Source organism: Rhyacophila brunnea, unplaced genomic scaffold (genome assembly GCF_057557595.1).
Source record: "Rhyacophila brunnea isolate RB1 unplaced genomic scaffold, BYU_Rbru_1.0 scaffold_20, whole genome shotgun sequence".
Classification (NCBI taxonomy): domain Eukaryota; kingdom Metazoa; phylum Arthropoda; class Insecta; order Trichoptera; family Rhyacophilidae; genus Rhyacophila; species Rhyacophila brunnea.
The window spans coordinates 27206394-27278482 of record NW_028232860.1 but is presented as its reverse complement, the minus strand read 5'-3'; the positions used below and the strand labels follow the sequence as shown (position 1 = coordinate 27278482).

The following is a 72089-nucleotide window of genomic DNA, read 5'->3' as shown; positions in this document are numbered from 1 at the left end:
ATTTTTGTATCTTTTAAATTATTAAAACTGTACGTATAACCAATTATACGCAATTTATAAAATCTTCGTGTATTATATCTACGATATGTCATATATTATTTTAATTGAATGGAAACAAACCTTTTCACATATATAAATAAATATAGTACCTATATTCGATTGTTTATCCATAAAATCATTCATACAATATGTTGGCTACATCAAATCATGTAGGTACATATTAATGCCCAAATTCCACATCGGAATCCTAAACATAATCAGAACCAAATCGAAAATATCATCATCATCATCATCAGCCTGAATCTATCCACTGCTGGATGAAGGCCTTTTCAAACTGCTTCCACTTCTCTCGGTCCTGTGCATTGCGTTCAGGGCTCGAAATGGACTGGAGCGCACCGGAGCGCCGTTCCATTTCATAAAATTCCCAAAATTATCGCTCCGTCTTGTGGACAAAATAATCTGACCGTCTGAGGTGGATAAGCCATATAGCAAAGAATCTAACAAACTTATTTTTTTTAAATACTAATAAAATTATAAAACTATGTACTTATGTATATATTTATATACCTAATGTAAATATTTTCGTAAAATTATCGAGCGCTCCGATTCGTAAAATTTTCCATTTCGAGTGCTGATTGCGTTGCCACGTACTTCCGCAGAACTTCATTATTTCATCGATCCAGCGGTCTCTAGGTCAACCTTGCGGACGTTTTGTACTTCTTGGATACCACTGGATGACTAGATTTGTCCAACGATTGTCTCTTCTTCGAGCTATGTGTCCAACCCATCTCCATTAAAGGCGTTTAATAAACTCTATTACATCGCAAGCCCTTTCTGCTTCCTTATCCACTCATTCCTCTTTTTGTCGCGTTATGCCCAGCATGCACTTCTCCATACCACGTTGTGCTACTCTAAGTTTCTGGATCTCTCTTTTACTTAGGGTCCATGTTTCACACGCATATATGTGATCACGGGAAGCACACACTGGTTGAACACTTTGCGGTTTAGGCCCAGTGGAAGGTCACTTTTGAAGACATTATTCAGGCGGCTAAAAGCACTCCAGCCTAGCTTTACTTTGCGAACAATTTTATCAAATATACGTCCATCTATAGACACTTGTTGTCCCAGATAGATGTAGCTTTTCACGTGTTCGAGCTGAGTGCCATTGATGAGGATCTCTTTTTGGCCCGCAAAGCAGTGGAACATGACTTTCGTCTTTGTTACATTTATTTTCAAACCTACTTTGTTGCTTACTTCAGTGAGTTCCTGCATTCTGCTTTGTAGGTCTTCTGAGTCTTGCGAGAAAATTATTATGTCATCGGCAAAGCGCAGATGACTCAGGTATTCTCCATTTATGGGGATCCCTTTGTCATTCCAGTCAAGTTGCCTGAATAAGTCTTCAAGGGTAGCTGTAAATAGTTTACGTGAGATTGTATCACATTGTCGGACTCCTTTGCTGATAGGAAATCTGCGTGATGGTTTATGGAGATTGACGGATGCTGTTGCGCTACTGTATATATTATTGAAAATATTTATATAGCGCCCAGGGATTCCTTGTTTTCTGAGTGCGTCGAGTATTAAATATTTCTTTATCGAATCGAACGCCTTCTCATAGTCTATAAAATCCAAATCCCAAATCCCTATCGAAAATATATATGATAGAAAAATCGTAATTTATTCCGACATCTCAGAAGTGCAACGCACATAGCAATGACCTAAATGTTACACCTCTTGGGCCTAGAAAAAAGTCACTTTAAGGTATTTAGGTAAGATAGGTTGCACGGTGCTCGCTATCGTGCGATTCATATATTTCAATGGCTTTCAAACATTATCTTTTTATGGCGCCCTAATGTACAAATTATTTTTGAGCGCCTTAAAATCATGTAGACCTATATTTAAAGCTGTCAATTGAAAAATTTACATTTACCTACTTCCCGAGCGGCTAATTAAATATTTTTCTTTCATCATCACTCGTCACATTCAACAGTATTTTTTTTTAATATTCTATAAAGTGCCAATAACGATCGGTGATAAGCCGTTTGGCAGTGAAGTCAAAACAAACAACACATTCATTATACATAATTAGAAAAGGCCTCAGAGGAATAAAAAGAAACTACGACAACCAGCGGGGGACAAACCAGCACCCCCTGGGATTCGCGCCCATATGCTCGTAAAAATAATATGGGAACTGTCAAAATATTATACCTACAAACACCATGTAAAACCTCCAAGTTAAACTGGCTACAAACGCTAGTATTGAATAAATTCAATACCTAATCACAGGAGCAGTAGTTACTTACAATACAATAACTGCGTGTAACCATATTATTATGATTGAGATTTGTGTTTTTTGGTATTTTGTACTACAATTTATTACAATATTTTAACTCATTCTTGAATAAGACAACAATAGTTATATGTATATACTAAATACGTAAACAAAGAAATGGTAAAAAATCCATGAATTGAAAATATATAATTTAGTATTTTGCCATTCCCTTTAAATATACGGCGGCTAATTTTATGTAAACCAAGTTTTTCAGATGTTTTAGGCCATTCTATACGAGCAGATATCCAAATGGGAATGGCTGGAGCAACATTCAACTCGATGCGGAGTGTCTGGAACTCACAATAATTGTACTTGGTCAAAACCAAATGCCGCCTATTCCACGATACGGATGCCAGGAGAGAACCTCAACCTGGCTTGTCTGTTTTCCAAGCCGACGGGATTCCGACGTCCTAGAAGGCCGCTAAATACTATCTATAGAGTGTATACGGCGGAGCTACGGGATGCTGGTTTGACCTGTAATGAAGCAAGAAGACTGGCGAGGGACAGGGATTCTTGGAGGTGCCGCGCGGTGTCCATATGCTCCGACTAAGGGGCGGATATGGAAGAAGAAGAAGACACGATCAGATAAAACGACGCGTGTCAATCGCTGCCGACTGCGTCATCAAAAAGAACCATTAACTTAAAATAATTACCCTGTATACATGAACCTTTTACCAATTGTGGGAGGGGTATCTTTTAAAACGGTCGGTAGCCGGTATCCTGTGACTTTTTACATGCTCGTGTAAAATGGCCCATACGGAATAATAATTAATAGTTCCTCCTTACAGCAGTATTTTTGCAAAAATTGTTCACAAAATTAAACAATGCCAACCCCTACTTTAGACTATAGAAAAAAGATCGATTTAAATTCAAAATGCAAAAGTCGATCAAAGGAAACTGTTTAAATTCAAAGACTCAACTCTTACTCGAGAATATAAAGTCTACTATTTCATGAATGAGCGAGTTTTCCATTTGGGATGACGGCGCACGTACAAACATTTCGATATCTCTGCCTTGCGGACTGCAGGAATGTCGATTGAATAAAACGCGGGAGTGATCGCGCGGGAAACTATTTGGGAAACTTTGTTTCGATGTGACTTTGTACGGGCGCTTTGGAGAGGAAAATTGTTTTCCTTAAAACTCTATGTTTTGTCTATGCTCTGTACATTATGTCTACTTCACGACTGCATAATTAAATTATTGTTTTGTTATTCGATACAGAGTATACACAATGTTTAACCTGAGTACTTCAAATTCTAAAATCAGAAATCAATCTTCCGTTTGATCTTCTCTTCTTTTTGTGACATCTCCTAGCGAAGGTCAGCCACCATCAAGGCGATCTTACATTTGTCGTCTGCTACCCGGAACAGTTCAGTGGAGCTGCACTCGTACCAATCACGGAGGTTCTTAAGCCACGAAATGCGGCGCCGTCCTCTGCTACGCCTACCATTGATTTTTACTGGAATGACATGTTGGGGAATACTGTACTTTTGTCCTCTCATAATGTGGCCGAGGTACTTTAGTTTCCTGGTTTTGATACTACGTAGAACTTCTCGGTCCTTTCCCATTCGATTGAGAAGTTCAACATTTGTCACCCGGTCAATCCAAGGAATTTTGAGGATGCGTCTATACAGCCACATCTCGAAAGCTTCAAGTCTCCGTGACATCTCTTGGTTTATCGTCCATACTTCCATACCATAGAAAAGATTTGAGAGCATATAACAACGTACCATAGGTTAAGGTCTCGTCTCATTTTGAGAAAGGCACTCCTTGCGATCTCAATTCTAATTTTTATTTCGTGAGACTGGTCCCATTTCTCATTGACGCATGTACCTAAATATTTATAATGGGTCACACGTTCGATTGGTTCGCTAATAATGTCAAAATTTGTGTTATTGTCTGATGTCGCTATTTTTGATACTAGTAATAGTTCTGTTTTCTTGAGGTTCATTTTTAAACCATAAGAATTACTGACCTCATAACCTTTTCTACCAGTTGATGTAAACTCTTTAAGCTATCAGCAATCAGCACAGTATCATCGGCATATCTTATATTGTTAATATGTTTGCCATTAACCGAAATACCCACGGATTCACCTTGTAAGGCTTCCTTGAAAATAGCTTTTGAGTACATGTTAAATAGCAGGGGTGACAATATACACCCCTGTTTTACACCGCGACGAATTATATGTCCAAAATTGAATGTTATGTCCAATTATAATTTGAGGTTCTTTGATCAATTGTAAATAATATTACTATGTAACTTAATCTTAACATATGTCCGGCGATAGCCAAATTGTATTATTGACATTCTTATGAATACCTACCTAATATGTTTTTATTAATTTCAGAATATACACTAGGCTTAGTAATGCTAGATTTGTATAACATAGAGAAAAAAATAATTAAAAAAACCTCAAAAATCTACATATTATTTAAAATTTCCTAAGTATTTTAAATTTTTAACATATTTCCAGATACGACTAATGTGGTTAGTCGAATATACTTAATATATCAGTCGGGGAGGCTCAATTTTAAGTGATTACACTATATATTTTAGCATTGTGTTTTTTTCATTGTCGATTTTTTATGAAACAATATTCTTTTATATAATATGTAGGTATAACAAATAACAATTCAAAATGCTAAGTTATAATTAGTGCAGTAGTACTTGTTTCACAATTATTTTAATATTTATTTATTTAAAAGAAATATATTGAATACATAACAAAATATTAATTCAAGACGTTCGCGGCATGGAAAAACAAATCAAACAATAAAGTAGAATTTTAAAAACAAAATATATTGCGCATCATTGCGTCTCTGGGGAGTACATTGACCAACCGCACAGCCCTCGCTATTGGTGCCTGATAAGCCTGACACGAGAAAACAGTTTTTCTCCAAAACAGGTCATGGTTGCGACCACGCATGTAATTCAAATTATCCAGAATATCAGAACCGGTTTCGTCCATCAAATATATTCAATAAGTAATGGTTTTACAACACAATATTTGTACACTACATTGTTTTATTTAATACTTATTATAACACAAAATTTTAAGAATGTTAGATTCTTTAATAGGTTTTATAGAAAATATACCATTTAAAAAAAAACTTCATGAACATACGTTTTAGAAAAAATCTTAACAAAAGTTGGGCCGAGTGGAAACGGAACTCACATCTTTCATTTTCCAGGTGAGTGCTCTATCCTTTAAATTTAATGAATCGATAAGATTCTGGGTAGGTATATTTCAATGACAATGTTCGTTTTTAAACACCTATTAGACATTTTATTTTCAAAACTATAACATATTACTTACATTCAACATTATATTACAACGTTTTTATTCGCTCGTATTCTTGTTTGTCCGGTGATTGTTTGTCCACTACAAATCTTGCAATCGATTTTTAACTAACTTCCCGACTAGCTAGACATTTGAAACTTTTAGAATATATCAGAACACGATGCCAATGCATTCTTTTAATACTTTTAGCCATCTTTAAGCAGGATTGAATTAATTTTCAGTTAATTCTGTTTTGTATGGAAAGTTATTTCCGAAAAATCCGTAAAAACTAAAAGACTATTATTGGTTGCTAAGGGGGTGGTCCTAGCAACTAAATTATTAATATATACGTGCGTTACTATGGAAATCAAAATGACATGTCAAAATGACATTTCGGTATTCTATATTTGTTTGTTTTTTAGTTACTTCATACCAAGTACAAGTTTGAGCATATTGAGCATAATAATTCAACAGAAAATTTTATATGAAAAGTTATTTTTATATTGTAATTATTTTTATTTAATTGGCTCTACAATCCAATTTGGATCTAGACCGCCTCACGAAGAGGTTTAAAAACATTTTTTTAAAGAGAAATGGATGTTAGTCATTTTCAACATATGTGAATAATTATAATATTATATAAACTAATTTTTCATTTTTTCAGTTCTTGAGGGAAAAGATTGGGACCAAACTTATATTATTTCTCACAGACAATTTTTCATAAAAAAAACTTTTGTTTACAATAATTTATGAAAGGTTTTTGTTGGTAAAAATAATTTTTAATTAGTTGCTTTTTCGTACAAACATATTACGTTATTATTGAATTATGATAATTTTTGCTAATGATAATTATTTAAAGTTTATACCTACTTTACATTTTGAAGTATGATTTGGTTATTACATAATAATATATATTATGTATTTACTCATAATAGTAATAATGTTTAATATTGAACATGAAAAGTAAAGCATTTTGTTATTGGAAAATAATATATTGTAAGTATTTCAACAGAATTCCACTTAGATAAAAAGTTCTAGTGATTTAAACTCATTATTCATAGTAGTGGCAACTTTGTTTGAGCAAAACTTTTGCTACTGAAGTCAATAATATCGAATACACATAAGACCACTTAATAGGGCAACTTTTAATAATTTCTCTTAGGTGTAATTGTACACAAATAATATAAAGAAAATTAACACATAGATACATGCCTTTGTAAAACACGAATCCTAACTAATAAATACATTTAATAACATTTGTAAATTGGAATGGTTAACACAACATAACATCACGTTTTAAATATTTTACTCGGGAGAGTTCTTTGAAACACCTACCTAACTCACTTATTTACAATGTGTATTGACAAACGCTATCATCAATTTACAACGTTTTTATTAGCTCGTATTCTTATTTGTCCGGTGGTTGTTTGTCCGGTACAAATCTTGCAATCGATGTTTAACTAACTTCCCGACTAGCTAGACATTTGAAACTTTTAGAATATATCAGAACACGATGCCAATGCATTCTTTTAATACTTTTAGCCGTCTTGAAGTAGAATTGAATTCATTTTCAGTTAATTCTGTTTTGTATGAAAAGTTATTTCGGAAGAAATCCGTAATCCAATCCATTATTATTGGTTACTAAGTAGATGGTCATAGCAACTAAATTATTAATATATAAGTGCGTTACTATGGAAATCAAAATGACATTTCAGTATTCTATATTTGTTTGTGTGTTTGTTTTTTTATTTACTTCATTGGGTCTATTCTATGCTTATCGACCGCTAAAGTGATAAAGTGAAAAATATTATCAAACTTAGGGTAGGTTTGTATCAAAATATTAGCACTTATTGTAACAATTACACGAAGCCGGTTTTTATTGTTGCAATAAGTGCTATATTTTAACAGCACCTATCTTGCTGCTGTTAAAATATCGCACTTATTGCAACAATAAAAACCGGCTTCGTGTAATTGTTACAATAAGTGCTAATATTTTGATACAAACCTACCCTAAGTTTGATACTATTTATCAATTTAGTGTTCGATAAGTATAGAATAGACCCACATATCAAGTACAAGTTTGAGCATATTGAGCATAATATTGAGCATAAAAAACGTTGTATATTAAAAGTTCTTTTTATCTTGTAATTATTTATTTATTTTCAACAATAGTGTTATTTAAATCGTTTTCCTCTTGGTGATTCCCTCGTGGCTGAGGATCGTAACCACTCTAAAATTCACTCATCTTCTGAACGACCAACACTCTATCCTTCAACTCCAACTTCGTCATCCCTGGAGGCTACCCAAAACTACCAGTCTCACCAGGTTATCCGGTCCGTGTTACCAAAAAATATTGTCAAGAGCTGCTATTTTAAGTATCAAAAGTAGATCTGTGCGTTATTCATCATTTCGAGAAAATGACGAAAAACGTTTTGTTGGGTTTTTAGTGTTATAATAGCATGAAATATGTTTCTACATTTAGAAATTAGAAATTCAATTCAAATTGAACAGTTCTACTTTTGTTCCCAAAGTATTGAACAGTTCTAATTCTGATACCAAGCCCTATTTTCTATCACAATTTTATACCACACAGATATGATTTTGATTCGAATGTTATATTGCTAGTCGTACATTATGGTCAGAAGAATAATTTGGCATACTTAGTTAAATTTCGATATATTTGCGACAGTTCTACTTATGATACTATACGACTCAATATAGTCTCTTAATGATTGACATATCCTCTGTTCTGGAAAAACAAAGCATTAGGCGCCAACACCACAGTTAGACGGCATCATTTACCTTCCGTTTCCTTGCACTCATGATCCATGATTCGACGCTGTTCAAAAAATATGGATAAAACTAATGTTTGCACATGCATCATTAATTTTTGTGGTAATTAAAATTCTTTGTGCGTCTTTTTATTTCTTCTTTACATCCACCCTTTCCACTAATAATATTAAATATTATATGATTATTTATCTATTCAAATAATAAATAATTGAAGATGGCTGTTTCAAATAATTCTCCTGGAAAATATTTCAAGTATGACTAGTTCTGCATTTAAGATAAGTACATAAATGTTGATTTTTTTTATACTCGTACTCTACAAGTTTACAAGTTTAAATTTTACTAAGACTAAAACAATCGTTGTTTTTTAAAGAAAATAATATTCAAAAAGGTAAATCGGCCTGTGTATTTTAAACGAACATCACATATAAATTTAATTATCTCTTATTTTAGTTTAGAACTATAAGAACATGTTTTTGGCTAAATGTACTGTAAATGTAAAACTTACCGTAAATATTTTGACAGCAGTAGACTTTCGCGAAAGTTCAAACAAACTGAAAATCAACACCGTCAAGAAAAACTAAACTTATTAAAGAAAAATGTCCGAAACTTTTCTAATAATAATCTACGCTCGGCATTCCAGGGAAGGCTTACACTTAAAAAAATACTTAGCAACTGTCGAGCGGTGAAAAGCGCGGGAAATATCTTACGTCAAACGTGACGGAAATGATTCTCTCGGCGCGGCAAGAGAAAACCCCAAACAACCGCACGGAAGCGTGGTCCGTGGACGACTGACTCGGATGCTGTGTCGGCCGAGGGTTGTTTCGTTTTCCACTACAATTTTATTTACCCCCACACACGAACGGAAAAATGGAATACACACATACGAAAAAATAAGGTTATGTGTGTTTCCGCCGGATTTTTATGTGTTTTGAGAGCCTGTTTAAATAAAGCATTCCAATAATTTTATTTACGTGTCAAGTAAAATAATTGTTTTTTATAGTACATTTTCAAATTATATCTCATAATTATTGTAAATATGAAATAATACGACTTTATAGCTTCGCCAGCGCTCGAAATGGACCGGAACGCATCGGAGCGCAGCTCCTGTTCGTGAATTCCTCGAGATTATCAGTCCGTCTCGTGGAAAAATGAAAAATTATATTAGGATTCGTGAATTAATCATGTACATATTTAAATATAATTTTTAAAGTTTATACTAAACTGAAAACTTAACTCAATTTTCATATACCTTGCCGACAACATTATGCCCAAATCTTGCATGCAACAAAATTGTCCCAGCAAACCGTCTAATCTTGGCAGGTATATAACAAAAAATCTACTAAGTATATCACTCTTTTTTTATAATCTTACATAAATATTTAAATATTTTCGGAAAATTATCGATCGCTCCGGTTCGTAAAATTGCCCATTTCGAACGCTGAGCTTCGCTATAAGAAAATATCAGATTGTATAAACGACTACCATAATAACTGGGGCCCGGACTTAGGAGGGGCCCGGCGTGGCAGATCAATCAGTTAAGTGAGATAAACACACCGTAAATTTATAATACTAATAGTAAAAAAGTCGCCTGCGGCGCTATAAGACAAATAGAATTTTATTTTATAATTATTTTTAGTGTGTTTCCCGACTAATAAAAAATACTATTTATCCAACATGGCGAAGAATCACATGTAACTTGTTTATCACAAAAGAGGGTCGTGATCAGTGCTTCATAGTAGGATGCTGAGTGCCGACAATTCAAGCTGATTTATTTAAAAATATCAAAAATACCATTTATTTTACACGGAACCTTGGAGTTCCGTGGAATATCATTTGGGAAACACTACTATAGAACATTACACTGACCTTAACCTTAGCGATAGGTTGAGGGGCCCACCAAATATCGTGGCCTAGGGGCCCGCTTCAGGATGTGGGGGCCATGGTCACCACTAATAATTATTAACTATAATAGGTACTGTCCTAATATACGTTAATTTCTGGGAATCTACCTCTAGAATATGGGTGGTATGTTCGAACTCAATAATTAATACCAATAACGGTTTGAAATAATTAGCCATTGTTTTTATATCTCAACGATAACATATTTATCATTGAAGTTAATGGCCCCACCAAACCACACCCGATCTTAATCGGGCGTATCATGGAACTCTACGTTTGGATGTGAAGCAATCATTTTTTTATAACTGGGAATGTCTCACGAGCAGTTACCCAAGACTAAGGTCGTCATGCACTCAAATGTGCTTTGACTAAATTTACATGACTTTAAGTTAAGATGGGAGAGATGAGCACGTAGAGGCAATATTAATAATTGTAGTAAGTAACAAATTAAAGCTAATACAAAACTGCCGAACATTCTAAGTGAAGAGATCTTTACGTTGGCAGTATAACGCCGCAATTTTTCAATGAAACGAAACTATAATTATTACGTTTTTACTTTAATATCCCAATATTGTTAATAACTTAAGGCGTGAAGACTATAGGCCGGGGCCGGTCAAGATATTAGATGTAAAGAATGAGGTTAAATTTTTTTCGCTACGCTCCTGAAAACGCCCTTATAAATAAATATCGTAGTATCAATGACCAGTGTGGGCTCATCTGTATTATTTTACCATACTAATCAACCATCATCTACCTGGCTTGGCTGCATACCGCATAATACCAATAGGCCGACCAATGGACGACCTCGATTGCCTTACGAACTGTCAGAAATGAAGCTTTAAATCTATACAAATTTTGATAAAAGTCTATCTTATAATATTATGGTAAATCTGTTTGATTTAAAGCTTTCTATGAGGTTTATCTTTTCTTTAAACTCTAGTAAGCAATCGGTCACTAAACAAAAACGTCAAGAATGATACAAAGGGAAAAAGAAAGTTCGGCATCGAGATCTAGAGGACGGTTGTGCACTCAATTGCAACAACTTAAGTTAAAAGTTGTATTACCTATTAGGTACACCAATTGAATACTTACTAATTTCCATACTATAATATGCTAATATATGCATAGATTATTTATCACAAGTTTTATCGCTTATTTATTAAATGAATTACTAGCGGAATCTCTTGGTTATATGAGATCTATTGTATGGTCGGATGGATGTAAGCATGTTCGGAAAAGAAAGAATAATGAATCGTCAATTTTTTCAAACCATTTGAATTCCAAATTTGAATTGGTACTTACTTTTTTACGTAAGTCTATAAATGCATATGTATATAAAATATTCTACATACCAATGATTAAAGAGAAATTTACATAATATAGACAGATACAAATTTAATTTGTTTGTTTTCTTCTTTACCAATAACCTTATCATCAGGCAAAAATACCCCGGCATCATGAAGCAAACTCTCCTACTGATTATAGCTTTATACTCCGTTTACACGTGCATGAATTTACTGCTGACAGTGCGTATTATCGCGGCCATAACAATAAAATGCACGTGTAAATCGTCGTACAAGTTGTAAGATTGCATGCACGGACCAAAAAAGTACAGAATCTTGTGAATTTTCACGCGATAATTGGAACTTGCATGACGTGTGCGCAGTAGAACGATAGTGGTGAACCTGTCGGAAAAAATACGAACTACACTGCGGAGCGCATTTTGACGTTTATCAATTTTCACATCAAATACTCGTAGCACCATACAATGACAATAACGCGTCTCGCTTACGTTTGGAGAATGAGATTGGACAGACAGTCAGCACTTTTACGTGTAAACAGTTGTCACGATAGTAAATACGCACTATTGCTGCCAGTAAATATATGCACGTGTACAGGCGCTATTATTATACGCCGTTTACACGTGCATGGATTTACTGTTGAGGTATTATCGCGGCCATAACAAGATAAGTAACAAACACGCGTTAACATGATCTTACTCCCTACTTCATTTATCGTTTGTCAATTTATGGCTACGACCGTATGTTGTAGCTTAACCACTGGGAAATGCCAATAGAAATGGCGTATTTCAAAAAAATACTACCTTATTTTTAGGTCAATAATTAATATTATAAAGCAATCATTATTCATAGTATGTGTGTCACATTTGAATGGTTAAAGACATAGCTTATAATCAGTATCTTTAGAATTATCATCAAATGTGTTAATAATGCCCATTTTTGAATAATAAAATGCCTAATTCTTATCAAATTTGGGATCACAAAGATTATAAAATATAATTTCTTATCGTAAATATGTCACTATATAATGTTAACATTAATTTTACTAATGGTTTCGTAAATGCGTTCAAAAATTGATAAACCTAAAAAATCTTAACACCACTGCACATGGACGTACTGAAATATGACTATATTCTAAAACAGGGGGGGCAAACTTTTTGGATGGAGGGCCAAATTCAAGAATTCAAAATGAGCGGCGGGCCGCAAGTAAAATACCATTTTTAGATATATACTATTTATTATCACGAAAAATAAACATTACAAAAAAATAATGAGAAGAATGAAACTGTAGAATGAAAAAATTTTTTTTTAAATTCAGGTGTTAATTTTGTAGTTGATATTCTCAAAACTGCTTGTAAATGGGCATCGGAGATATTTGATCGTAAAGAATTTTTATTGAGGTTCATGATCGAAAATGTTTGTTCACATAATATATGGGTTGATCCAAAAATAACGAACATTTTTCTTGCATAATCTTTAAGTTGGTCGAATTTGTCTGAATTAAGGGCATTGTAAAATTTGGAGATTACTTCACGACGATGCAAATCTCTTAAATCAGTGTCACACTGCAGATCAATAATCTCAAGTTGTAGCACTGTCGGTACACTATCAATATCTATTGAAAATGGATCGCGTACTGTTGCTAAACTTGTCTCAATTCACAAAATCTATGTGAAAAATCGTCATTCAGAGCTTTAATAATTTTACCATATTCTTCAAATTTATATTCTGGTATATTCAGCAACTTCAAAGTTGGAAAGTGGTCCACGTTGTTATTCGATATTTGTCGAAGGAGTTTTAATTGAAATCCATTCAAACTTTTTACCATATCATGGGCATATATTTTTTTTCCTTGCAACGCGGAGTTAAAAGTATTTAAATGTGTCACGATGTTCAACGTAGAAAATAGTGGTTACATAATGTGAGACGAGACGCAAGGAAGACGTACTGAGATAATACATTTTACGAAACAACAAATTCTTCAAAATTTAATCTATTGTCAATATTTTTTAAAAAACTATACAAAATTTATTCGTAATCAGAAGTACAATAAAAAATGATGGCGGGCCGCAAAAAAATACCCGGCGGGCCATTCAAGTGTGATAAACATCCTACGAATAATGATTGCTTTATAATAATTATTGACCTAAGAATAAGGTAGTGTTTTTTTTGAAATACGCCATTTCTTTTGGCATTCCCCAGTAGTTAAGCTACAACATACGGCCGTAGCCATAAATTGACAAACTATAATTGAAGTAGGGAGTAAAATGATGTTAACGCACGTGTTTGAACATGTACCGTTTAAATTTTTTTTTTTAAATCCGGTTAGGTTAGGAATGATGGGTATCTAACGGGGTAGTGCATGCGTACCGCACGACACTGTATCCTGAATCCTGATAGTGTCGCATAGCCTCTCCTACTCAATCCCTATCTCCACCTCCACGTGGTGAACCCTGGAAGCCTGAGCAACTACACCTTATATCAGGTAGTCAACCCTGGTGGAATGTGTGGTCAGGACTAACGGAGAAGGAAGAAATGACCCTCCGAAAAGGCGGTTGAGCGTGGGGTTAACAACCCCACCTTGTAAAAACCCAACTGTTACGAATCCTCAACCAAAGCCTCGGAAACCGGCAACATCTCCACGACGACCTCGCAAACGAAACATGGACTTGATTTTTGGTACATGGAACACACGAACATTGTATAGAAGGGGAGCCCTCAAGGAACTGGTCTCCGAAATAGACAAATATAAAATTAATGTGATGGCAGTCCAAGAAACTAGATGGATGGGCAGCGGGACGTTCGACCTAAAATCTCACACGGTATTACATAGTAGTAAGGAGAAGGGTCACCATGAATTTGGAGTTGCCTCTATTGTTGACAAAAAGATAAAAGGCAATATTCTATATTTTACCCCAATTAATGAAAGAATATGTGTACTCAGACTAAAAACTAAATTTTTCAACCTATCAATCATCAATGTACACGCAAAAATAGAAGATAAAGATGACCTAATAAAAGATACGTTCTACAGTAAATTAGAAGATGTATATGATAAAGCCCCCTCAAATGATATAAAAATTATAATCGGGGACCTAAATGCAAAAATCGGCAAAGAACAAATATATCAGGGAACAATACGCAAAAACAGTCTACACAATGAGAGCAATAATAACGGAATTCGGATCATAGACTTTGCTATATCCAAAAACATGGTTATAAGCTCGACCCAGTTCCCTAGAAAAGACATACACAAGTGTACATGGACCTCTCCTGATGGCAAACACCATAATCAAATCGATCATGTACTGATCGACAAAAGGAGTGCCTCTAGTGTAACAAAGGTCCGAAGCTATAGAGGCGCCAATTGCGAGTCTGACCATTATCTACTGTGCATGTCTTATAGATGCCGTATAACATGTAGAAAACCAGACAAGCACCAACGAGCGCCACAAATAAATATCGACAGCCTTGAAAACCAAGAATTTATATGCCAATATCAGGACTCTCTAACCGACAATCTTCCTGAATCTGATGCAACAATCTCCACTGAATATGCCTGGAACAACATCAAAAATGCTATCGCACTCTCAGCTGAAAAGGGTATATGTAGTAGCCCTAGAAGAACCAGAAGTAACTGGTTTGACGAAGACTGCTCAGCAGCCATACAGAAAAGAGATGAGAGAGAAAAGAGCTAAGTACGAGCAGTCGCGAAGAGAGGCCAACACGACTATAACAACAAAGAAGCGAGCATACGTAAACCGCAACAGTGCTTAAATATGAAAACGACTTTAGGAATAATAGATCGAGAGACGCATACAAAGGGGTCAACTTTTTCAAAAAAGGATTTATACCCACCACCAGCCTATGCCGGACGAAAACGGGAGAGATTATAGGTGACGAAGAAGGAATTAAACGAAGATGGGTGGAATTCTTCAAGGAACTCCTGAACCCTAACATACAGGATGAAAATACCCCATCGGATCCGCGACTACAGCACCAGTGCGACGAACCATGCATCTCTCCACCCACGCTTAGTGAAACCGAAAGAACTATTATGACACTAAAGAATCATAAAGCACCAGAAGCCGATAACATCCCTGCAGAACTTCTAAAGTATGTGGACACCGATTAATAGCAGCAGTGCATGAGTTAATGCTTAAAATCTGGGAGTCCGAAATCATTCCAGCGGATTGGCAGATCAGCGTTATCTGTCCAATATATAAAAAAGGAGACAGACTGCGATGTGAAAATTTCAGATGTATATCACTCCTGAGCACAAGTTATAAGGTATTCACAATGATCCTGAAGACAAGACTGGAAGGTTACGCGGAAAACATAGTAAGTAAATACCAAGCTGGCTTCAGGGCAGGAAGGTCAACAACGGATCAGCTCTTCACAGTTCGCCAAATACTGAAAAAATTCGCCAGTTCGCCAAATACTGCTGGGAATCCGATGTGGACATTTATCAGCTCTTTGTCGATTTTAAGCAGACATATGACAGCATCGACCGGAAAAAACTATTCACTGTCCTTCTGGACTTTGAAATCCCACCGAAACTAGTCAGGCTTGTTAGAATCACACTGCAGCACACACTCTCCCAGGTGAAGGTGAATGGCCAACTGATGGAGGGCTTTGAAGTATCTCGGAGTCTTAAGCAAGGAGATGGATTGGTTCCCATGCTGTTCAACTTGTCCCTCGAATCCGCTATCAGAAAGTCTCAAGTGAACAGGAGAGGCACTATATTAAGCAGACCGAGCCAACTGGTTGGCTACGCAGACGACCTCAACATGATGGGCAGATCCATACAGATTGTGAAGAAAGAATTTGACTACCTCCAAAGGGCCGCACTAGAGATTGGCTTAAGAGTAAATTAAAACAAAACTAAAGTCATAGTACAAAGCCGACAAAATCAGAGTAGGCTGGGCCAAAGTTCCAGTTTTGGAAACCATCAATTTGAGATTGTCAACTGGTTTACATACCTGGGTTCCAATATTACAAAAGAGAACGAGGAACTGGAAGAAATAAAAGCCCGAATAACCGCTGCAAATAAATCGTACTTCTCAATGGTGCCCATATTCAAATCCAGAAATGTCCACAGAAAAACTAAGACGCGGCTCTATAAAACCGTCATACGCACAGTCGTTGCATACGGGTGCGAGTCATGGACGCTAAATATGAAAGCAGCTGAAATGGTGGATTGCTTTAAGAGAAAGATCCTTAGACGGATACACGGACCCATAAACGATGGTGGGGAGTGGAGAATTAGGTACAACACGGAACTATACCGCTTATACCAAGATTCAAAACTCTCCAACTTCATAAAACAACAGAGGCTAAACTGGGCAGGCCATGTCCAGCGCATGCCTGAGTCACGGATACCGAAGAAGATCCTCGAAGGAAGCCCAGGGGGGAAAAGGCCAGTGGGAAAGCCACGCACACGATGGGGTGACAACATTACAATAGATGCCAACCAGCTGCTAAAAATCATGAACTGGAAAAGACATGCTGAGGAGGAGCTAACATTACGTCTTTGTTACATTTATTTTCAAACCTACTTTGTTGCTTACTTCAGCGAGTTCCTGCATTCTGCTTTGGAGGTCTTCTGAGACTTGCGAGAAAAAGTGAGTCATCGGCAAAGCGCAGATGACTCAGGTATTCTCCATTTATGGGGATCCCTTTGTCATTCCAGTCAAGTTGCCTGAATAAGTCTTCAAGGGTAGCTGTAAATAGTTTAGTTGAGATTGTATCACCTTGTCGGACTCATGGGTTACTTCCCAGGATTTAATTTCGGGAGTATGGTCTTCCGAATTTCCATTTCTCTGAAGATCTAAGTATATAGTCGTATTGTCAGTGTCATCACTGTAGAGATCGCTGTAGAACTCTTCAACTCGGCTTAACAAGTGTTCCCAATTTCTGATGATAGAACCATCTTTTGCTTTTAGTGCTGTGATTTGACGTTTTCCTATCGACAAGCATTGCTTGTTTTTGTTTACACTTCTGCCTGCTTTCACAATTGCTTGTATGAGGTTTACATTGAATTTACGAAGGTCTTCTCTTATCTTCTTTCGGAGGATTTTGCAAAGTGATGAAAACTCCTCATCGTTTTGTGCCTGTATATCGCTCTTCGTTTTCCTTCTCTGCTCCATAAGATTCAATGTTGCCTTCAAAAGCTTGGTGGGAGGTGTGACTTCCGAGCTTTTTAAGCCTGTTTTTTCTGCACATTGTAGAATGATATTCGTTATATCCTCCGCGTTGGATAGGGAAACGGTTTTTATATTTGTATATTTATTAATGTTATGATTTTGTAAACGATTTCGTAAACTTATATTATTATATATTTTGATGTCACAAACAACTGATTCGGGCGAATGTGGTAATGAAAATGTTTTATAAAGTACATTATGTAAAACTGAGATATTTTTTCTATTACAGTTATTATATCGAATATTGCACAATTATTTTTTTTTAAATATTGAGCGTTCCGGTTTGTAAAATTTTCTATTTCGAGCACTGCCTTATTGCAATGTAGCTATAGTTCAGGTTAAACAACATACAATATTATGTATTAATAACAATGCTCTTTTAAAATATCCCTTAAAATTTAATTACCTATGTAAAATCTTTTATTTTAAATTAAAATCTTAAAATTAATGTATAAAAATAAACAGAAATTGACCATTATTACAATGCAGGTTAGTGTTCATTCTGCCATCACTATCATCTGTTTATTAGGTACGAAATAATAATTTTAAAAATATGGAATAATTCAGGCAGAGCAGTCATTTTATTTTTTACACACGTCATGGCGAGGGTATACTGACAGAACGCATTATTTCAGTTTTTGCTGTTTTTCTGTTTTAAATGCCAAAATGTATACAATTTTACGCTCTACGTCCTGGTAAAACGCACAAAGGCATAGGATAATAATATAATGGTGAGAAAATAGAAACATTATTAAATCATATTATTTTTTTATTCTGATAGAAAGCATGATAATGACCTGATGCGTTCTGCGTATACAAAATACAGGACTTGTAACATATCGTATATTGTGTTTTCCATAAAGGTTAGTCTTTATAATGCAGAAAAAATGTTTTCAAATCATAAAAAAATCTACGTGGGAGAACGCTTTGAAAAAAAAATTAAAATCTTTTTTGCGATTATCTCAGAACTTGTTTTAATGAGTTAATGCTTTCTGTCAGTATACCCTCGATGGTATGGTTAAAATAGTAGTCATAGAAAAATATTCTTTATTGTGTTCCCTGTTCTGAACATTGGCACATTGAAGCATCGGCAACTATTGTGACATTTTGTTAAGTATTTTGTATTTTTGTGATTGTTCATCTAAATATGCTAAAAAATATCGGTTCAGTTGCGGCGTCTTGCTGTCCGTATGGTTAGCTTCGTTTCTTTGTTATATTTATTAAATTCCTTTTTTTTCTTTTGTTAATTTCCTTGTGCCTTTTCTCTCCCGGCACTTTGCATTATAGTATAATCAGTAAACTCAGTCAAAGCTCACTTGAGAGCGTGGCGACCTGAGTTTTGGGTAACTGCTCCTGGGACATGACCGGGCGTAAACAAGTGTACAGATGCTTCACATCAAACGTCGTGTCTCGTGATACGCTCGATTAACACCAAGTGTGGTGTGGTGTGGGACGGGTTTGGTTTGGAGGACGTGTTTGTGTTGGTTCAGTTAATTTTGATGCCAATACATTGATTGATGAGTGCGCACAAAAAGGATGCATAATTTCCGGTCATTTTGATTTATGAGTGTCGCAATCAACACGATTTTGTATTGCGACCGGGCTAAAGCCTCATTAAAAATATCGAGAGAAGATTTTTAATCCAATAGTTATATGATCAGCTCTGCGTAGTTCTCTAAGAATATCGTCATTATGGCTTTCTTTATATTTATCGGATTATCAAATAGATATTATCCGTATACTTAGCATGGGAGATTCATTTATCTTAATTCACATTTACTGATATAAAAGCGTCTAGGACGATTCGGCGTGGGGACAAACGGGCGCTACGCAATCGAATGAAATTCGAAAATAGTTTGTGAATTATAGGTACTTTTATAATATACATTTAATATGTATTATATATTATTATTTAATACTTTGTGAGAATTTAAATATACACACATAAATAATGATTTAATTGCGCATATCACACCGTGAGTGTAAAACCAAGGCATCTGCAAATTAAAACTGCAAAAGTCGTTAACTTGATAATGTAAAAGTGAAGTAACTGAAAGAACATGCAATATAATGTAGATATAAACCAAATATTATGGTTTTTTTTAGAAACTCCATTTGTCCTAACAAAACGAAGACTTCAAACCTTAATACACCCAAAATATGTCTTTTGCAGATGCCTTGGTTTTACACTCACGGTGCGATATGTTTAAGTTGCAACGAGAACGTAGTTCTTTTATTTTTATATAAAGCGTCAGGCATAATAGTTCTCAATTCGCAATAAAAACATTCACGCACAATTCAAAAACACACAGAAAAGAGATTTGTATGCGATCAGCATGAATATAAATGTAAAAATAGGCAAAATTTAAAACAACATAAACTAACACATTCGGGAGACAAACCATTTGCGTGTGACGAGTGTGACTATATTATCTAATTTTTCTCTTTTTCAACATAAAACATTCATATGCCATGATGCAACATAAAACATTGATGTGTGTTTATCTCACTTATCTGGTCTTCCCCAGGCTAGAGCCCTGTCAGCCCCCCCCCCCCCCCCTCTTTGTGGGGGCCATGGTGATTTCCGAAGTTTGTCTCGATTCCTTTTTTGTGTTAAGAGTCTATGGCCGAATGTCTTCCACTGAATAACCACCGATCAACATATTTTTAAGGATCGAAAAGTGTCAAAGGTGGTCCGACGAGTTTGATAAACAAAAGTGCCGAAACTGTTTTGGCCTTTAAAGTAACTCTTATTGGGGTAATAGATTCATTTGCGAAAATTCGCGTTCACATTCAGTTGAAGAAATGGTAAAAGAATTCAATGCATAAATCGAACGTGATAGTTTTTCAGGATATGTCTTTTCATGAGATGATTCAGGTAAATTAAGTTGTACTATGTAAGCGCGAACATTGTTGAAAAAAGGTGCCAGAACGCCACTCCACCGCGTTACATGACAAAAAAAGCCCTGGAGGTAACTATTACTTTTTATTACAATTTGTTTTCAACCATTTGGCGCATGGAAATATAAAGAAGGTAGGAGACTACATTACTAACTTAAGACATTAAAGAGAAATGAACAAAAAGTAAGTTACTAACCGGCCTTGCTGTAAGCCCTGCCCTACTGGTGTGTACAGATGCAAATTTTTTCTGAAGCCTATGCGCTGTAAGATTATTATGATAGAAAATTCTCCGGACTTTCCGGCTCGGTAGCTTAACGTACTAACCTCTAAAGCACAATAGATATAAATTGGACAATTCAGAATTGGGTAATAAATAATTTTACACAAACATAGTTTGATTTTTACGTTTATTTATTAAAAAATACAGACACAAACAAATACTTACATAATATTATATTAATATTAAGAGTTGATTTTAACAATAATAAGGAATCATTTACTTTGCATTGAAGGTAAATAAAATCGAGTAGGTATATTAGTATTAGACAAGAGTGCACTATCCCTAATATTAAAAACAGTAAATGAATACATCGTTTCCCTGCAAGTTTGTGAGAAAAACAAAATCAACTATTCAAATATCAAACATATCATGATTCTCTATAAAAATTCCAGTTTCGCATAAGTGCCATTTTCTAGGCAAAATATACACAAACTGATCTCTCGTTCAAAAATTTTTGTGATCCTGTCTGCCTCGTTTACAAGGAGATTTTCTTCAACATCTTTGCCACACTCTTTTTATGTATAATATCTCACTATAACTCTACGTCCACTCTAGAATATAATATATAATATAAATGTTAAGTCTAGTTATGTAACCAATAATTGATTGAGTTACATACATATCATAAATTTGATGTTTATCGAATGAAGATAAAAACATTCAATCGTAATTCCGTGTGTGAAACAAAAAGGGAGATAAGCCTGAATTTAACCGTAAAGCATGTATGCATATGCGTTGAGAAGAAAAGTGACAAATTGAATCAACGCTACAAATAGTAGATTTCAAACAGAAACATAGAAATTATCCAAATAATAATAAACCTTTTTAGACTACTGAAAAGTGGTGATTTTAGACATCTCTCCCTTTTCCTTAAGCACACATAATTAATAGTACCTACTAGGGTTTTTATGTCCTATTGCATAACTTTAATAATGATATATATAATAATTATGTCCAGAAGGCAATTGTCCTTAACACATAAAGCTAAAATGACTGACTATGAAGACAAATCTGCAATCTCCATACACTGATTAAGCATCCAATAGGTTTCTAAATAATAACATGAAAACCCATGATACTGGAAAAAAATCACATGAATTCAAGGTGTCCTACTTATAAGTAAAATTTTAAAGTACTATGTATTATCTAATATTACCATTTGTTAGTTTTTTTTATTAATCGGCATTATGAAAATGCATGGTATCAAACACAACAATTATCATTACAGGCGTAATTAAAATTACATTAGTTATAAAACAAGTACTTGTGAGTACGAATTGCACTTACACTTACAGGAAAATCAAATTTGCCATTGGGTACCTAATAAAGGTAGGGAATAAGACGATTCGGCTAGATGCCAAAACATGTGGGCGCCGCACAGATAAGTGAAATGTGTGAATAAATACACGTGTATTATGATTTGAAACAGCAAGCATACTAGTGATTCCCAACCGGATTCCGCAAGCCATGTCAGGGCTCCGCGAGAATTCGCAAACGGTAGGTATAACTTGACACTTTTAGCAGTAGATAATTTTTATTTACTAATCCTACTGCCAGTATCATACCAGTAGGAAGATTAGCGTTGCTTACGCATGGAACTTCTAAAAGGACATCAAAATAATCAAGAAATGCACATAATACAACTTTTGAGATGACAAAATTCTTGCCTTCAGCGCTAACCTCCTGTGAAAGTTTTTAAATACAGTCGAACTTGGTTATTACGAGGAAGATGGAACAGACTGAATTTGCTCGTTATAAGCGGTACTCGTTAAATCAGAGAATAGGTATTTTTAAATGAACTGTCACATCTGAAAACATGAAAAAATCCCCGAAACAAGCATGGCCTCCGTAAACTATAAAAGAAGTTATTATAATAAACGCTGATAGGTACCTACGGACTTCACAAACCTTGGAATTTTCAACCATGTACGTGGATACTTTTTCATTATTGACGGCAAAAACAACAATTAGACACTTAACTAGTGTCATAAACATAATCCGTCCCCGGCGGCATCCTGTCTGATCGGATTTTATTGCTTAGGGTCGAAATGTTTTTAAACGATCGACACATTAACGGTATTTTAGCTCGGTATATCCGATAAGTTGCGTGTTATAACAGTGAATAAATGTATGGAGAAAATCATAAACCAAATGTCGACGAATGTTTCCCAAATACATCCGAGATCGTAATAACCTAGTTCGACTGTATATTATTTTGTATATCTATTTAAAATAGCCAGCATAACATAAAAAGTATATTTAACCGATCGGCGCGTAAAGTTTCCATACAAAAGATGTACTGTCCGCGGTAGGTTTTTTCGAAATATTATTCTACGCTTATTATAATAAATACGGCAGTTAAAAATTGTGGGTACAACTGTTGTCATGCCTAGATACATAAAAATCCAAGTGCCACACTAAAACACTGAATGGAGTGTTGAATTTAGCTGTGTTTACTTTAACAAAATCAAACATAGTGCTTTGCTCTGATACAATTCTGTAGCCATTTTCGATGACAAAACACTGGAGTTGAAAGGCTCCCTTTGAAAGTGTGCCGATGAAACATTAATCACTCACTAATTTTATTTTACTCATGTTAAAAACACTTAAAAATGCCATAAAAATTATTGAAAATAATAGCTTTTATTGGTGACTTATGAATTATTGATAATTAGTGTAAGTTTTATTGATGACAAATACATTAAAATTGGATGGTAGTCACCAGTTTTATTTCGTGGCATGGATTGTGTCATTATTTTACATGTTTTATGGGCCATATTAATTTAAGCGTAAAGGTGAGTCCACACTGTTTGAAAATATTATAATAATTTTTTTGTTATTTTTTTTTTAGTGAAACTTGGATTTGGTAGATTACTTTTCAGTTTTATTGAGCATTGTGTTATGTTAGTGTCATTTTGTTTTATAAAAAAAACAATATTTATTTTTTAAATTGCGTAAATTTTTCCAAGTGCTATAAAAACATTTTTTTGGGTAAGGTTTTAAAAATTTATAAGCATTAAATTGCACGCGAAGATAATATGTAATATAGTTGAAAAGTCAATATTCCATGATTTATATTTTATATTATATTGTATACCTACCCGTGTGTTTATTTATCAAAAATTTATACATTTTATATATTCCTTCATAGTAATTCGTAATTTATTGGTAAAACTTGCAATCCTCTAAAATATAATAATATATATTTTTTCATTCCGTGTGGATGCATCTTTAGTACATATTTATGACTTTCAATAATGAGCTCGATTTATGACTTTGAAACAATTGGGGTGACTCTTGAGTAATAAATGTCATAATCCAGAACACAAGTTCAAGTACATTTTTAGAAATATTACGACAAATTTCTTTTCGATTTTGAACTGATGCAATCGTACCGGCGAATCTCAATAGATCGAGGGGGTTCGAAAGATCGATGTTTATGAAATTAAAACAACATATTTTTGACAAAGTTATTGATATGGCGGTACGAACACGAATCAGAACATCTTTCAATACAAAAGTCAATACTATGCGTGAAGTATTTCCTAGTTTACCGACATTTCAATTTTCGATATCAACTGGTGCGACATCCGCCCAGTATAAGAGCTTATGTTGAAAACAACATATGTCCCATCCGCGGCGATCGGGTTAAATAAAATACTATACAATTTAATGAAAAATAGTCAAGGAAAGTCTGTCCCAAGTATGGCAATTTCCCTAGGTATAGGTATGTATGTATGTCTCTCACTGCCCACTGCTTTGTACATCTATTGTGTTCCTATATTGGCACAATATATTACACGTATGACAACCAAATGATCACGAATATTGGTCAATATTGACAACATTTATCAACACAATTCTATTGATTGGTTGGTACATATTATATTGAATGTTTGTGCAATCTATTACGACAATCAAAAAGTTCATTGAAATACATTGCGTAATTTCGTATTGGGTGTTTTTCCGCCAATTTGAAAATATTATTGCGTAATATAGCCGCAGTTCAATGCGAGATTAAAATGCTAACGCACACTATCGATAGGAATCAACAGAAATGATAAATCTCACTTCATTACGTCATATTACACATGCGGGTTCAAAGTATGACATGTATTTCCTCCGCATATTTTATTAATCTGTGCAGCGCCCAGATGTCCGTTGTCCAGTTTATTAAATTATAAAATGATGAATTTAGTACACAGTAAGTGCAATAAATTTAATTTATTGCAAAGGAATAATTTAATGTATCGGGCATTCACTCCATATTGAAAACTAAAGTCATCATGAAATTAGAAAAAGCTGGCAGTACTAACGTAACGTTATTACAAAGGGATTCGTCACAGAACATGTCATGTTATTCTATAAATTGTGTACAGTAAAAAATTTGTTGTAAAGAAAGCTGTCTATTAAAATAATGAAGGCAATCAATACTTGGTCTAATTTAAGTATGACAAGGTGGAATGAATCAACCAACTGGATATCTCGTATTGAGCTCGTCATCGGGCTGTTCTCAGGCGACAAATTAACATCGTTTATGGCATGTATCTAATTGATTAATAGTAGTTCTGATAGGTGCTCCAAGGATTGTGTTGGTAGGGATTAGGCGGCTGCTGGTACTGGGTCCAGGGCGTTTGCTGGTAGGGTTGTGGAGGGTAGGCGGAGCTGTCATAGTGAGGCTGGGGAGTAGGCTGGGTGGGAGGGGGGGCGCTGTAGTTGTAAGCGCCCCCACTAGTCCCAGTACCGTATCCACTCGACCCGTACCCCATGCCCCCTCCGGACCCGCTCGAATTGAGACTGGCGGCGTTTTGATTAGCGCCTGTGGGAGGGAGAGGCGGCGCCGCGCTCTCCCCTTTCTTTTTACTCGAATTGCTGCCATCGCTGAAAACAAACCAAGAAAACATTATATAAACAAGAAAGAACAGACGCCGAGCGAGAGAAGGCGATACAAGTACGATCTAAACACAATCAACGATAGCGGCCATAGACTATAATTATCACATCAGCCCTGCATATTTCCTGCGTACGTACATACTCATGGTTAAGCAGTGTCAATATAGTAAACGATGAATCGCGTTACTTGTAAATCTATTGTAGATCATTCAATATACGTCACAAATAGCCATTTGAATCAGTCTTCGACAATTATCAATCTCCCGATTCGATTTGCTTTACTTTTAATAGATAATTAACAATAAGGGTTTTATATTATTGTCATCAGGAACGCAACAACCCTGGTTGAGTCCTGGCTACATCCAACAACTCTCTCCACCTGCCCCATCGAAAGCGGTCACTTGCAATTCGGTGCCCAAACATAAGTCTGTCACCAGTAGCTCGAAGTAACCAGCAAACTTTTTAGACTGCCTCTTCTGCCCTATTGGATTGCTCTCGTCAGTTTGTTTACAAAATAGTAAAAAAATTCTAATGGTTAAACTGATAATTCCAGTGCTTTAACTACATATCATTTAAATAGTAACTTGAATTAACTGTAATATCCAGTTAATATTTTATGTTCGATAATGACTAAACGTATATGGACCCATCACTTTTTAAAAATAGATGCCTCAATTCAATGACACTATTCATGACATATTGGTGACATTTAACCATGAATATGTCATATCTGTTATCAGACGGCGGCGATGAGTACGGCCATTTTCTCCGTCAGTTGCTGCTCTAAATAGAGACGGAGTGCTGAGTCCAAAACCGTCTCTGAGGTTCTTGAGCCAGGAACTTCTTCTTCTACCAGGTCTTTACTTACTGAAGATCTTCCCTTGATCTATTTCTTTGGTCTTTTTCATCCTAAACATTTGTTACTTTGTCTTTCCAGCTGATACAGCATGTTCTGTATCAGCTGGAAAGTCTTCACTTCTTTCACCCAACCAAAACATCCAAATTTCTGGAATTAAGCAGGACTGATAGTGATCATTTTTAAGGTTACTACCGTCGACTATACCTATGCATCACTTTCTCCCCTACGACTATGTCTTGTTTCATACCAAAACTATAGAGCCTCATGATAATGTGGCATGGTTATAGTTTCCATTTGTCTTAGTAAATAATTACACGATTGTAACTAACCTTGAAACTTTCTCTTTGTTCTTCTTCTTATGGTGCTGCTTGGCGAGGGTCTGATAGGCAATCAGGGCGGACTGGATGTCATCCACGCTGTTCCCCATCTCCTCCAAAAGCTCTAACTTCCTTTGAGTGAACTGCATTCGAGACTCATAATCCAAACCCTCGATGGCCAGATATTCATCCAGATAACCTGTCACAATAACTGAGTCATAAAAGTTTTCAATATGCACTAGCTAGAGGATATTTATAAATATTTGGGCCCACTTAAGATGCCTCTAACCAATTGATATATTATGTACCATATAGTATAAGCTTTATCGAAATTCGCATAGGCTTGATGCGTACATAGTTATCAACATTTCGTAAGGCAATAGTCAGCCTATTGGCATTAGGCGGAATGCATGCAATGGGGTATTGGCCCATGAGTATGGAACCAAAACCAAAATCGGACGGCACGTTTTCTGCGTGAGATTCTTGAAAAATTTATAGTTTTAACGTATATTTTTTTTCAAACTCAAAAAATATTGATTTTCCGAAAATATTAATCTTAACCCTTTCCCGGCGACCGTATTCCAGTAGGATACAGCTAGTACGTAACACATGGGCGACCGTATAGCAGTCAGATACGCAAACCTTGACCTGTAGATAACGCAAGAAATATTTTTCATGCGGCATTGAGAATTTTATTAAAAAATAGCCCGATCCATCCGCCTACTTCCACCTATATAACTTTGTCAAAAATATGTTGTTTTAATGTCATAAACATCGATCTTTCGAACCCTCTCGATCTATTGAGATTCGCCGGTACGATTGCATCAGTTCAAATCTACGCGGTTTTTTTCAGCGCCTGCGCACTAGGTATACAAAATATTTTCATTCGAGTTGAGTGTGCGCCGAGTGATTTATCGTGTCAAGTTGAATATTCACCGCGATCTTTACAACACCATGTTTGCGGGAATAAAATACAACCAAAAAACCGAACCTGTGTCGTCGAAATATTTATAAATATGTACTTGAACTTGTGTTCTGGATTATGTCATTTATTTTTATTACTCACGGTCATGTCGTCATGTGTCACCCCAATTGTTTGAAAGTCATAAATCGAGCTCATTATTGTAAGTCGTAAATATGTCGTAAAGATACGTCCACACGGAATGAAAAAATATAATATATTATTATATTTTAGTTAGGACGATTGCGGGTTTTACCAATAAATTACGAACTACTATGAAGGAATATATAAAACGTATAAATAAACGTAAGTATAAAAAAAAACACACGGGTATACAACATAATATAAAATATAAATCATGGAATATTGACTTTTCAACTATATTACATATTATCTTTGTATGCAATTTAATGTTTTTAAAATTTTAAAACCTCACGCAAAAAATGTTTTTATAGCACAAGCACGCAGCAGATTTTACAAAATAAATATTGTTTTTTTTATAAAACATAAAACGACAATCACTAACATAACACAATGCTCAATAAAACTGAAAAGTTGAATCTAGTAAAAATCCAAATTACACTCAAAAAAGAACATAAGAAATTATTACAATATTTCAACCACTGTGGACTCAACTTTACGCGACCCATAAAACTTGTAATAATATGCGACACAATAAAAGCTATTATTTTCAATATTTTTAACGGCATTTTTAAGTGTTTCTAACATGACTAAAATAAAATTAGTGTCAGTGATTTATTTCTTTTCATTGGCGCACAATCACAATGACTCGTTTTTACGTCACAAACATGGCTGCGTAATTTTTCGGTACAAGGGACTATGGACGATTTTATTCAAGTATTCACAGCTAAATTCAACAATCGATTCTATTTTTTAGTGTGGCACTTCGAACCTTATGTATCTAGGCATGATAACAGTAATACCAGCTATTTTTAATTGCCGTATTTATCATAATACAGCGAAGCATAGCATTTAGAAAAATGGCACCGCAGAGAGGGCCCCTTTCATATTGAAACTGACGCGGCGGCCGGGTTAAATATAACTTGAAATTATTTTAATTTATATTAATTCGAGCTGTGGTATTGCAACCGCATCAAAGCTAGAAATAAAAAAAATTCAAAAAACATCAATATTTTAATTTTTTAAATATTGTTAGAACTATAAATTTTTTAATAATAGTTTTGTCATCTTCTAAAGAACTTATCAAACTACATTTTATTACAAAAATATTCATTAAATGTGTTGCTGAGTTTCAAAACTCGCTATAACACTTTTTCATTATGTTGAGAAAATCAACAAAAACTTTTTGAACTAAAAAGGTTTTTTAATGTTTCAGGAGTGCTATAGCGGGATTTGATAGACACATTGATTTTGTTTCAAAAATGACAGTTAATCGTAGCGGTTTTTGAAAGAGGCGATAAAATTGTCATGTAGAGATTTTAATAACGAATCCAACGATATATATATCTTAATTATTTCAAAAAAGTGTTATAGCGGGTTTTGAAACTCAGCGACACAAATACGGTGTACTAATAAACATCAGACTTCCAAAAATGTACATTTTATAATATAGTTTATTGTTTAACTAAAAATATATATTACATTGTTCATGGATGCGTATTGATTAGTCATCATTAAATTGGGATAGTTCACAGGTTCGATAGCAATAAAGATTTATGAGCGAACAGTACGAACCTATGCCTTGCTTCAGATCAAAGTCGGGTGAGAACATGGCGACGTCCACCATCTGCAAGTAGAGTCTGTGGCAGGTGGGATCCCGAACAAGTGCAGTTCGGAGGGTGCGAGTCGCCGCCGGGAAGTCAGTTTTGAATCTCATCAGAAATCTGGCATACTTTATTGACAGGTTTGATGCAGTGGCTTTGCTCTTTGCAGATGAAATATACGATTCGTACAGTTGGCAGCACTTTTCGTAATCTTTCCGACGACGCTCCAAATTGATACGCCTAAAAAGAATAAATATATTATGTACTATCAAATATCTGTTATTCTCAGTAACCAATGTCACAACAAATACAAGACCTTCAATCACTAAATTTTAAGGCCCCGATGCATAGAATATCAATAATCACTTAACACTTTTCAGCTGTTATTCGGGTAAATAGTGATTAGTGTACAACACTAGCAGCAAATGGTGAATTTCGTAGAGCGCTTGTCTCTGAAACTGGTGGTTGTTCTAATCCCACGTCTGACGAAATTTACACATTACTTCATCATGTGTTTGATCCTTAGCAAGGACCTAATTGGTAGGCAAACTATCACTACCAAGGCCTGAACAAAAACAAACCATAAGTGCGAGTGAGTAAGCATTCGGCACGCTTATATCTCCGTTCTACGCGTTAGGTTAGAGTAAGATAGAATTTCTATGGCTGAATTTGAAAATTTGAAAACGTCGCCGGAAAAAATTGATTTGGCTGATTACATGCATTTAAAAACTGCGAGCATGTGTTGCTGAAGTTAATTGTTTTTGTGATAAATATAAAGTTAGTGTTAATTATTTTTAGTTATTTTAATAGAACATAATATCGAGGGCTTAGTGTCAAACAACACTATCTACAAAAGTGCAACTTTACAGGAGAGCCAAAAATCGTTATTTTAGATTCTTGTAACTCAACAAGGGAAATGTTTATTTAAAACCTAATGTTAATATTTTATAATTTATTGTGTATTGTACATTTATCTTGCTTATGATGATGTTAAAATATATAGGGATAGTTTTAAAAAAATATGAAAACAAGGGTAACTTATGTAGTTAGCATAAAACTTTACTGACGATTTAATAAGAAATTAGAAAAGATTGACATAACGTTGTTTGACTATCATGTAGCCGTAAATGTAAAATAACGTTATCTCAAAAAAAAAAAAAAAAAAATACACTTTTTTGTAGATAACGTTGTCTGACTTTAAGCACTCGATGTGTTCTATACCATAGTATGGTTAACTATGTTGTGTTTAAATTTGGTAGTCGTACTGAGAAGCAACACGATCGTATAACGTTTCTTAGTTAAGTTGATAATAATAAAATCGTTGTTCTACTGTGCGTTATACGCTAGAAACACGGCTTCATTTTTCTGAAAAATAGGCCCTCTCTATATACCATAACCCTGAAATCACTACTGTAAAAAAAATTATATATTAATATAATCACTGCTCTCTTGAGCATATTGCTCTGATTGCTCTGACAAGAGAAACTTGTTCTAAAACCTGCCCAAAATGATGCCGAATCCTATTATTTTCGAAAATACATTATAAACCTCAGAAATATACATATTAGAAAATAGTTGGACCGAGTGCAATTCGAACTCACATCTTTCACTGGCCGGGTGAGTACTCTATCCTTTGAGCCATTGATCCACTTATGACTTTAATTCTAATAATTACAGATCAATCATTATCTATATCATACTGAGTAATATAATTTAAATATCAATATACCTATATGCAACTTGCAGGAGATTGGGGCAGGTCTTGTCAAGCCTTTCGAGGATCTCAGAGGCGCGGATAGCATTTCCTTGATTCTCTTCAAAAAAGGCCCAACGAAGATGTAGTGACGGTTTGTCCAGATGGTGGATGGTGCACGCCCTCTCCAATACATCTCTCGCTTTCGTTATCAACTTGGACTTTTCATCTTCAGCGTCGTCTGGCAGTGAAGCAGCTCTTGACTCCAAATACTGTACCAACTGAAAGTAAAATGCACACAATTGATACGGTAAACTTTCTAAGCAAAATAATATAATTTTAAGATTCAATTTACTAAATAAATCAATAATAAAAGATATGAGTGGTAAGTACATGTGACAAAAGTGATTCTGAAGTCTATATATTAACATTGCTTTACCAAAGGGGCATTAGTGACAATTTGCTACATACTTAAATCGGGTGGTCACACATACAAACTCGACTGCAACGAGTTACAATTGAGCCCATATCCGGAAAACGAGCGTTATCTTGAAAACGGCTTTCAGAGATATTGGCAGTTAAACATTTCAGTTGGTTGTTGTGGAGATACCCGTTATCGAAAACATTTAATTGTGATGAATAAAAGTTGTTTGAGTAATTGAGAACACGGCTTATTAAACAAAAAAACTTTATTGGATAAACCACTATGTTTATAATATAATATGCGGTGACAAATTTACCGCTGTTTTTCCGTATAACATAAAATAATCGTACAATTCTGATTTTGATGGTAACATCCTTTACCTTAAGTTTTTAAGTGAGTCACTTGAAGTGATGTCTTCATCAGGAGGTCTATTTCCAACATTTATTGGGATAAATTCCAATATATTTTTTAACCAATCAGCACTTTGTTGGCTTCACAAGTCAAACACAAGTCAATAAAATATCATCCATTTATTTACTTTGCATCCCGTTGGATTTTATTTCCCATTTTCGAAAACTTGGAAAATAAATTATTTTGTTCAACGGATGAAAAAATGTATTGCACAACTTCTGACAGCACTCACCCACATACATCAAAGTATATTTTCTTGATAATCTTTCCTTTAAAAGTTTTATAATTTTGACCACTATTCGTTTTTGACGTAATAATTAGTTTCATCAATGACACGCCATACAGTGCCGCAAACTTATCTGAAGAATTGATAGAGGAACCACAGTCGAAAACTACCCAATCAAGACTCGCAACTAGACAGAATCTGACATTAGAATGGCGTATTCAATATGGCGTCCATATGGGTTCTAGTAGTTCCATTTTTGACCATTATTCAGATAAATTGGTTGGACTGTATGTTGTGTACGGCATAGATATTATGGTATACGGATAAACAGCGTGCATCGCGTGGTCAGTTTGGACTATCTCCTGCCACCTATTGTTAGAATATCAAAGTAATATTTGGTGAGTGGATGCATAGGTGTATGCCGCGTAATTTAAACCGATTTACCAAAAAACAGCGATAACGTGATAGCGCTCGTTTTCCGGATATGGGCTCAATTGTTGATTTGATTTTGTTGACATTCACAAAACACGTGTAATTTAATGCATCACCGCACACAGGGTCGATGCAACATTTTTTGGTTGAAAAAAATCTGTCGCATGCAATAAATTTGGAAGACGGCATGAATGTTGTCAATGTGCGCAGTTCACATAGAATCCATGATATTTTACAACACATCAGTCTTTTTTTGTGCTAGTAGGTATCAGATCACAGGATATACTGCGAAATCTTTAAAGTGAGACCTGTCGGCGGCGCTCGTGTTGTATCTTGTCTATGGCTCTTGATTTCAAAGTATTGAAAGTACTGAAACGCGAGAGGAGGGATGTAGTTCTCCAAGCAGCCGCCCATCACCGTAAAGATTTCGCACTATACCGAAGATGATAATGGTGACAATTCGACATTTAATGTTAAGAAATATGCTTTCAACAATTGGAACAATGTGCATTGGTATATTTCTAATTGATAAATCAATGTACCTAATATTTCTGACAATTTTATTTTCTTAAGCGCCATATTCTACACTATATTCTCACCATATTGTCAAATTACATGTGACAATTAACGTGACCGTGAGGTATCAAACTAAGGAAAAGGTTAATAAAGCATCAGTGAAGAGCCACTTACACGAAGCCAGAACTCTTCATACAGCGCACAGGCGATGAGACACCTCTCATAGAGAACGAGGATTCGGACGGCGTCCCCCTTCTCCTCCTCCCATTCCAGGTAGGCCTTCCAATTCTTCAGCTGGCACCTCTCCAGGGGCTTGACATGGAAATAGGGTCGCTTGATCTGAAAAACATATTTCACAATATAGTTTTGACACTCACAAGATCATGAGTGTACATAATTCCATTAGCTAATTTCGCAAAAGTTTACCACCAATTTATTTAGTTATAAAAATATAATTTTAAATGCAAAATGCGGGAGGTTAGAATTCGATGAGTGGTGAAGGTTATGGAAAGAAAATCTGGACTGGGAAACTGGCGCAAACAGTAGTATTAATGTCATAATTACCCCTTCTTCGAAATGCCATCTTTGTGCAACTTGTTCGATGGTAACTTTGTGTACTTTACGTCTGATTGTGATGATCTTCTCTTTGATCGCATTCACTTCTTCTTCAGAGCGCTGAAATGAAGCATGGAAAACATATTTAATACCTACATAGCCGGAATTTGAATTGAATTATTTTTATACTAGAAGTAGATACATAAAATAATACTGACAATGTTCAAAATCAGCAAATTTATGAAACGGTTGTACCTACCGATATAGTTTAATCAAATTATAAATGTCAACTGTCACAAATCCATCAAACATAGCTATTACTGTAATCAAAATCAAAGATTTCAAAACACTGACTTATTTATAAATAAATTGATATTAAGTCATTTTTACGACCCACTTCACTAACCGCCATTTTGGAATATAATTAACGACTGTGCTAAAATATCCATGTCTGACGACGTAAGGTAAGCACTTGCCCATGATATTTGATTGATTTTGGCAATATATTAAAGATTAAAAGAAGAAGACTTGTTACCGTATGGTCATCCGCCTCCTCTTCTCCGGGAGGGATGTCAGGGTCGGAGTCAGGGATGGGTTCAGTCTTGGACTCAGCCCTCACTTCAGTGCGTAGCTGGACAAATGTTTCAATGGGGACCACAGCATTCGGAGAATTCAACATCACATGTTCTTGGAAACTAAATAACATTTCAAATATTAGTAAGATTGAATGATTACTAAATTGTACATAATTTCTCAAGATACAAAAGGTACTATTCTAACTGATTGACCACCAGCAATGGCAAATCTATTTCGTATCTATAAGTGTACACCAATTTCAGAAATAAAATCATTGTAATCCAAATACACTGACAATAACTGGATGAACCATAATATGAACTAGTATGCCAGAGTCTATACACATTTCATTATTCCGTAAATAGATAAATTGAGATATATTATATTACTTATAATCATATGGCAATAGTGTTTCAAAAAGAAAAATACATTAGAAATCAAAATCACAGAACTAGTCACAGTGGGACCAATAAGGCGTCAATCCACGCAACAGCCTCTGGTTTGACCTGGTGTATGATTGAAACTCCTGTGGGGAAGGCATACATGTTGCATGACTCAATCATGTGATCCGTGGTCTGAATCTTAACCACTTGACTGTTTATCCCGAGTGTGACTTGGGCAGGCGTTTACTTCGCACACTGACTAGCCCGAGTCTCAGTCGGGCGTTTTTTTTTATCAACTTGACAGGAATGTTTATCACGAGCTACATTCGGGAAGATCGTATTTCAACTTGTCACACAGTTTATTATTTGTTTTGACTGGTATTTGAGTGATATATGAGCCATATGACATAATAAAAGCTTTATTTACTGCTGGGCAGAGCGGGCCTGATTAGTCAACGACTTCATTGTTCATTCATAGTTATTTTTGTGTTAGGTATTTCGCATGTTATTGTAATTTGAATTTAGTTACTTTTGTTATTTTTGAGCACATTTTAGAAGTAACTTCGTAAAAAATAAGTATATATTATTTATACTTATTAGCTTCATTTTAGTTACCAACCAATACCATCTACGGCGAATAAAGAAAGGCCTACTAGACGTGCAAAGTATGCTGCTCACATATGAATGAAAACGACAAACGAATACGGAAGGAGACGAGATTGTGATGTAGGGTTGTGTATTGAATTTTTAAAAATTTACCATACCAAAAAGACTTATTAAAATTATTTCCGTAAAATTTAAAACATAAACCTACATATCTGTTGTGATAAAATGTAGAAAAACATTCAAAAAATTTTACATTTTTCATAAAATTTTAAATATTGTAAAAAAGTGTTAATTTAATGTGAAAAAAAGTAAAACAAACGTAAAAATAAAATTTTTAATAAATTGTTTAAAAAATGTTTAAAAAAATATCTGACAATTTTTAGACACTCTTTCTCACCAAAATATAACTGGGAAGTGGTTAACACTACAAACTCTACACTCACAAAGTGGCGACTCTTTCAAGCCACATTTACGTATCATTATAATCAGATAAGGAATGCCCACACCATGAATGATTCCGTCACACGCTATATTTGCATGGAAGCCTAAAGCCAGGAAGGTCATTCAGCGGATCCACAATTAGAAGCGAGTTCCTCACGCCCGATGCTAACCAGTCACATTGCCAAGCCAGCCATCGGACGTGGTTGGAAATTAACTTTACTGACTTTGCAAATATATAAATATAAACATACCACTTTTGCATGAGGTGATAATTTTGCCAAAAAACATGACATGACCAGAGAGGCGCCGAGCGAGAAAGTGATGCAATAGGATTCATAATAACACAGTAACAATAACCACATATGCTCTGCGTGATTCCACCACTCTAAAAAATTATATCCGTGCATGTACAAGATGAAATTGCTCCACTATTAAATCATAATAGTCCTATTCTGCCAACGCCATATTATACGGCTGACAGCAAACTATTTTTGTGTTTTGTAGTTAAAATGAACTCTACCTACATTGCAAGTCACCAATATTGCATAGTCAGCTAATATTATATAAACAAGGAATCAGAATTTCAAGCAAAAACACCTGTGACATTTATAATATAATAGCACGATTAACGCACTTGTCAAAATGAGTGATGTATCCGAGAGTGGGTGTGGAGAGCAGTCTATCGTACAGGGCGGTCACTTTCAGCAAAACACCGTTCTCTGTTTCCCACTTGACATACGACTCCCAAAGTCTGTCCGAACGAAACTCCAGTCCACAAGCACCTAAGAGAAGATATAATAAAAGAAGTTAGACACTGGACTAATGATAATTGTGTCATCTACCTCAAATAAAAAGATAAAATGAAACAATTTCAGCCAATAAATGGATAATGTATCAATAATTATGAATGATCCAATTGACTATCGATTTACCGGTCGAGAAAAAAAATAGGGAAATAATGATTGCATACAGAGTATGTAGATGTACTCATTCAACACATGCAGTGAAATTTGGTGTAAACTAAATGTAATTGAATATTTTTTTAAATTTCCATTGACATTTTAGATTGACTTAAGAAGAACGGGTAACGTGTTGGCCTATAATGTAATCCCGGCTCTGACGAAAAAAATTCACATGTTATTTTATTTTTCAGTGTGTATTTTGACCCCGAGTATGGACCCAACAAGTTGAGCATGGCCAACATCCATATCTCATAAAAACCAAAATCTGTTAATACAACCTCCATATTATATTAGGATAGCACATAGTAAATCATAGATTGATTATCCAGGAAATAACCCGTTTTTAACCACAACTTTATTCCCTTTCTTCGTAATCCATCTCCTGAATTATGCAAATGACTATGAAAAGACTATTCCGTTGCGGAGGTCCTTCCAAGATTGGATACGATTGTATTTATTATACCCAAATATTAATTGTGCAATGTGTTGATACAAATTACAAATTACAAATTGTGTAATACCCAGCACAGACAAATTACGAATTATAACAATTTCCGTTAACACAAGAGTAGCTTCGATTTCGAATTAATGATGTTATACCACTCCACAACATACAAAAAGAGATAAGACAAATGATGCTGGTGTGATACTGAATAAAGTGGTGAGGAACTCACCCACAGCCCTCTCGTACTGCTGCCTGATGTACTCGGTGTCATCTGCCCGCGTGGCTTTCACATGGTTGAGGAAGTGAATCCACAAATCCACAGATAGTGGAATACCACGGAGCCCCCTCTCCAGAACCTTTCCACAAAACAATATGGTTAATCACAAAGCCACATCCTACAGCGTGAGTAAACTAGAGGACTTGAAAATCACCCCATCAGGTCGCCCCGCACGGTGTGAATACTTTAAATATTGATTAATTGCCATACCTTAAGTTTAAAAAAAAATGATTCATACTTATAAATATTGGCGAAAACACCATCAAGTAAACGCAACACAAATTCGGTCAAGAAGATACATATTAAAATACGCTAATACCTCCCTTCACGGCCACTCGTCATTCAGTCTACTACAATAACTGATTTTTTGATAACAGAATTTTTTTGTGTGAATACAGTAGAACATTGTGTATCAAAAAAATTCAACAAACAACACATGACAAGAACTACTCGGCCGACAGTTTACCTCGGATATCAGACTGTTTACCTCGGAAATCAAAAGCGCTTTCTCATTTTGAACAAGAAATAAATATCCTACTTCAAATTAATTCTGATGAAGAATGGATTTATTTTTGTAATGGAAAGTCATTTTCAACTTCTAAGATCATCCATTTTAAAATAGGAACCAACCCCATGGAAAAATTGTATAGAAATAAATGATTGGATAAACGGCCAACTATTCTGGATTGTATCTCGGCCATGAAACAAAGTATTAGTGTATTGATAATAAAACTGAACAGGTTTAAAAGTAATTCAATAATAGAGGACTTTCAAATTATTTAAGTACATTCATAAAATTATTCTCTGTTTTATTGACACATTAATAAAATTTCATATTGACAATAATTTATAATTATGTTTGTTTTGGTATCATTTGCGTGACTCCGTCAGTACAGGCAAGAGTTTTTATTAATGTTATTAGCGATGTAAAGTGTATTACTTGAAGGTGCTTTCAATTGTTATATTGCATGAAAAATAAAATTGTGTTTTTAGACATAACACCTGTCCTTACTGGCCGGCCGATAGTGAGTGGCGAGTGTCGCTCTGTCGCGGAGGGCTGGAGTCCTCTCTAGCGCTCGCCCTGTGTCCGTCCGTCTCCCCCATCGCACCCACTACTTAACTCCACTCATACACTGACACCTCATTAGCTTAATATAGACAATAATAACATTCCATCCTATATCATCACTAATAGCCACTGTCTACCTAAATAGATGCATTCCTGATGACTTAACCTATTTACATTGCAGGGCGTTTATTATGTGCGTATATTATATTATGAACAAATCCGCTCGATCGCCGCAAACGGGCGAGAGATATCCGCGTCTTAAATATTGGATCACGTAAATACATCATCATTAATATTCAAATATAGTAATTAAAATACTTCATTTCAATATGTTACTAAGTGACAGAATCACAATGCGTCATCGTGAATGGAAGGCGGCCGAGCTCGATCCGCTGTAGGCAAACACAATCAGACATTGACATTGATGGCATGACCAATTTAGACTAAGGACACATCAAAATTTATTCATTAATGTCATTATTATCAACAGATAGATGTATTAAGATATCATTATTAAGATTTGTTTTTGTTTCAATATTGTATTATCATAAGCATGCATTAATAATCATATTTTCTTGTCGGATGCATTCACACTGACCTCCACACACTTCTTCTTAATTCCCTTCCGCTTTTCGTAATCGGCGTACTTTCTCCAATATCCATAACAATAAGGGTAGTGGGAGAGGAACGCGTCGTATGCCTCACGAGCCGCCTCCACTTCATTCTGGAAAGAGTTCAATGATAAGGTGAGACCGGAAAACCCTCATAATTACTCCATGATATAATAATTATCTGTGCCAATTTCCAAGTCCAACTTCCTCTCCATACCTACTCGGATATGCGACAAAATACTGTAACACAATAATTAAATTCAGTGTTATATAAAAGCGCCTGTACACGTGCATGGATTCACTGGCATCAATAGTGCGTATTTTAAAATATCGTGACAATAACTGTTTACACATAAAAGTGCTGACTGTCTCTCCAATCTCATTCTTCAAGAGTAAGCGAGACGTGATGTTGTCATTTTATGGTAGTATTTGACAGGTCATAAAAATCGGCCGCTGTGTGTTCGTTTTTTTTGGTGACAGGTTCGCCACTATCGTTCTACTGCGCAGGCGCAGATCAAAAAATCCCAACTGTCACATGAAAATTCAGAAGCTATTTTGATTCATGCATGCAATCTTGCAACTGCAGGATAATACAACATGTTTACGCGTACATTTTCTTGTTATGGCCGCGATAATACATACGGTCAGCAGTAAATCCATGCACGTGTAAACAGAGTATAATTCAGTATCTTTCTTACTATTCTTAGAGTCTTCAGAGATGCAAAAACATTTTGAAACTTGTTACAAATTAATCTGCAATTCGAAATGACTTACACCTAATTTACCCGTTAGCTAAGGCTGTAAGCATCTGCCGTCCATTACGACAGCTAGACACAACCACAAAATCGCAGTTGCCGTATATTTATGGAATGATATTTCGCAAAGGGATGCGAGTGTTACACATGTTAATCCGCTGCGCGATCAAAAATACTGCGACCGGATGGCGCGAATTAATGTGAGTGAGTCACTCCCAAACCTCCCTGAAAAATATCCCCATGTCTAAACCATATTAGAAATGTTCACATAATCTGCTACTTCCAGCGGTTGTGGTTGTGTCTAGCCATCATAATGGACTGCGGGCGATAGTAGATTATTTTCAGCTTCACTTCAAAAAATTAGGCTCTATATTGACAGATGGTTTGATGTTAAAGCAGTGGAAATAATACAGTTTGTTACAATCCGACTCACCTCTTGATCCACATACTGCAAAAGGTAAGTCCAACCGGTAAAATCGGCAGCATCATCATTGACGGCCTTCCAGTACTTGTCCAACTCGGGCAAAGCTTTCTTCTTTTGTGTTTTATCTTCGGACGATCTCTTATCGGCGACTGTGGGTTTAGCTTCACCGTCCTGAATAAAATGGCACCACATATAAATTCACAGAAGAATAACAAGAATAATTGAAAAGGCTCATCATCGGCGAAAACACTTAGGGGTCGACACAGAAGAGGGAAGTCATTTACACAATTCACTTACTCTCAATACCTTCACCCATGCAGCTGGCATATTGCGGGAATCACCAGAGAGACATAACTAAGACAAAGAATCATAATCCTCGACAAAGACATGAAAACAAATAAGATTAATTTAAAGTTGTAGAGGGTAGGTAATATTTTTTTTCTTAAAAGTTGAGCACATATAGTTGACATTCATTAGGTCAACGGTATTCAATGTGCACAAATCTGAAAATATATCATCTCTGTTCTGGCAGAACACACTAACTGGAGAATACTAGTTTTGAGTAATTTGACTTTGAAGTTGTTAAAATGTTTGAAATGGTCTATCATGTGAGTTTATTAAGTAATCGTAAAAAGGATGACTTTAAAATAAAGACTGTTTATTTATTAAGAAGGTTTCCAGACGGTAAAGTTTGAAATAAGGAACATTTTGGTATAACTAACTCAATACGTAATTTTTTCGAATTAGCGCCTTCTGCCAGAACAGTGACGATATTCTCAATCTTAATTCATTTGGTTCAGTGTGGCTTGATGATATATATGTTTCGGTCATTGTTGTTTCTATTTATGTTCAGAGTTTCTTTGTCCACATCTGCTCCCTTGATGGAACATAATTATGAACACCACGCCGTGCCCATGATTCACCAGCTTTCTCGCAATCTTCTCAGGTCATACCAGCATCTCATAGCTTTAGCATGTACGCCCTGAGGATAGTGTATATTCAGCTGGCTTACTGGATACTGAAATCTGATTGACGTTTCTTCATCGAATAATCATATAAGACAATATAAAAATATAGTGGACCTAATAGCAGATAGTGGGAATGAATGTTTGGAACAATAGTGGGTTGTAGTAGCAATTATCATTAGCAAGTTGTATTGGTCTACCTTAGAAACAGCTTGTTTCTTCGATGCTCCTTCATCTTCTGAAGTAGGAGAACCGGGATCGTATCCGCTGTCTGCGGCGTTGCCGGTTTTTCTTTTACGGCTTGCCACATTTCGGCTCTCCTTTTTAGCAGAAGGAAGCTCATCCTCAGACACCACCTATGAAAAACAACAGTAATTTACTGACAATCATTTATCGCATAAAATTATTATCTATCTACAGTAAAACCTCATTAATAAGAACACGGATAATTCGAAATTTGCAAAAAATTATAATAAATTATTTTTTATTAAAAAAATCAATATGTATAATAATCGAAAATCCGGATAATCGAGGTTCTACTGTATATTATTAAGTATATTAGTGACATAATTTAAAACATATTTTTCATATCACCACATACCTACAGTAAAACCTCGTTAATAAGAACATGGATAATTCGAAATTCGCCGTAATTCGAAATTTTCGAAAAAAAAAAAAAAGTCCCTTGAAGATTATTTTCATATAAAACCATACCTTTAATTCGAATTTCGTAATTCGAGTCCCTGGCATACAAAAATATTCAATAAATCTTAATAAAGTACACTATTTCATGAGCCGTCATTGTAAATTGTGACAGATTTTTCTTAAAACATCATAAATTACGTATTTTAAGAAGGTAATATAAATAATCCTGACATTTTATGACCCATTAACACACACGAAATCGGAAATTTCGTAGGCACATCTATGATCGTGAACGAAATCAATGAAAATCAAAAAAAAAATTATATTTCCCCCCATACATTTCATATTTCGAATTTTTTTTCGATTTTCGGTCCCATGGAATTCGTATTAACGAGATTCTACTGTAATATTGATGGAAACCACCTACACAGAATAACAATATACCTCCCTTATAGAGGTGGTGAGTGATGTCTATTTGGAATATCGCATCAACCAGACAAAGAAATTAAGTTGGCAGTCGATGAAAGAATAATTACAAGATAAAAAGAACTTGAACTTGGAATTATTATGCTCAATATGCTCAAACTTGTACTTGATATGAAGTAAATAAAAAAAAAACAAACAAACAAATATTGAATAGGTACTGAAATGAAATGTACTGTCATTTTGACATTTCCATAGTAACAAACGTATATATTAATAATTTTGTTGCTAGGACCACCGCCTTAGCAACCAATAACAGTCTTTTACTTTTTACAGATTTTTCTGAAATAACTTTCCATACAAAACAGAATTAACTGAAAATGAATTCAATTCTGCTTAAAGATGGCTAAAAGTATTAAAATAATGAATTGGCATCGTGTTCTGATATATTCTAAAAGTTTCAAATGTCTAGCTAGTCGGGAAGTTTGTTAAAAATCGATTGCAAGATTTGTACCGGACAAACAACCACCGGACAAATAAGAATACGAGCTAATAAAAACGTTGTAAAAATACGATGATGAACCAACTTTAGAGAATGTCAAATGACAGGGCACCAAAGTGACACGACTGCTTCATAATGCTCAGCATTGGTTGAACATGCGAGTAGCCTTTGCGCTCTTTTCAACAAAGTATGTTAATGTATTGGAGAAGATTCTAAAACACCAACCTAAGCATTAAAACAAATTGAGCGTTTCACAAGGTGAGACTCGCAAAATACAGTGTTATCATACAGAGTTGATTATGAACCTCAGCGCCGGCTGTATCCGGTATCCAAGCCCAACCGAACAGCAGGGAATCGTGCTGTACATACTGGAGATACCTGTACGAGACGTTTGTTTGTTTTTTGCAGCATGTCTACTGTTTTGACAATGACAAATTTATTTTGGACAAGAGTATACCTGAGTTCATTTGTAATACGCTGGCTACACACTCAAGCTATACCGCGAGCCAAACCGGACTGTATCGGGAAGCCCGTGTGTATGGAAGGGAAAACTGTAGCTCTGTAACCGAAAAGCGCTGTAAAAGTGTTCCGTATTTTTTGCACAAACTATACCGTACAGGAAGTCGCAGTCGTTTAGCCAACGCAAGATTCATGTTTAGAATAAAATAACAATACAGATTCTTCTGTTTAAATAATATTCTCGTATCATTGAATGAAGCTCTTTCTTTTGGTGAAATACTACAACGCAGTCTGTCCTTCTTTATAATAATAGGACTAAGCAGGGACGGCTCTTGTAAAGGAGCACAAGTGCAGTGCACCTCCGTGTTAAGATTAAAAGACGATATCCAAAATATAATAATATAATAATGTATATGAGTTAGCCAGTTTAAAAGTTCCCGCGCATTCCTTGCAAAAAATACTAGCGACTTCAGCGCGCGCGTTCCGAAACCGCATTTTTATACTCGGTGTGCATATTTGAGATAAAGCCGCCTGAAACTTGTCTGTGACTAATCTTTGGCGTCATACCAATACGAATTTCACAGTGAAATCGTTCGTGACGCATTCAAATATGGGATATTTTAACCGTTAAATGTTCGTGTTCTCCCCAGCTCAAGATTGTCGAATCACTGCTTCGGCTGTTACATACGAACATTACCGAATACGAATATCTCCTTGAAATGTTCGAGGTCACAGTGGTCAGTACGCGAATCTTTTTTGTATTAGAAAGTTCGTTAACTATTTACAGCATTGATAAGTGAGTGAATCATGTCGTTTTCGGTTGAATATATTAAAGACAATCGTCGCGATTTTTCAAAACGACTGGAAATTAAGGCTGCGGGACGCCCTACACCAAGTTTAAATTTAATTCAAAAGTGTACAGTTAAAGGCAAAGTGATTAATCGAAAATTTTACGTGGAAATGTATACAAAAGTGCCATGGTTATGCGGTTCTTCATATCTAAATACTGTTTTATGTTTTCCGTGCCTTTTATTTACAGGTGAATCAAGCTGGTCAGAGTCTGGCGTGAAAGATTTAGTTCACCTATCAGATAAAGTGAAAAAACACAGTAGTTCTGAAAAACACATTTTAAATGAAATGCAACTTGCAGTGTTGGGAGCATTAGATATTCGATCTCAGTTGGACGCCGGGTATCGTTTGTCAGTGAAAAAATTTAATGAACGCGTAGACAATAATCGATATATTTTATCCAGGTTGATTGACTGTGTGAAATTCTGCGGGGCATTTGAATTAGCTTTGAGGGGACACGATGAATCCGTAGATTCAAATAATCCAGGGGTGTATCGAGGGCTTATTGATTTCGTCTCGGAAATTGATATTGCAATGAAACAACATTTAGATAGCAATAATATTTTTAAGGGTACATCAAAAACAATTCAAAACGATATTTTAGATTCAATTTTAGAGGTTTGTCGCAATGAAATAAAACATGAAATATCGCAAAGTAAGTTTATCGCGATCCAGGCGGATGAAACCACGGATGTAGCCACAACTCAACAATTAGTTTTGGTAGTTAGGTACGAATTACGCGGACAAATACATGAACGTTTCTGGAAATTTATGACGCCGAAAGATCATACAGCGGTAGGTATTGCATCTGAAATGTTCAAAGAACTCGAACTTCTCGAGATTAAGCAAACCCAATTAATCGGGCAGAGTTATGATGGTGCAGCCGTTATGAGCGGGCGACTAGGTGGTGTACAGGCTTTGATAAAAGCTTCGTATCCATACGCACACTTCATACATTGTTACGCCCATCAATTAAATTTAATAATGGAAAGAAGTGTTTCCGCTAACACAATGGTCCGAAATTTTTTCGCTAATTTACGAGCATTTCCAGTTTTTTTTTCGAGATCTGCAAAAAGAACTGATATTTTGAAAGAAATAGTTAATAGAAAAATACCATCAGCACCAACAACGAGGTGGAATTTTAATATAAGAACGGTAACTGTTGTGCACACTTATCGCGAACAGTTAAATGAGTGTATGGAGCACATTTTAGAATCAGTAAATTTAGACGCTGATACTACAAACCAAGCTGGAATGCTGTTACGATATTTAAACGACGATAATTTTAATTATTGGTTAGATTTTTTTGCCAAAATTATGCCCCACTGCGATATACTTTTTAAGCAACTTCAGTCGAGATCAAAAGAAGTATTAGAGATTAATAAAGATATTGAACATTTTACACTTGCTATTCAAAATATTCGGGAAAATAATACGCTACAAATTCAGCCCACGAAAAAACGTCGACCGAATGATTTACCACATTCTGTAATATGTCATGAAGTATGCGATACGATAGTGAACCAAGCTAAAGATCGTTTTGAATACCATGGTCATTTAGTAATATCTAAATTGTTTTTTAGTGAAAAATTTCGCGATTACCATAAAAAATTTCCAATTATAGATTTTAATACGGCAATGGCAACATACGATTTTATTGACAAATTGAAACTTAAAAATGAATTAATTGTTTTATACAGTCGAGAAGATTTTTACGTCACCGATGGAGCGTTATCCATACTACAGCTATTCACAAATAATAATTTACTCGGAGTATTTAGTGAAAGCGTTAAGCTATTGCAAATAATTTGTACAATACCGATGACGTCAGTAGAAAGTGAGCGTTGCTTCTCAACTTTAAAAAGGATTAAGTCATTTATGAGAAATACCATGTCTCAAGATAGGTTAAATGCTCTTGCGATGTTAAGTATCGAAAAAAAAATGATATCGTCAATGTCGGACTTTAATATTCGTGTAATCGACGTATTTTCAAGATCCAAAAATCGGAGGATGGACTTCTTGCATAAATAGGTGAGTCTTTTTTTGCACTCCCTAATATTCTTGTCACCAGCCGCCACTGGGACTAAGCAAATGGTTTATTAGCTCTTCAAATGATATACGCGGCATATTATGAAGACACGTTAACAAACTAAGTAACCATAATATCAGTATCGGATTCAGATATGTACTTGAGTAGTCTGTGTAAAACCACCCTCATGTATGTATCACATATTTGTGTTGCTAGTACATAATAAAAACTATAGTCAAGTAGTATTTCCATGTATATTCTTATTTCAAATGTCACCGCAAACTATTGAAGATTGTGTTTATTACAAGTAATAGATCACTCGTTTGTTATTGTTTCATATTATTATTGTTTGAATAATAAATGTGTACACTAAAGTCCCGTTAAAACGACGGGACAGAAAATCGAAAAACCCCTTTCGAATTACGAAATAGAAAATGTATGGCAAAAAAATAGTAAAACTTTTGTTTGTTACGAATGCTTTGAACCGATCACAAGCATCGGGGACGATCCAATTGGTACTTGAATGGTTGGAAACAATTGCTATTAGAGATTGATGATTGCTCACAATGACTGGTGAGTCAACAAATCTGCCCGTTAGTGGTCCGAGTGATTACTGAACAACCAAATTGACAAGAATTCTAGAGAATATATCGATGGCTCAGTTCCATAGAAGGACAAGTCCAAAATTTGATGTTTTGAGTTATATTACCCATTATATTTGAATATTGCTCCTTTTCAGTTCCACAAAAGGACAACTCGTAAAAAATACTGGTTTTCTCTCGTTGGACAGATGTCTTCATATGGAAATAAATAAACTTAAACACTCTCTCAGTTCCATAAAAGGACAACTTGAGATATCGTTTTGTGAAAATATTGTTTTGTGAATTATTGCATTTCATAAAGGGACAACTCAAAACAGCGTTCTATCATTATGAAAGTAGGATCACCGTGTGCTGCGAAGTGCAGATTAACATGTTATGATAAAATTGAATTCAATCAAAGGTAACATATCCACCAAAGTTTTTGGTGGATCGGAGACGATGATCGACGACGTGAGTTTATTTATTAAGGTGCATCAAGGTGTATTTAATAAGTTATTCGTTATAAGTTATAAAGTTATAATTATATAAGTTTATTTATTAAGGTGCATTAAGGTGTATTTAATAAGTTATTCCAAAGTACAGAATGCAAACTCCTGGTAGTACACGTACAGTTAACAAGGCGAACTGTTTTGATATAAATGGGATCCAAATAAGAGCGTGCATTTTTTATATGAATACTTTGAGCATAATATGCAAGACAATGATTGAAATTGCATATAAAAACACGAACATGGAGTGTTTCATTCAGATTTAAAGGGAACGAATGGGAAAGGTGGAGTGAGAATTGATGATGAAATAAAGGAAAAAATCCGTAATCACATCAAATCATTTCCAGTAATGTCTTCCCATTATTGTAGAGCTTATAGTGAAAAAATGTATCTCGATGGAAGCCTGAACATTGCTACAATGTACAGGCTATACCAAGAATTTTGTACGGAGAAAGATATGCCGATTGTAAAAAAAAAACATTTGTAGGATACAATTTTTAACACCGCGGTGTTAAATTTGGATTTTTTATCCCGAAAAAGGACCAATGTATCACATCTTATCAAATTTTTGAAAATTCAAGCCCGGAAGAAAAAATTAGAAAAGAGGAGCAATTAGGTACCTACACAAGCATATAAAAGAAAATGACGTTGCTTCAACTTTGGTCAAAGTTGCTTGCTTCGATCTGCAAGCTGTTCAAGCAGTGCCCTCCGGAAACATTAGTAGCTTCTCTTATAAACACCGGTTATCAAAAAATAATGTATTATTGTACATACATACAATATACATACATTTCTGTAGCCCCAATAATACGGTTAGCCAAGAAAACTGGCAAACTATATACAATATGTAAAGAAATGGACACTGGAATGGATGGCATGGCCCCCACACCCTGAAGCGGGCCTCCAGGCTAGGATCTTTGGCGGGCCCCCCTACGTATCGCTAAAGATAAAGGCAGTGTGATACAATAGCGTTTTCCAAATGGTGTTCGCGGTAAAATAAATGTGTATATTTAGTGTTTTTTTGCATATTTTAATAAGTACATCCATTTGAATTATGGAGTTGGCGAGTATCGATACGCAATAAAATTTATATCGTACAACCACATTATTTTAAATAATAACATTATTGAGAAAAATAGCGCCACAGGCGACTTTTTCTTTTACTATTAGAGAGAATTTGTTTTTGAATTTTGAGTTTTGAGTGTGTTTAGATCACTTGTCTGGTCGACTCGCCACGCCGGGCCCTTCCTGAGCTCGGGCCCCCAGGCTAGAGCCCTGTCAGCCCCCCCTTTGTGAGGGCCATGCCTATGATACTTTACCAGTTACCTAGGGAGGTCGCTTCCAAATTCGTATCTGATGGATGGATTTCATCGACTGCAAGCTTAATTGATTTTTAAAAACTTACCTACACCATCTGTAAATTGTAGACGTTCAATGAAAACAAATACCTATAACTGACGGAGTTTATTGTGAAATATTTATGTACAATCTTAACAGCCAACCTCCACCCTTCGCCACTGGTGGTTACCCAATATGTGGATATACTGTTATCAGTGACTGATGTTTTGAGATAACGCCAATAAAGAACATTATGTTAACTCAATATTGTAAAGTTGTCAGTTCCATAGTGATAAGTCTAATTATTGTCAGTATTCATACAGAGTTGTCAGCTCCATAGAGGGTTATGTCCGATTATTGCTCAAAACTATTAAAATCATTATGATAATTAGCATAAACAACTTGAACCCTAAAACTACATACTATTCATAACATATTTCACTAAAAAGATAATACAAATAATAAACTGTCACTTTTATACAAGTCAGTTTAGGTGAGTCAAAACTTTGATCAGCCATTACTCGAAACTATCAATTTCTAGTTGTCCCACTATGGAACTGAGCCATCGATATGTTATCTCATTGTAAGGGTAAAATTCACCTCAGTGTCAGCGGGGAGATCGGCCGGTTTGGGTCCGGGCAGTTCATCATCAGAAACATTCTCAGCATCTTTGACTTCAGGCTTCTCCACACCCGGCAGCTCATCTTCAGATACCACCTCGGTCTCGCCGCTTTCCCCCCTCTCCTCAGACTCCTCGACATTGTCGGAAGCTTCCTCGACAACTGGCGATTTAACTGAAATCTCTTTAGCGGGTGTTGTTGGAATCTCTTTGGCTGGTGTTGTTGGAATCTCTTTAGCGTGTGTTGTTAGAATCTCTTTGGCGGGTGTTGATGAAATCTCTTTAACGGGTGTTGTTGGAATCTCTTTGGGGGGTGTTGTTGGAATGTCTTCTGATACTTTTTCAACCGGTTCATTGGGCGGAGACTCTACCATAGGCGGTGTTTCTTCTTTTACATTGTCCGAAGACTCCTCAGAGGCCACGTCAGGATCTGCATCTTCTACTTCCTGTGAGAAAAAGGAGAGGACAGTTCAGAGTGGATATTATTTACATAAAACCTCGATAATTTATATAGAAATAAAAATTAGTTTTACAGATCAGATGGCCCTTGCCGGTCTTCAAAGAAAATGTCAGAATCCAAAATGGCGACAACGCAACCAAAATGGCATAGGCATTTGTATCATCATTTCAGTAAAACATAAATAATCAATATAGGGATTACATTATATTGTCTCGTTCCATTCACCGATCACGAACAAATTGTTTTTTTCAATGTGTATGTATTTGGATTCAGACTACGGTCCTAATACGTTAAGCAAATGGCTGACCATTTCTTGTTAAAAAAAAATATCTGTTACAAAATCTCTTTGTGAGGCAAGACAATCGTCAGATTGTGGAGCCAGTGTGGGAACGAAGAGTTATACAGCCATCTTATTATTACACATACTATCTATAAGCCGGCTCGCACATCGCATCTCGCCTTGTGTGCCTGACGGCCATAAATCAAAGACTTCTGAGACTGCCGGCGAATGTTGTATGCTACAACTCGCACATCTGCCTAGCGGCAAACGTCAAACGTGAAAAAGGAGAAGTCTCTCGTCTGCCATTTTTATTGTGTTGATTGTATGAACAAACGTCAAACGCTCACCGCGATGAGCGAGCAATGACAGTGTAGACAGAGACAGAAACAGAAATGGCCGATGGCCGCAAGCTGTGCGCTTGCGCGGAGGCGACATTCCCGAGATCGACATGCACGCTTTGGCCATTGCAACTAGACGAATGTCGCAGGGTCGCAGAGTTGCAGTTGCATCGGCCAATCTGCGAAGGTCCATTTGATAACGTTTGTTTCTTGGTTTACGATGACGTCACATCGACGAATTCGTCTTAAGACGCATGCGGCGAGTTCTGATGTGCGAGCCCTCTAAAACTTACATAAGCCTGTCGGTAAGTAGTGTACTTGTAACTGAACTGAAGCTGACAGCGGAAAGAGATAGAATTAATATGGTGTCGTTTGACTCGTCATGTATGTATAGTAGTTCCATTTTTGTCAACTCTACAAATAAGTTAGTGGGATTGAAAATTTTCATTTTTAATTATTCTTTAAAGCAGGTATCATTGAAGTTGGATAAAATGTATCATTCACTGCAAAAATTACAATTCTTTAGGTCAAGGAGAAACAATAATAATTTTTTGTTAATAAAACATGTCTTGCCTCTATTTCTACACTTTGTTTCGGTGGAACCTTGGATAAAACCGGCTCCGGCGCATCATTTGAATCTTCATCTAACTCCACGACTATCCCCACCTCCTCGCTGCCGCTTTCCACACGTTCGGTGGCTGACTTTGTTGCTGATAAATTACTTTGAATACCAAAATATTGCGCTTCATCATCAGTTTTGTCAAATTCCAATGGTACACTTTCAGAAAAGCTGGTCGAGTCCACAATGGAAACATCCATCGGCTCAAAGGGAATACTCTGGTCCATCATCTCGTCGGGGTCATTGTTGAGATTCTCCCGAAAGCAGGTCTTGAGCATCCCGTCCATACTACCATTGCTCTCTTCGCCGAATGGCTGATTGATGTTGGCATTAGGCGAATCAGCGGATTTGTCGCAGCCCAGCGGCAATTCAAACTCACCGGCGTCGTCCGGTTCAAAGTAATCCGACAACTCTGTAGGAATCTCGCTTAATTCGTCACATTCTTCAAAAACCTGAAAAAACAATGATAAATTAAGTAAATATAATATATTTTCAGATTGCTAGAAAAACTTATCAACTTAAAAAATCAAAAACTACTGTTCTTTACATATTTTTGGAATAAAACTTTTTTACACGTAGTACTTGCTTGTAACAAAATTTGTTAATACAAACCTCCACCCTGTGGAGGCCCATATGATCTTATTAGGATCGAACATGGACAAAAAAAAAAATTGCAGCAATTTCACCAGTAGTCAATCCGGCTAATGAAAAAACAATCATGGCAGTTTCAAAAATTTTAACACATGCAATGATTTCCACTCAGCATAATAGTGCCCGTTCACATGCATGGATTTACTTGCAGCAATGGTGTGTATTTTAGACTATCGTGATTATTAGCAGCCTTTCATCCAATATTTTCGAATGCGATTTTACGCCAGATGGAGTGCAAAACGTATAATTGCGTTCATGGAGATTTTGTACATAAGCATCTCGCCGAACCCGAACACCTAATGCCCCTCTACCATCAGTTTAGCGATCCGATTGCTAAATTCGGCAGAGTCGATTTTTGACAGATTGCAACTGACAGCCCGCGTTTGTTGATAATTGTCATAGGTACTTATTTTCTTCGGTATTTCATTATGATTCAGTGAATTATTTTGATTATTGTCTAATGGTATTATCTATTTTACAATTGATCCTATAATTGGTGCTTCATTTTATTCAATCATGAATGCTTTATTTATAGGTACTAAACTTTGCTTTCGTAGATGAAGCTAATCTACAATGCCGCAAATTTCGTAAAAGCGGCGACACTTTCGAATTTAAGAGTCTCGTTAGTAAATACACATCAGACGCAGATTCATGAAAATCAAATAAATATAATATAATATTTTTAACAACTCAATTTACATGATTATGCTAGAATCGATTTATGCATAATAATTATATGGTAGGTAGGTATACTATCACGATAACCATTTACTTTCATTTGTTTATATTGTAATGATTATATTTATTCAATAACGTTTATTCGGCATTCGGATTATCCGCCCATAATGTAGTATTAATCGAAATATAAAAGAAATAATATGAAAGTATGTAATAGCGAGTTCAAAATATATGGACTACTAGGGATATCTAGCGGCAAAATGTAAAAAATTATCGTTTATTTGACAGTTAAGTGCCCATAGACATCAAAAACTGACCATAGAGAAAACATATTTTTCTGTTTTAATATAAGGAATACTTGTTTCAAATAGAAGTGCATGTACAAACAACGTTATTTGAATGGAGCATTATGGAACACGGCGGCACCCGAATATACAAATTCGCAGACAAGTGGGTGAACACTCGACAAGTTTTATTACGGCAATAAACATTTCCGGCGTAAGGTGAGACCGTCATAAACGGTTCGTTTTGACCTATTTCCATTGACGGCCTATAACTTTTTACACACTATCTTGCCAATCTCATTCTTCAAGAGTAAGGCCTTCCGCTCACGAGAATACTCAAAAAAGACGAGACTGAAACTAAAATTCCAGCCAGTATCCAGCTATGTATTTCAATGGCGGCTCTCGCTCACGGCAAGACTAACATCTCTCAGTTTCAAAACATTTGCGACTAAACTGAACGCAACATGTCAGTCTCTCAGTTTCCAGTCCCCAATAAAACAGTGGTGCATATTTTATCAGTAGATTCGATGAAAAATCATATTTTCTTACCAAAATTGGTAGCACTGAACTAAACAAGTAATAACAAGTCAAGACTTCAAAGATAGGAGAACCGATTTTTAATTGAAAATTTGTAGCAGTAGCCTATATAATTACAGGCTGGCAGAATATTCCCGTAAAGATATTACGGAAAAGGCTCGGCGAAAGACAATTGGTTTATGACAATAGGTTATGAGATTATTATTTCAATTGGTTTGACAGTTTGAGGTTATGAGATTATTATTTCAAGTGGGTTTCAGTAGCGTATGCAAAATATATGACATTCTGACATTTACCAATTTTCACAACCTATCAAATAGCACCATAATATAATAACAATTACACATCTCGCTTGCGCTTGAAGAATGAGATTGGCGAGACAGTCTTATTAACGCGATAATTTAATTTACACACCATTGGTGCCAGTAAATCCATGCACGTGTACAGGCGCTATAATAATCAGATTAATTCCATTGACTACTACCACAATTTGTGTGAATTTGCAGTGCTGTGTCTTGGGTTGACAAAAAGCGTTTTAGCTTTTAAAAAATTTTAAAAAAATACTCAACCAAATAAGAAAACATGTGTATTGGTATAAAAGTTTGTAATCATAATACTAATTTCAATGATGGGTATATTATATTTACATTACTAGTATACCATTAGATTTTTAAGATTAGCCAGTGAGTTATATATTTAATAAATTGTGCAAATTAGGTTGTTGGCAAAGTTGGGATAGCTTTCAATAGGTAGGCAAAGTTTACCTAAAGAATAAGTTTCAAAAAGAATATCTCATAAGTGAGTAAGTAGGTACTACAAATCTGATAATTTACTAAATCTATGATTTAAAAACAATGTGACCAAAGAGTTTAGTTAGCAATTAATTGTGATGATACTTTAAGGTTCAAGAAAACTTGATTGAACATTGAATGAGGATTGATGTAAATTAAACTTAAAGTACATAACACCGGTCATCAGATAACAATATCAACATAGGTTTTTTTTAGTAGGTAGGTATACAAAATATTGTGAATGAAAATACCGGTTTTTTGGTCGGCTTCTTTCCTTTAGCAGTCCGGGGAGTATTAGTTGTTACGGAACTTTTTACTGCTCTGCCAGATCTGGTACGACGCGCTGGAACTGTAATAAAAAGAATGCCTAATTTTAATCTTTATCAAAAAATTATGCCATCCAAAAGATCAAACGTTTGGGGAACGTGGTCTTGAACGCTGTAGTATAATTTAAGGAAACCATCCGTAAATAATGACACATTTACTTTAGGTTATGTAATGTATGACAATTTGGAATTCGCATAAATAACATGTAGAAATTAACTTACCATTTCCATTTTCTCCAATATTAGCATCTTCTTGATCTGAAGACGCCATTTTCACGTTTTTCGACAATACAATAGACAACTCCTTAATTATTTACCCATCGCAGGCTGTTCTGTTCTATTATCTATGGTGCTGCCAACAATGAAATTGACTTGGTATTATCTATGCTATGGTTCCAATCTCAAAAATGTGTAATGGCACAGATCCACGGACGAGCCGCAAAAACGTCTGTTTTTTAAACGAAAGTACCTACTTTTCATATTTCTACTCAAAAAAATGCACGACTGCTTTTAATGTATGAACTAAAGATACTGACCTATTACAAATATATGATTTATGACTAGGTAGTTGACTTGCTCTAAAAATAATTATCATTTGGTAAGTATTCAAATCCAATTGACCCCAAAGAGATTGAAAGACTGGAGAGGGAACACGCTATCATTTATGTACTAAAAATACGAATCGGAGAAAGACAGTTGGTAATGTTGGTATTCTGGAGTTACTACTTCAAGTTCGTGTTTAAAAACAACATGGCGGATATAATATTGTTATTCTATATTTTCGTCGACGCTTTAAGTAAAAAAAAACCATAGCCTCTTGCAGTGCAATATGATGCAAAGCCAGGAGAAATGCCGGCGTATTTTTTCACAGGTATTTATAATAATAATATTACATTTTTCTTTACTTTTATTGACAAATAAGTGTTGTATTACTATACGTTATTATTCGGTAAAAAAATGTTTATTAATGGAAGAATACAAATGATTAACAGCATTTCGGAACAATATGCATACTATTAATTATTTATACATTGATAGTTTTTCCTAAAAGATCTTTTACAATAACAATTCACAACTTTTACATCAAACGTCAAATGGTTGTTTATTGCGAAAAATCCAGGGCCGTATGCATAATATTATTTTGAACCCAAAATATACGATGTGTTTTTCAACGTAAAAACTGTTAGTGCTAGTTAATGACATTCATTATTTACATAAATTTTATATTTCATTTCAGAGTTAAGAATACCAAACAAAAAATTGTATTTATATGAAGTATGTAATGGAGTATATGTAGCAATTTTATAATGTTATACTTATAAATTAAATTATTTCAGATTTCCGAAAAATGAAGTTCTTCTATACGTAATATAAGTAATTTTATACAGAATATGTCAAAAACGAACCCATGTTATATCTTTATTTCATAAAATATTTTCAAAATACACATGTGTAAATAGGTATGTAATATAATAAACCTTTTTTTGTTTGTAATTAACTGTAATTATTTGTGTTTTTTATTTAACCGTTTTATCTAAACAATAATGCTATGTTATTTTATATAGAACAATATGTAAAAACAAGACCATATTTCTTATTCCAATATTTAACTATTTGCTATTAACTGATTTGTGTATAATTTTTCATAATATTATTGTGTTTTTTGTGTAATTAAAAATAAAATACTTACATCCATTTGCATTATTTTTTCATACCCTGAATCTTAATAAAGTTTTTATTGCGGGAACTTTTTTATAATGAAAATACGTTTATCATAAATTGGTTGTAAGCTTGTGTTGATAAAAAAAATACTCAGTTGGGCGTTTTTATGTCCAAGTATGGCCCATTTGCAGCAAAGTGTACCTAATTTCAGAGAAATAGAACTTTCTCTCACAAAACGAGTACACACTGACATTTGTGTGCTACCTCTGGGAGGAGTCCAATCTTGTCCACGGAAACGCTTTTCTGACAACTAATTAGTGTTGCCAGTACTTAAAATTAATTCATAATATATTAGTCTCTAAAACAGAAACATATTTGAAACGTCAACTTGTTATGAAATTCTAACCTCCTATCGTGGTCTACAATAATACAAATTTAACAAACTGTCGTATTCATTCATTTTAAATATACAAAATATAAAGAATACTTCATAAATAGGTAGCCATTTAGTTAATTTATAAGATTTATAGTTATGACGAGTTTTTAAAAATTACTTTTGATTAGAGCTTTTCATAATTATTGACCACTTGTTCATGTCGACAGTATGATATTGTGACTTAGACGACAATCGAACATATTAAATTCGTTAGGTAATATAAAGATCATTCCGGGTTGATTTAACACAGTTTGTAGTTTAGAATCTCCGTTACAAAATATAAATAAAATGAAAATAAATTCTTTGTCTGACATAATAATTATAGTAATGATATTAAATCGAACTTGCATAGAAAATAGTGCTGGATTTTGAGATAATAACATCAAAAGCGGCGTCTTGTTCGCGTATGGTTACTTATAAATAATAGGTATTGATTATTAATCTATAATACATATAATTCAAGTGAACTCCTATGGTGTAAATATCTAACATATTAATATGAACACCTCACGATATATAAATGCCGAATAATGCTTATCAACACTTTGACAGATTGCCATTAGTCTATGGATCGTCCGAATTGGTTTGACGTTTCATGTCAAACCATTTCTGATGGTCCGAGAACGGTTTGATTTTCAATGATACACTGAACCAAACGTCAAATCTCAAACCATTTCCGGTCAACTACAATTTGTATGTATATTGTCTATGGTTTAATTTGATTTGTTTCGTTCATGTTGAAAGAAACGAACCTCAAAGGTTCAAATTGACCCGAGTAATTGTATAAATTTCAATAGCACATAGGACATACCTATTTATATTATTTTCGATAGTCGTCTTGGAAAAATACTAGCGAGCCACCTACTTAGGTATTATAATATTATATTATTTATATTAGTTTCTTTGATATAAAAAAAACGTGCGTTACGTAACTGCTCAAATGTTTACGTTACATTATGTACCAAAGAGATTGAAAACTGGAGAGGGAACATGCCATCATTTATACGTACGAAAAACTACGACACGGAGAAAAGACAGTTGGTATTACTGAAAGCTGCTACTTCACAATCGTGTCGTAAAAAAACATGGCGGTTGCCGGATAATGAGTGTTGTATTATTATATGTTATTCGGCTAAAAAAGTGTGTATTAACGGAAGAATACAAAGGAGTAACAGCATTTCGGAACAATATATGCATACTATTAATTTCTACATTGATAGTTTTTCCTAAAAGATCTTTTATAATAACAATTCACCACTTTTACAATAATCGTCAAAAATGGTTGTTTATTGTGAAAAATGCTCAGAGCCGTACTCAAAATATTCGATGTGTTTTTCAAAGTAAAACTGTTAGTGGTAGTTTATGACATTCATTATTTACATAGATTTAAATTTCATTTCAGAGTTAAATATATTTTTAAGAATAGTTAAAACAAAAAATTGTATTTATATGAAGTAGGTAGGTATCTAATGGAGTATTTATGTAACAATTTATTAATTTAATATTTTTTTTTGTATTAGTAATAATATAAATGCAAAATAGATAAAATATTGTATGTAATTATCTATACAATCAAATTTTCAACATACCTGTATTTTGTGTCTAATAGGTTTATATAAAAAAGTAATTTTATAAACAATATGTCAAAAACGAACCCATGTTATATTTTTATTTCAAAAAATAATTTCTAAATACACATGTAAAAATAGGTACCTAGATTATATTATAATACACTTTTTTTGATTTGTAATTAGGTAACTGTGTAATTATTTGTGTTTTTTATTTAACAGTTTTATCTAAACAATAATACTATGTTATTTTATATAGAACAATATGTAAAAAAAAGACCATATTTTTTATTCCAAGATTTAACCATTTGCTATTAACTGATTTGTGTTTAATTTTTCAAAATATTGTGTTTTTTGTGTTATTAAAAATAAAATACTTACTTCCATTTGCATTATTTTTTCTTACCCTGAATCCTAATAAAGTTTTTCTTGCGGGATCTTTTTATAATGAAAATATGTTTATCATAAATTGGTTGTAAGCTGAAGTGTTGATAAAAAAATACAGTGGGGCGTTTTTATGTCCGAGTATGGCCCATTTGCAGCAAAGTGTACCTAATTTCAGAGAGATACAACTTTGTCTCACAAAACGAGTACGCACTTACATTTGTGTGCTACCTCTGTGGGAGGAGTCCAATCTCTTTGATATGTTCCTATTTTAACGAATGAGCAGAACATTAGGTACTACCTGTTTGAGCCCTACATCAAATTAATTTGTCGTACCTATCTATGTGTTGAAGAATCCTTGTATGGGCAGCTTTTTTGTAGAATGATGTCATGAACAGTCTTTTGTAGAACACTAGCTAACACCTTAGTCTATGCTAATACCGTTCCAAAGTGAATTTGTTGTAGCTGCAATGCCAGGAGAATCTGTACTTCTCTACCTACATTATTATTATACCTAATCTTTGCTAACACAAAAAAATAAAAGCCTAATTTTTGTGATTTCGGTAATTAATATCAGATTAGAAAGGCAATATGTATCAAATGGTACTTTTTAATTAAATCCAAAATCAGATTTAGGAAGTGTGTCGATAATTATTATGAGTTCTAAATTGTTTTGCGGAATATATATTCGCACAATTGAATAGACTGTTTTCACAAAGCGCTGACAACATTTAAAAAGATGTTCGTCACATCGGAAATGGACAAAGAGACTGGACTCCGAAATGGATGATATTCACAAACCAACTACAACTCTCAAATGATCGATTTGCACCAAGGAAAAAGTAGTCCACGTATCAATAAACTATTGTAACTTATTAATCGTAAATGAACATAAACACTATGAAAAATAGGTTTAATGATTTTAAACAATATTTTGGCAAGTATGTATTAGGTACCTAGTTTCAGATTCAAATAAAACTATAAGTAGGTACCTATTTAAAAAAAAAAAATGAATTATTAATAACCATGTCCTTGCTTTTTCGTACAAGGTAGTTGTTAGTAATTTTGAACAATCACAAACACCCAGGCTTTGAAAAAAAAAACATAAATATTGTGTCCTGACCGGGATCGACCCCAGAACTCTCGGGTGGAAGGCAAGCGCCTTACGCACTGCACCACGAGAGCCGCCGTTAAGGTAATATTAGGTCGGGGTAGGTTAGGTTAGATTAGGTTAGGTTACGTTAGGTTAGGTTATGTTAGGTTTGGTTAAAGAAAAGAAAGTTATAAAATCTCATGACGGCATCTGCGGCACATTTACCAAAACTTATATCGATGAACCGAAAAAGATATACCTAGGTGGTGTTATTTGGTTGTAGATTTACATCAAATAATAGGTATATAAACGATAGCAGCACGAATATATACCTATTTGTATTACTGCGTTAAACATTAATTATATTGACACATAAGCATCATTATTCGAATTTGACTTTGAAGTCCTTGATATAGGGTTTGCTCTTTCTTCTTTGCGTGAGGTTATATTCTACTAATTTATTTTCCTTTTTCTTGTCGTTGGTCATTCCTCCCTTTTTATTTACTGGTCATACCCGCGCGTCTGTTTTTTATGAAGGGAGTTTGGGATCCCTTTGTCTTCATTCTGGATTTGACTTTCTTATTGTTTACATGTTGCGGTTGACAGTTCATTCTATCAAAAAAAATATTATCTTGGACGAACGTTAAGTGATAATTAAGTGAACGTTAAGTGATCAGTGATTATGGCGCAACATCTGAATGACCGTGAGGAGGATATTCTAAAAGCAAATCAGAGGGCGAAGTAGAACTGCTACAGGAGGAAAAGTTCGACGTACGAGCGTCGATTAAGATGCTGATGTTTGAAGTATCCTCGATACGTACCATATTTCAGCAGGGGGACCGTCAAGGAGTAGCACAACGCCCAAAAAACAATTCTTGGCGGCCCCTATGGTCGTAGAGTTAGGTCTAAATGACAAGTTGCGTCGGTGCGACCACTCGTCATCAGCTAACCATTTGACGGAGAGGACCATCGCGGCCCTCCAGAATGCGATTTTTTCCCAACGGGACAGCTTCTGGAAGGGTATGCAATGGTTAGTGGATTGGGCAACCATTCGTCAAAACATCATAACAGCGATGGGCCTGTACCAAAAAATCGAAGAGGGTTTTGGGGACAAAGCATAATAAAATTTGCGAGAACATGACTCAGATCCTTACCGGAAGGATACCTTCACTCGGGAGGCACTATCAAGGATTCCTCCAAGCTCAGAGTCCCGGAAGGCCCTCGAACTCACATTATGGCCGGGGTACTCTCAAGGGGCGACGTCCTGTGGGAAGGGAGTTCTCCATCGGAGGTACGGCTCCACCAGGGATCCGTACTCTAAGCGGAGGTGACCGCATCTGGACGACCAACAACATTGAGGGCCGCCTAAGAGACTTTCGGGGAGTCTGGATGGCATAGTGTACCACCCCCAACACTGGTAAAAATAATAGCCGTAGCCCGCATACCTTTTGTGCGGATACCACCATTGGTAAGTCCTTCTTTACTTTTACGGAAAGAATTTCAAACGCAACATTCAGCAGAGGTCACTCTCGAGATCGAGGACTTAAAAAACTCAGGGGTTCAAGAAGAAGCGGGTCCAACCCTCAGTTTTGTCTCAACCCTGTTTCTGATCAAGAAACAAGACGGGACCCTATGCCATGTTTTCAATCGAAAGCGTTTGAATGCGTTCCTACAGCCAAAGCCCTTCAAACTAAGTCACCATTACAAGGTTCCAGCCGTCTTACAAACAGAATACTGGCTAGTAATCATAGATCTAAGGCAGGCGTACCTCCAGGTACCCATAACTTCTCAACATCGTCGATTCGTTCGACTAACCTACCAAAGGGAGCTCCTACAATTCACGTGTCTACCATTCGTGCTGTCAGCCGCTCCGAATATGTTTGCATCACTGACCAATTGGGTCGCCGAACGCCTATGAAAGAATGGCTGAGAATATTCACTTACCAGACGACTTCTTAGTAGCCAACCAATCCGAGAAACAGTCTCGGTTCAGGTGGAATGCAGGATTACCTTCCTACAGTCTTATGGTGGTCAATAAATATTAAAAGATCCTGTCTGAACCCAAGCCAACAATGAGGGTGCCTGGACATCATGTGGGACACACACAACAAGTGGAGATTTCTGTCGCCGGAGAAGTATGTAGCACTCCGTCACCATCTGCTAATGCAGGTACAAAAAGGCAGTTGGTCCCTCAGACAGGCACATATCCAATCCCTTCTGGGGCGACTCAACTTCACATCCTACCTCCACGAGGAAGGTTGCATTGCCGACGGCTACAACGCTTCAGTCATCAATATGGCCAAGGTCCCATCCTCGCCAATTGATGACAATCCCACCACAGGCCCAACAGGGTATCATGTGGTGGCTCTAGGCGATAGGATCCTCAGAGTTGACACAACGCAGGTACAAAAAGGCAGTTGGTCCCTCTGACAGGCACATATCCAACCCCTTCTGGGGCGACTCAACTTCACATCCTACCTCCACGAGGAAAGTTGCATTGCCGACGGCTACAACGCTCCAGTCATCAATATGGCCAAGGTCCCATCCTCGCCAATTGATGACAATCCCACCACAGGCCCAACAGGATATCATGTGGTGGCTCTAGGCGATAGGATCCTCAGAGTTGACACAACGCAGGTACAAAAAGGCAGTTGGTCCCTCTGACAGGCACATATCCAATCCCTTCCGGGGCGACTCAATTTCACATCCTACCTCCACGAGGAAGGTTGCATTGCCGACGGCTACAACGCTCCAGTCATCAATATGGCCGAGGTCCCATCCTCGCCAATTGATTACAAACCCACCACAGGCCCAACAGGATATCATGTGGTGACTCTAGGCGATAGGATCCGCAGAGTTGACACAACGCAGGTACAAAAAGGCAGTTGGTCCCTCTGACAAGCACATATCCAATCCCTTCTGGGGCGACTCAACTTCACATCCTACCTCCACGAGGAAGGTTGCATTGCCGACGGCTACAACGCTCCAGTCATCAATATGGCCGAGGTCCCATCCTCGCCAATTGATGACAATCCCACCACAGGCCCAACAGGACATCATGTGGTGGCCCTAGGCGATAGGATCCTCAGATTTGATACAGCACAGGTACAAAAAGGCAGTTGGTCCCTCAGGCAGGCACATGTCCAACAGAACCTGTCCCTTAAACTATGGATAATTTTGGGTGGGGTGAAATAACATCAAATTGAATGGTGGAAGAAAGGGCACTCCTTACTTCCAGATGGCGGCTTTCGACTCTAAAAACTTACAAACCAGCTTGGAACAAATGGAAGACAATGATATGGTGTAACATGAACCTAATGGATCATAATAGCCCTCAACCAATGGAATTGGGCAGATACCTAGGCTACTTGCACAACATGGAGGGTTTGTCGTATAACACCATCCTGGTGCATAGGTCAGCCATAGCCGCATTTTGCAAACCAATTATCATTGTAGATATCATCATCAACGTGGTAGTACAACACAATATGTTACAGGCATTTTCGGTACATAAAACGAAACCTGTCAAACCACCGGTTTGGGATCCAGGACGAGTGGGAGATCATCTTAGGAAAACAACACCGGTGGAGTACAACCTATTCGAAACGTCTCGCAGGACAGCTACCTACTTGGCTGCTTCTCGCATCGGGACGAAGGGTTCATGACCTCACACTATTCAGTAATAGTAGACAATGGATTAGTGGATAAAGGTGACCACATAATTTTATGGCCAATTATGGTTTGCCGAATATCCGTTTTTGTCGAAATCGACCTTTTAATCCAGATTGTTATTTTGTATCTAAATGAACCAGAACCATCCTTTTATTTAAAATACTTAGTAATGGTAATGAATACATCATTCATATGCTGTAAAAACAACAATTTAAATATCTCCATGTATTTAAATATAGGATTATGAAATTCGTTTTTCGTCTCCTGAACATTTGGTCTATTCGGGAAACCAATCCTACAGCGACGGTTTGGCGCAAAGACAGATACCGCCAAGCATCGTCAATCGGAATGGAAGCTAAGCGCTTCCACGTGTCAAAACATCGACCCAGTATTCTGGTTACGGAAACTCGTCTGCATATCAAACCCAAGGAGAGAGGAAGGTGGGGATATTTCGAAATTATTTATATCTTCAAAAGGACCACCAAAACCAGCCACCAGGACCGTTATAGGGAATTGGAAAAGGTCAGTACTGTTGGAAGCAGGGGTACAAGAACCGCCAGGCAGTGTCCGCTCAGTGGTGGCTTCCTTAAACTGTAAATATACCCAATATATGATATATTAAAGAGAGGTAACTGGCGTAGTGAGTCGACATTTCACGACAACTACCAGAGAACGATGGACACACCACCATCAGAAGGGGGAAAGAACCCATTAACATCTCTATTCAACCATATACATTGAAAGTCACGATAGTCTATACCTCGTCAATTAATCATTGTCACATACAGGAATTTGGCATACCCAACACCAGGTGATAACAAACGGATATCTCAAGGACTTCAAAGTCAAATTCGAATAATGAAAGGAGTTTTACCTACCAATAAAACTCTTATTATTCATGTTGACTTTGAAGTCCAGGTAATTTCTATCTGGTTCCTTGAGCCATATCATATAGAAGACAAAGGGATCCCAAGCTCCCTACATAAAAAATAGACGCCCGGGTATGACCAGTAAATAAAAAGGGAGGAATGACCAACGACAAGAAAAAGGAAAATAAATTAGTAGAATATAACCTCACGCGAAGAAGAAAGAGCAAACCCAAAGAGATTGAAAGCCAATCTCTTTGAGCAAACCCTATCGCAAGACTTCAAATTCAACATGAATAATAAGAGTTTTATTGGTAGGTAAAACTCCTTTTATTTTTGCGATTACCTTCTAATAAATTGTATTGCTGCTACAATTATTACTTTGACATTTGTGATATTCTACTTTTTCTTTGTGCGATATATTATTTATCGGTGAAAACAATTTTACCAGTGCGATTTCCCACCCAATTGTTTATAGGTCCATTTACCTGGATCACCCAATGTTAAAACTCCAATTTTGTGCCACGTTTGTGCACGATTTTTTTTCGTTTGTGCACCTATAATAACCGAAAAATTCCAATTTCAAATTGGGTGTTCCAGCTAAACGTTGGGTCACCCAATGTTGAAATTTCAACTTTTTTTGAGTGCATTCGTTTGTACATCGTTAGTGCACGTTTGTGCACGCGTTTTTTTCGTTTGTGCACGCACATTAAGGGAATTATTCGCATTTCAATTTGGGTGACCCAGCTAAATGCTGGATACTTGTGTCACTAAGCTTGGATTATTTTCAAAGTTTAAATTGTAAGCACTAGTGCGTTGGTAGTGAACGTTAGTGCACGATTCTTTTTTGCCTTTTCACCTGTATTCAGCGCGCTATTCAATTTTTAAGTTTGTATGCAAAACCTGACTGCGTGGGTTAAAAAATATTTTTTTTAGTGAAATCTCTTGTCGCATAGCTAATGCGCAATTCTGCATACTTTTTTTTATTTTTTTCTCATATAGTGCGTGAGTTATTCGATATGAAATATTTGATGAACGTTAAGTAGAACCACCCAACAAACTTTTTAAACTTTTTATTAGGTCATCAATGTGTCTATTATTGGCTTACGTTTGTGCACGTGCTTTTATTGATTTCGAGATTATATCTTGAGAGATATTATTTTTTTAAATTTAGTGACTTGATACTTGAACCATTAAATTTACCTTAAAATTATTTTGTTAGGTGCATACTATTACATATATTTTTTTAAACTTTTAACATGATTTTCTAATTTTTTATCTCTTATATTAGGCTATAAATTTGATTTTGCGATACGATTAAATTACGCGAAAAATTCCCATTTTTCCATTTTTACTAAGTACCCCGTCAAAATATCCCGAACAAAAACAACCGCATCCGTTTGGAAGATCCACTCAAAAGAATCTCGCAAAATAGCCAAAACGGTGTATGCTCTCTAAATATTTCGGTTTATAATAGATTACTTAAAAATAAATATTTTGTATTCACAAAAGTGTCAAAATTAAAAAAAAATCATTATTAAACTTAAAATTTGTCTTTTTATTTATGATTTTGAATGGATCAATGTTAGTTTCATAAGCAAAAATGCAGTAAATAATAATTATACTTACCTACTGTTTTTAGCTTATGATCCGTAATAAAAAATAAATAAGTTATAATACAATAATTAGGTTGGTATGCATATTTTTGAAAAATGCAATGTATTTTTATGCAACGATATTTTCTTCAAAAGATAATATTGGAATGACATTTCGTCAACTAAATGCGCGGAACTTGTAACTCCGTATTAACCAACTTCACAGAAGGAAGAAAAAACTGTTTTAAAATAAAACGGACTGGTTTAGGAAATTTGAACACTTTTAGTATTTTAATGTTATAAATGAGTAAATCTGGTAATTTTTACAAAATATTTATTAACATAGAATATAGAGGAGTTACATGGTTTGCTTTTGTTTTTTTGAGATTTGAACTGGGAGTTACAATGTTTGAATTAAAATAAACAGCACCAAGTTTTACAATATCTATTGCTTGTCTACATTATGTTGGAAAATTCAATAAAATCGCATAAATAGGGGTAATAAGCATCACATAAATGAACAAAATAATATTTAATTCATTTTAATTTTCGAGTTAGCTTCAAATGACAGATTATTATAAAACTTGTTTTCAAGAACTGAAGGTATTCTTAGTTATTTTATTTTATTTCATGCCTTTCTTGATATAGTTGAGGAAGGCTGCAAAGAATTTTGGTTGCATAACAGTACTTTAATTTATTCGTACAGGGAGCTCTTGCTATTCTTAACTAAAACGCAGTTTGAAATTAATATTTCCATTTATTAGATCAATTATATTGCGGTGCTCGAATATAAGTCATTAGTTTTCCTCCTGGTCGTACCTATGGATTTGTAAAATCTAACACCAATATTTTTTTTATTAAAATGATGGCATAAATATGTGACATGGTATCTTCTTCTTCTTCCACGGTGCTACATCCCGGGGTGGGATTTGGCCTCCTCCACAACCGCTCTCCACTCACTCCGGTCTCTCGCCACACTTCTCCAGTTACCGGATCTTCCTATATGAAGCCAGTCCATTTCTACGGCGTCAGCCCATCTCCTTCTTGGACGGCCTCTGGGTCTCTTTCGTTGGGGTAGCCACTTCGTCATGATCCTTGGCGCTCTAACTTCAGGCATTCTCTCCACATATCCCACCCATCGTAGTCTTTGGGACTTACAGTGTCTTATGATTGTTTGCTGTTCAATCAGCTCTTCCAACTCGTGGTTCATTTTAATTCTGTAGTTCCCATTTTCCAACGTGGGTCCAAAGATTTGCGGAGTATTTTGCGCTCGAAGACAGCTAATTTGTTCTCCTCGTTTTGAGTCAAGCACCAACTCTCACAGCCATAAGTGACCACTGGCCTTATAATCGTTTTATAAATTAGAAGTTTACTTCTTCGGCCTAGAATTTTCGACCCCACCAGTCGCTTGCAGGCATGCCATCATTTATTCCCGGAGATAAGGCGGATTTTTATCTCCTCTGCTGTCTTATTTTGGGTATTTAGGCTGGATCCGAGATACGTGAACTTGTCCACCCCTTCATATGCATGCTGTCCTATGACTATATTCTGCAGTGGTACCTGATCGCGTGTGCTGACCATATACTTAGTTTTTGACTGGTTTATTTCCAGCCCAACGTTTTTTGCTTTTATTTTCATAGTGCCACCATGGTCGATCATCCTCTGTTTGGATCTGCTTGTAATTAGTATCCGTCAGTGTGGTCTTTATTAACCTTACTAGTTTTAAGGGAATTCCCAGTATTTTTAGGCTTTGCAGCATCTTATCCTTATTCACACTGGCGAAAGCTTGTTTAAAATCAATAAACAGTGGTGGTGGAGTGTCAGGTTGTATTCGTGCGCTTTCTCCATAGTTTGCCTCATGAGATGGATGTGATCTATGGTGGATCTATTTGGTCGGAAGCCGCATTGGCATTCTCCCAGGATTTCCTCACCATAGATCATTAACCTGCTATACAGTACAGATGAGAAAACTTTATAAGCTGTGTTTAGAATTGTGATCCCTCTGTAGTTATCGCACATTGTTTTGTCTCCCTTTTTCAGAATAGGCACGATTATACCCGTCTTCCATTCCTCAGGTAGAATTTCTTTTTCCTAAATATTGAGAATTATCTTGTGGATATTTGCTTCCAGTGTAGGGCCACCACTCTTTATCAGCTCGGCTGTTATCCTGTCAGTTCCTTGTGCTTTATTGTTTTTCAGCGTTCTTAATGCTCTTCTTACTTCAGGCAGAGTAGGCTCATTAATAAATTCCTCAGCAGTGTGGTACAATACTTCTTCCGTTTCCTCATGACCATTACTATAAGCCTGATTTAAAAGTGTTGTGAAATAACCATTTCATCTTTCCATCTTTCCATAATGTCCTTCTTTTCGATCAGTATTTGTCCTTCACTATCCTTAGAGGAGTTTAATCTGGGTTGATAGGATTTCGTTAGATTTCGAAGAATCTTGTAAAATTTTCTGGGATCATTGTTTCTTCTTTGACATTCCATGTCTTGAAGTATTCTCTTGAGCATCAATCGCTTTTTCTCTCGACAGAGCTTTGTTGCAGTTTTTCTCTTTTCTTTATAAGTTTCGTAATTTTGGCGCGTTTCCCTTTGTAGGCATTTCTTCTTTGCTTCATTTTTTTCAAACAGTGCTTGCCTGCAATCATTATCAAACCATCCTGCATCTATTTTTGCTTTGTTTTCCCCCAGAATTTCTGTGGCACTCGTGATAATACAGTTTTTTGTATTTTCCCAGTCCACATTCACATCATCGGTTATTAAAGTCATTTTTAAGTTTGTTTCTATAGATTCCTGATATTTATCCGAAATTTCTTCATCCCTCAATTTTTCAGCTCTCCATTTAGTTCTTCTCTGGCCTTATTTTTTCAGTATTAAGGAGATTTTTTGTTTTAATTTTGCTCTCATCAGGAAGTGATCAGAATCGCAATTGGCTCCTCTGCAGACGATCACATCCTCCACTGTTGTCACTCTTCTTTTTTATATAAGAATGTGATCTATTTGGTTGCATGTATTACTTCCAGGTATTTTCCAGGTTCCTTTGTGGATATTTTTATGTTTAAACCATGTACCTATTACTAATTATGAAATTATTTGCAGCCGCTAAAAAGCATAGACGTTCACCATTATCGCTTGTCGTTTCATGCAAACTGTGCTGCCTAGCTACTTCTTTAAATGCTTCCTCTTTTCCAATTTTTGCATTGAAGTCTCCCAAGATAATTAGAGTATCATGTGGGGAGACTTTTACGCAGGCTCTCTGCAGATCTTCATAGAATCTATCCTTAATTTCCTCGGTCGCATCATCAGTTGGGGCATAAACGTTGATGAACGTAATATTGAAAAGTGTACCTTTCAGTTTAAGTTTACATAATCTCTCACTAATTGGCTCAAATCCTAGTTACTGCCCTGCGTATATCGGAGCTGATTAAGAACCCAGTTCCATAGCGACCCTGCGTACCTGCAGATCCACTGTAAAACAAAGTGTAGTTTCTCTTGTTTATGAAACCTGCGCCCTCCCATCTTATTTCCTGCAATGCAGTCACGCTCATTTTATACTCATGCAATTCTATTGCAACCTCCTCCATCTTGCCCGGCTGCAACATAGTGCGTACGTTCCATGTGCCACATTCTATATAATATAATCGTTTGTCCTTAATTCTTTGCTTGGGTCGTTGGTTTATGGGGAGTCCGGGGTCCAAGGCAGTTGTTTTGGTGTTCGTAATCAGGGTTTTTTTTACCGTGTTGGGTGATTAACCCTACGACGAACCCTCCTACTTTATCCGGGCTTGGAACCGGCCATAGCGTAGGTAGAGTCGTTCCCTATTACTATAGGTGGAGATTGTGACATGGTATGGCTTAGGTTTTTCCTGGCTTCTTTAAACGCAGTTATATAATCAGCATGAACACGTTTTTTTTATTTCTCAACCTCATTTCAATTACAGAGCGAATCGTTCAACCTTAATTTGAGTGTGGTCCTTCTCCTTTTTTTTAATGTACATTGGTGATATTACGTGGCATTGCAATATTAATTTAATAAAGCATTGGTGAGTACTAAATTTTTTCCTGGTTTTTTTTCCCTGGTCCATCACTATACAGAATAGTGGTTTTATAGTCGTCGTCGTCGTCGTAGAAAGAGGCAGAAGAGGAAGAGTAAATTATTGACACATTACACTGGAAAGCTAATTTGCAGTAAGCCTACTTTCGACTTCAATCAAAACATTGCAAAGACCATCAATCGTTTTTGGTTGCAGAGAGTAAAATTATGAATGGCAAGTTTTGTTTTAAAATATGCGCTGGACACATTAGATTTTGGATATACCAAAACGCATTGTAGGTCTATTGTAAACACATATTTTTCAGTAATTTTGTCAGATTCCTTTTCACTTCTGGCGTAGGTATTTTTTCTTTTCTTGCTGAACAAGGTATTTTAGTCCATCTAAATTATTTGTTTGACTGAAATAGTTTTCAATTCAGGTATTCAAATTTCTGACTTAAACTTCCATACTATGTTTAAAATGTTTATTTGTCCCTTAAAATGGTCGAAATCAGTGTTTCTAAACCTTTTGACAGCTGCGGATTACTGAAATTATTAGAAACGTTTTACGCACCGCTAACGTATAAGGAAAACATATTATTATATAAATATAATAACGTATGATAGCAGTTAATTTCGTCACGTAAAACCATTAATATATTTAAGGACAAAAACACAATGCTCAAATATTTACAGTTGCACAGGTTTTTATTAAAATTTTAGCATAAGCATTTGGACGCCAAAAAATCGCGGACCACCAAAAAACTTTCTGAGGACCACTGTTCTAAATCAATATATACATGCACCATTATGTCAATAAAAGTGTCTTTTTACACATTTTTTTCTGATATTCCAAATTATAGTATTTTGGGCATACCTGTTTTATATCGTACATAGTACGCGGACCAAAATTATAGTACAAATACTATAATTATAGTACGGTTGGTAACACTGGCGCTGGCCTTTCTGGATTTAACTCCTGGTGAGGTCACAATGTGATTTTCTTTCCCCAAACCTCGTGTTTGTGATTGTCTCACTAATTCTATGATTAACTACACCACTGTGATTGTAGCCTATTAATTGTAGTGTCAAAAAAATAAAAATAACATTTGACAATAAATTGACGTTAGTGTCTTTACAACACTGTTATCCTATTCTATATTCATGCAATACGTCCTGTATGAAGTTGAAAAATGAACTACCCAAGTAGAGTATACGTTTTATAACTTTGCACTTTTTACTACAGTAATACGCCTCTGCTTGATTACCTCGCATAAAATTAGATCAAATGATATTAAATTGTATTAATAAATCTAGTAATAAATAATATATGTAAAAAAAAATAATTTTAGAATATATTACATCATTTTTATCCTAGCGCCGGTGTGCAAAGTTATGAAGCATAATATACTCTACACTGCGATCAAGGTGATTGTTACAAATTTGCGTCACACATTTTTGACTAGTTCGCTAATGTTTCTGTTGAAATTTTCTATACATTGTTTAACTCACCAGCCCTTTCCGATATGATTAAAAAAATCGATTACATAACTGTGTAAAAACTATCAAATGAATTTACTTTGTCGAATGTTTAAATTAGTATTAAAATAAATGTGTCTAATGCAATGACATTAATATGGACGAAGCATCTGGGAAAAAAATGACACTCACTTTTTTGTCAGGTCTGCCGAATGGCATAATCTGTTCTAACGCACTTACAATAAAGGTGATATTGCTATAAATTCCTGATGCTTTTTGTTGGGTCTGCTGAATGGTTCGGTTCGAAAGGGTTCGCTCAAATGAACATTGACACTAGAAACACTGTTCTAACACCATTCCAATAAAGGTCATATTGCTATAAATTCCCGATGCTTTTTGTTGGATCAGCCGAATGGTTCGGTTCGAAAGGGTTCGCTCAAATGAACATTGACACTAGAAACACTGTTCTAACACCATTCCAATAAAGGTCATATTGCTATAAATTCCCGATGCTTTTTGTTGGATCAGCCGAATGGTTCGGTTTGAAAGGGTTCGCTCAAATGAACATTGACACTAGAAGCACTGTTCTAACACCATTCCAATAAAGGTCATATTGCTATAAATTCCCGATGTTTTTGTTGGGTCCGCCGAATGGTTCGGTTCGAACGGGTTCGCTCAAATGAACATTGACACTAGAAACACTGTTCTAACACCATTCCAATAAAGGTCATATTGCTATAAATTCCCCATGCTTTTTGTTGGGTCAGCCGAATGGTTCAGTTCGAAAGGGTTCGCTCAAATGAACATTGACACTAGAAGCACTCTTCTAAGACCATTCCAATA

At 35.6% G+C, this 72089-nt stretch overlaps 1 protein-coding gene across 2 annotated transcripts; it reads right to left on the bottom strand.

Moving 5' to 3' along the window:
• Positions 1-23841: 23841 nt before the first annotated feature.
• On the bottom strand, positions 23842-54751 carry LOC147071478 (uncharacterized). Of its 2 annotated transcripts, none has more exons than XM_085948600.1 (16): positions 54679-54751; positions 54382-54479; positions 51144-51641; positions 49474-49938; positions 41739-41894; positions 40583-40744; positions 39382-39507; positions 37667-37793; positions 36665-36812; positions 34560-34719; positions 34034-34144; positions 33644-33808; positions 31497-31741; positions 29739-30007; positions 27074-27272; positions 23842-25873 (listed from the first exon to the last, which is right to left on the bottom strand). In XM_085948600.1, the coding sequence occupies exons 1-16, from the start codon at positions 54725-54727 to the stop codon at positions 25549-25551; spliced, it is 3303 nt and encodes a 1100-aa protein (XP_085804726.1). In that variant the 5' UTR covers positions 54728-54751; the 3' UTR covers positions 23842-25548. The 2 variants fall into 2 exon arrangements, with proteins under 2 accessions (XP_085804726.1, XP_085804727.1); XM_085948601.1 differs by having other exon boundaries at positions 27074-27260.
• Between the last annotated feature and the right edge of the window lie 17338 nt (positions 54752-72089).

Excerpts from the sequence above, each read along its gene's own strand:
- LOC147071478 (XM_085948600.1), bottom strand. The coding sequence starts at position 54,727 with ATGGCGTCTTCAGATCAAGAAGATGCTAATATTGGAGAAAATGGAAAT. Across the intron at positions 40,745-41,738 it reads AGAAACAAGCTGTTTCTAAG|GACGGTGAAGCTAAACCCAC; the intron begins GTAGACCAATAC and ends CATTTTATTCAG. Across the intron at positions 34,145-34,559 it reads AGGAGGCGGATGACCATACG|CGCTCTGAAGAAGAAGTGAA; the intron begins GTAACAAGTCTT and ends GCTTCATTTCAG.